Here is a 65,549-nt window from a genome sequence, read left to right on the forward strand (position 1 = left end):
CCTTCTCTCACATTTTCCCTTTGTGGACTTCAGTGAGCAACACATCAGCTGGCTTTGACCAGACAAAAAGTTAGTAAACCCACTACAATCATGCAGTACAGTGTAGGCAGCAAGTAGTTTAGCAGTTACACCAGCAGGCCCCAATGGCAATAAATTAATTAAACCAAAAGCTTGACTTGGAAGAGTTCCAGTGTTAGATAGCCATAGCCAGCTCGCTAACATAGCATCCCTCTCTGTTTGAGTAGGCTCAATTACCTAGCTGCATTCACTTCCTAAGTGAAAGTTAACAAAAAATATAACGAAATATAGTTCTCTCTCGAAACGAATTTGTTCAAAACTGTTAAACCATCGTCTTTCACTTTCTTTGAGTCAACTACTCACCACATTTTATGAACTGCAGTGCTAGCTAGCTGTATCTTATGCTTTCAGAACTAGATTCATTCTCTGATCCTTTGATTGGGTGGACAACATGTCAGTTCATGCTGCAAGAGCTCTGATTACTTCCGGAGGACGTCCTCCAACCTTTCATAATTACTGTGTAAGTCTATTGAAGGGAGTGAGAATCATGAACCTCCTAGGTTTTGTATTGAAGTCAATGTATCCAGAGGAGGACCGAAAATAGCTGTCGTCCGGCTACACCATGGTGCTACCTTACAGAGTGCTGTTGAGGCTACTATAGACCCTCATTGCAAAATCGTGTTTTAATGAATTATTCATTGCACAGAGTGCTGTTGAGGCTACTACAGACCCTCATTGCAAAACCGTGTTTTAAGGAATTATTTGGTGACAATACATTTAGTTTAGTTTTATGTAAAAAAAAATAAAAAAATCCATGTTTCGTTTATTTATTTATTTTTACATAGCATGACTCCAAAAATGTACCTCCACATTATGGTTATTCTATCAACAATTGCGCAAGAAATCGTTTCCACCACAACTTGTCACATAATTCATTTTACAGACACAAAAACTTCCACCATGTAAAACGAACAAATTGTCTGTCAACATTTCTGATATTGTACCTGCACAATTATCTTTGTAGAGTGGAAACGTGGTCAGACAGGAATTTATGCCTCTGCTACATCAGTAATGTGAAAGCAGAGGTCTGGCCCCGAGACCATCCTAGCTGTAATACCGTTTTATTGATAAGTAGATGGTCATTTTACGTTAAGTAAAATTGTATGCCTTGCTTCAGCTCTTTAAAAGTATTTTTGTGGTAGTGGAAGAAGTGTTCTGATATTATATTTGAAAAGCAGAGAAGTAGACTAAGATTTCATACACTCCAAGTTTTTGTCTAACTTGCTGGGAAAGTGGTCAAAAAGTCTGTTTTTAAAAGTTGATGCGGTTACTAAAACAGCTGTTTTTGATTGATAGAAGATAATTCTGTTCTGATTTCAGATTTGAGTAGCAGAGAAGAATATCAAGATGTCATACCCTCTACGTGTTTGTCTAAGTTGTTTGGAAAGTAGCTGATTTACATCAAAAGTTAGTGTTTACAGTGAATAGAATGTTAGAAGTCACAGCTTCAGAATGGTATTTTTTAATAATGGGAGGTTTAGAATGTTGAAGAAATCTCATTAAAGTGTATGAAGATTAATAAAAGTTCAATAGTTTAAAAAGTATAAATGGTTTCAAAAAGTGTGTGTAAGCACAATATTTCAGACCAGTCTGCATGTTTTAAAGTTTGAATGGCATTTCTATCTTAAAACGGTGTAAGAGGAGTAGCCTTGTAAAGAATAATGAAGTGTATAAATAAGTGGCACATTCACAAGCCACACTAAATATGTAGATTTATTGATGAAGGACGTGTATAGAGTCCAGAAAGACAAAAGGATGGGATCAGGATAAGTTGACTGTATTTTATTAGATTTTCCTGTATCTTATTTGATTTATTTACTTATTCTATGCTATGTGATGCATAGGGATTAATGTTGTTTTGTCTGTATTCCATCGGGGACCACGTTGAAAATAAGTGGAATCCCTTTTAACGTGTTATTCCCTGGGTTGTACTCAGTGCATTTTTTGCATCAATTAAACAAGGGCAGGATATGGTCTCTATAGGATATTGGTACTAATTAGACTCAGGTTGCCAGTTCACTCTAGTCCAGACCAGATTTTCCTGTCAGACTCAAGATTTGAACTGCCGACCCTCTGGTTCTGGGCCGCCTCTCTAACCTTTTGACCTCCAGTACCCCAAACAGTACACATTTTCGTTGTTGCCCCGGACAAGAACACCTCATTCAACTCATCAACGGCTTCTATACAGCTTCTACCTCCAAGCCATAAGACTCCTGAACATCTACCCAGACTATTCACATTGCCCTCCCCCTCTCCACACCAACGCCACTCTCTGTTGTCATCTATGCATAGTCACTTTAATTAACTCTATCTACATGTACAGTTGAAGTCGGAAGTTTACATACACTTTAGCCAAATACATTTAAACTTAGTTTTTCACAATTCCTGACATTTAATCAGAGTAAAAATTGCCTGTCTTAGGTCAGTTAGGATCACCACTTTATTTTAAGAATGTGAAATGTCAGAATAATAGTACAGAGAATTATTTATTTCAGCTTTGATTTCTTTCAGCACATTCCCAGTGGGTCAGAAGTTTACATACACTCAATTACTATTTGGTAGCATTGCATTTAAATTGTTTAACCTGTTGGGGATGGGGGCGCTGTTTAGACTATTTATGCTAATTGGGTAATTTTTGAAACGGCTTCCCACAAAATCCTTGATCGTACAATATGCATATTATTATTATTATTGGATAGAAAACAGTCTATAGTTTCTATAGGAGTTGAAATTTTGTCTCTAAGTGGAACAGAGCCCATTCTACAGCAATTTCCCTGACATGGAGTCAGATTTGAGAAATGTTGGCCACTCTTCTGAAGTCATTTAAAAGGGCACTGTCGTTGCTATGACTATACGGACACTTCTTACGTCTTCCCCTGGATGCCTTTACGTGATGACGATTCCAACGGGGTCGATTGCGCGTTCACAGGCCCTACAAATGAAAAAACCCTGAAGCTAGTCATTCTTTGGGAGCTGCGTCATGAGCCTAGAGGACACCGGCGCGCACCTGTTCCAAGCGTTAGTTTAGCCTGTTATATTTCTCCGGTCATCTTTTCACTCGTTTTAGGAGTTAAAAACATCATAAGGTAGTTAATTTAAGGCGTTTTATAGCAATTTATATCCGTTTAGTGCGATTTTGGGACATTTATTTTTGCAACGATGTGAAAAGTTGGGCACGCTTTTCAGTTCATCCCGAACGCAGTTGACATTTCCACATGGCAAGAGGACAGCTTTCCACCAAAAGACGATTTCTCCCAAGAAAGGATCCTTTGCCCAAGATACTGATGGAAGAACAGCTCAAGGTAGGACATTTTTATTATGATAAATCGTGTTTCTGTCGAAACATTTTAGTGGCTTAGGACGCCATGTTTTTTGACGTAGCTTCGCTTGGCGCAAACTGTATTGAAAAGTAAGGATAAATTAAAAAATGTAATAACGCAATTGTATTAAGAATTAAATTGTCTATCAATCCCTGTCCACCCTATATTTTTTAGTCACGTTTATGAGTATTTATGTATAAGCGTAGATCACTGTCTAAGTGGCGCAAGGACATTTTCTGACCAGCTGAGCTACATTTCACATTGTCTAACCATGATTTTGGTGGCTAAATATAAACATTTTCGATCAAACTCTATATGGATTGTGTAATATGATGTTACAGGAGTGTCATCTGAAGAATTCTGAGAAGGTTAGTGAAAAAATTAATATATTTTTGGCGATGTTGACGTTATCGCCCACTTTGGCTAGAATCAATGCTGGGCTGCTATGTGCTATGTGCTATGCTAATATAACGATTTATTGTGTTTTCGCTGTAAGACACTTAGAAAATCTGAAATATTGTCTGTATTCACAGGATCTGTGTCTTTCGATTCGTGTATGCTGTGTATTTTTACGAAATGTTTGATGATTAGTAGTTAGGTAAACACGTTGCTCATTGTAATTATTCTAGTCCATTTGTGATGGTGGGTGCAATTGTAAACTATGCCATCTACCTGAAATATGCACTTTTTTCTAACAAAACCTATCCCATACCATAAATATGTTATCAGACTGTCATCTAATGAGTTTTTTTGTTGGTTAGGGGCTATAAATATCTTAGTTTAGCCGAATTGGTGATGGCTACTGGTGTTGGTGGACAAATAAAAGATGGTGGATTATGCTAATGTGTTTTTAGGTAATAGATGTACATCTTTACATATTGTGTCTTCCCTGTAAAACATTTTAAAAATCGGAAATGTTGACTGGATTCACAAGATCTGTGTCTTTCATTAGCTGTATTGGACTTTAATGTGTGAAAGTTAAATATTTAAAAAAAATATTTTTTTTGAATTTCGCGGCACTGGTTTTTCAGTGGGGGGGGGGGGGGTGTGCCGCTAGCGCCACGCTGATCCTAGACAGGTTAACTTGGGTCAAACGTTTCGGGTAGCCTTCCTCAAGCTTCCCTGAATACGTAGGGTGAATTTTGACCCATTCCTCCTGACAGAGATGGTGTAACTTAGTCAGGTTGGTAGGTCTCCATGCTCACATACGCCACACATTTTCAATAGGATTGGTGTCAGGGCTTTGTGAAGGCCATTCCAATACCTTGACTTTGTTGTCCTTAACTTCGCCATAACTTTGGAAGTATGCTTGTCCATTTGGAAGACCCATTTGCGACCAAGATTTAACTTCCTGACTGATGTCTTGAGATGTTGCTTCAATATATCCACTAAATGTTCCTCCCTCATGATGCCATCTATTTTGTGAAGTGCACCAGTCCCTCCTGCAGCAAATCACCCCCACAACATGATGCTGCCACCCCCGTGCTTCACGGTTGGGATGGTGTTCTTCGGCTTGCAAGCCTCCCACTTTATCTCCAAACATAACAATGGTCATTATGGCCAAACGTTTCTATTTTTGTTTCATCAGACCAGAGGACATTTCTTAAAAAATGACGATCTTTGTCTCCGTGTGCCGTTGCAAACCATAGTCTGGCTTTTTTATGGCGGTTCTGGAGCAGTGGCTTCTTCCTTGCTGAGCGGCCTTTCAGGTTATGTCGATATAGGGACTTGTTTTACTGTGAATATAGGTACTTTTGTACCCGTTTCCTCCAGCATCTTCACAAGGTCCTTTGCGGTTGTTCTGGGATTGATTTGCACTTTTCGCACAAAAGCACGTTCATTTCTAGGAGACAGAACGCATCTCCTTCCTGAGCGGTATGACGGCTGCGTGGTCCCATGGTGTTTTTACTTGCATACTATTGTTTGTACAGATGAACGTGGTACCTTCAGGCATTTGGAAATTGCTCCCAAGGATTAACCAGTCTTGGTCTACAATTTTTTTCTGAGGTCTTGGCTGATTTCTTTTGATTTTCCCATGATGTCAAGCAAAGAGGCACTGAGTTTGAAGGTAGGCCTTGAAATACATCCACAAGTACACCTCCAGTTGACTCAAATTATGTCAATTAGCCTATCAGAAGCTTCTAAAGCCATGACATAATTTTCTGGAATTTCCCAAGCTGTTTAAAAGGCACAGTTAACTTAGTGTATTTAAACCTCTGACCCACTAGAATTGTGATACAGTGAATTATAAGTGAAATAATCTGTCTGTAAACTATTGTTGGAAAAATGACTTGTGACAAAGTAGATGTCCTAACCGACTTGCCAAAACTATAGTTTGTTAACAAGAAATTTGTGGAGTGGTTGAAAAATGAGTTTTAATGACTCTAACCTAAGTGTATGTAAACTTCCGACTTCAACTGTACATACTACCTCAACTAACTGGTGCTCCCGCACATCGACTCTGTAGCGGCACCCCCTTGTATATATTGTTATTTTATTTTTTACTGCTGCTCTTTAATTACTTGTTGCTTTTATCTCTTATTCTTATCCGTATTTTTTTAAACTGCACTGTTGGTTAGGGTCTCGTAAGTAAGCATTTCACTGTAAGGGCTACACCTGTTATATTCGGTGCATGTGACTAATAAAAATTTATTTTATTTGATGATTAGTTGACAAGTACCCGAGGACTGGAGTTGGGAAACACTGCTTAGGCTACCTGTCACCCCAGTGTCAGTCATCTGTCTCTTGCCAGTCCATAGTGAAGGAGCTGCCGGTGGTGCTGTTGTGACTGTTCTTGTCATCACAGCAGTCCTCTGCATCGGAGAAGGAGGACATGTAGTGGAGGCCGGTGACTCTGTGGTAGCCCCCCTGGAGAGCCTCGGGAAGGGCAGTCAGTTCCATGGCCCTTCGGCTGGTTCTCCTCACTGACACACTCCACATATCAATCAACTGTGAGCACATGGCACAGCCCATTGTGGGTTTATGGAGAGCGATACACACACAGTGAAATTGGCTCGTATTGTTGAATGCTGATAGACACACACACACACACACACACGTTTTGTCACATGAAGTCACTGATTCCCACAGACAGATAGCGAGACAGACACCGCGAACTGTTACGTATGTGATGTCACTCACACTTATTCACACGGACAGACAGACAGGTGGACAGATGTGACAGGTAAGTAAGTGAAACAGACATGACAGACTCACTGACACACAACTCTCTCTCAGTGGCGTAGTCTGACTCAGACCTCCAGTGAGTGAGCGAGTGTGTGTGTCTTCCCTCGGAATGGATTTACAGGAGGACTATTTGAATCCTTGCCCCAGGCCGAGAGAGAAAGAGGTGCAGCTACAACGAGAAAAAAAGAGGGAGTAAAAAAAGAGAAGTCAGACGTTGGTTGCATGTCGACCGCAGCAGACAGCTGCCTCACATCGAACCCAGCCCCTAGGGCAGCTCTGAGGTCACCGCCAGTTGAGGAGTCAAAGGGTCATGGATGAGCTCCCATAACTTTCTCTTCTCTTTCTCTTAGTGCAAGTCAGATGAGGACAGGCATCCAACACAATGTCAATATTTACATCAGATATTAGTGTGTTCTGTAAAGTCCTTCTCTAGTGCCAGTAGGGAGGGAGAGTGATGGAAAAAGTGTTAGATATCTGTCCCTCTCTCTCCTTAATCCAGGATATGGTTAATCTGCAGTACGGTTTACTCTGGCTCCAACTAGTGTTTTCAATCCAAAAACGTGGTCCTGGTCAGTCTTTGGTCATGCAAGGGTTGTCCTCGGTGTGAGGTCCTCAGGTCAGTGAATGTTTTAGCTCAGGTTGTCGAACAGAGACAAGCCTGAAAAGAAGGAGAGAAGAAAAGGAAAACTAGGGGTTAATAAGTCTGGCCTCCCAGTCCTTCCTGTCCAGTCACACAGACACAACAAGGCTATCTAATACAGTTGTCTGCTGGGGTCGAACACACACATTCCAGTGACATGCAGTCAGGATAGGCAATGCTTACCCTGTGATAATATAAGAAAAAAGCTGTTATGAAAATTGTTTTTTCTCTCAATGATTCTGTTGATTGTTATGCTCAAAATGTGCTAAAACTGCATCAAAACTGCATCAAAAGGAAAGGCACTAGGGTATTCACGTCTTCCTATCCATTCATTCAAACCATTGATGCGAGCAGCTATTCCTTACTACAGTGACTTAATGGACAGGGTCAGCATAGGCCTCGCTGCTTTGCCTAGCTTCATTTGTTGCATTGAGCCTATTTCATATTTTGCACATGCGTATTGCATAAACATGTGTGGGTAAGCCTCGGGTAAACACAGCACGTTTGAGCATGTCCCTTGAACTGAACGAAGCTAGCTAGCTACTGTAGCAAAAACAACCTGACAACTGCTGCACCTCAAACAAGGTTTGATTTCCAAGAAGAACCTTGGTATAAATTCAGAGAGGGAGACCAACACTAGCGCTTCCTGACCATAAATCAGAGAAAGAGGCAGAAAAGCATCTGTTTGAATGCACCAGACTGCCCGACAGACACAGGAACCTGGAGCAGACATCTGATCAGAAATGAGAGGAACGTTTTACAATATCAGTGTTCAAATGAAAGCCAGGTTTGATCATTTTGTCATCCTTGGCCCTACAATGCTGTCTGTCACCAAGAGGTTTACCCTGAAGGACAGATGAATTGACTTCATTCACAAGTAAAGGAAGGTCTAAATGCATTTTACTTTGCAATTTGAGGATTAGGCTCCTGTTGAATGAACATGAGAATAGACACCATTCATTTGATGCATTTGATTTATCAGGCTCGATTTTCATTTTGATGACACTTTTTTTGATGTTTTGAACTGCATTTTTCAGTCTTTTTGATTGTTGATATGGACATTTTGTCGATATGTGTGTAATAATATTTCACTTCAAAATATGTGTGTGTTTGCGCGGGCTGAGTGAGGTGCATTGGAAGAATTGTAAATCCATTGTAAAAGGACATGGAGTTTGCAATCTATTCAGATGAAATGTGTCCATATATTGGTATTTAAGTGCTACCTATTGGTTGTGACTGATTTCATCTGAATGGTTTGCATCATTCTATGGCTGAGCTGAGCAGTGTGTCAGCAGTATTATAACATAATCTTGTAATTTTGCTCTCACACTAGCTAGCAAGCAAGGCATAAGAACGTTGCCAGCAAGTATTTTAGAACGAATACAGATACAGCCCATAGATACAGAACAAAAAGAGAGAACGACTGGGTCGCGTCTCTGGCAACAGAACTGATAGAACGAACGACCAGCCGGCTTGGGTAGCAACCCTAGATTTGTGTCGGGACTATATATTGTAGAAGGATGAAGGTGTATGAATAAATTCATCAAAACAACGTTTTTAATGAAAATATGTTAATCATTATTTGAATATGTTGATAATCCATTGTATAAAAGTGATAATGCCCTCGAAGCCGGTGTTTGGAGGATATAGTGGCACGGTTTGCGGGTCCGAGACAACACCTGTGCCAATATATCCTCCAAACACCGGCTTCTCTGGCATTATCACTTAAATACACACAAAGTGTACAAAACATTAAGGACACCTGCTCTTTACATGACATAGACTGACCAGGTAAATCCAGGTGAAAGCTATGATCCCTTAATGATGTCACTATTTAAGCGCCTTTGAACAGTATGGTAGTAGGTGACAGGCGCACTGGTTTGTATCAAGAACTACAACGCTGCTGGGCTTTTCAAACTCAAAAATTTCCTGTGTGTGTATCAAGGGTTACCCAGCACCCAAAGGACATCCAGCCAACTTGACACAACTTTGGGAAGCATTGGAGTCAACATGGGCCAGCATCCCTGTGGAACACTTTTGACACCTTGTAGAGTCCTTGCCCAACGAATTGAGGCAGCTACTCAATATTAGGAATGTCGCCGGAGCAGAAGGCAGATGTTTTACGTACCCCCAACCGTGTTTTTTTGTTTGTTTATCTGCGTTGTTTGTAACTTATTTTTGTAACTATTTTTGTACATAATGTTACCGCTACCGTCTCTTACGACCAAAAATAACTTCTAGACATCAGGACTGTGATTACGCACCACGGACTAGCAGAATAATTTTTCTTCTTTCACGACTCTGACGAGCCCGAGGTGGAGGACATACGGTTCCCTCGGGAACAGACCCCGACCCCAGTGATCTGCTTGAAGAGGAGGCGGCGAAAGAGAGTCCGGAGGGCAGGCTGCCTTCTGAGGAATAGGAGATCGAATAAACCTTGACTCCCCTCAATTCTGCTCGCAAACTTGCAATCTTTGGACGAGTTATTGGGAAGATTAAACTACCAACGGGACATTAAAAACTGCAACATTTTATGTATCACGGAGTCGTGGCTGAACATCGACAATATCAACATACAGCTGACTGGTTATTCAATGCACGGGCAGGATAGAACAGCGGCGTCTGGTAAGACAAGGGGTCTATGTCTTTTTGTAAACAACAGCTGCTGCACGATATCTAAGGCAGTCTCGAGCCATTGCTCACCTGAGGTAGAGTTTATCATGATAAGCTGCAGACCACATTACCGACCGAGAGAGTTTTCATCTATATTCTTTGTAGCTGTTTTACATACCACCACAGTCAGTCAGAGGCTGGCACCAAGATAGCATTGAATGAGCTGTATTCCGCCATAAGCAAACAAGAAAACGCTCACCCAGAGGCGGTGCTCCCAGTAGGGACTTTAATGCAGGGAAACTTAAATCAGTTTTACCTAATTTCTATCAACATGTTAAATGTGCAACCAAAGGGAATGTGCAACCACCTTTACTCCACACACAGAGATGCATACAAATCTCTCCCTCGCCCTCCATTTGGCAAATCTGACCATAATTCTATCCTCCCGATTCCTGCTAACAAGCAAAAATTAAAGCAAGAAGCACCAGTGTCTAGATCAATAAAAAAGTCGACAGATGAAGCAGATGCTAAGCTACAGGACTGTTTTGCTAGCACATTCTGGAATATGTTCCGGGATTCCCCCAATATCATTGAGGAGTACACCACATCTGTCATTGGCTTCATCAATAAGTGCATCGATGACGTCATCCCCACAGTGACCGTACTTACATACCCCAACCAGAAACCATGGATTACAGGCAGCATCCACACTGAGCTAAAGGCTAGAGCTGCCGCTTTCAAGGAGCTGGACTCTAACCCGGAAGCTTATAAGAAATCCTGCAATGCCCTCCGACTATCCATCAAACAGGAAAAGCGCCAATACAGGACTAAGATCGAGTCATACTACACCGGCTCTGACTATCGTCGGATGTGGCAGGGCTTGCAAACCATTACAGACTACAAAGGGAAGCACAGCCGAGAGCTGCTCAGTGACACGAGCCTTCCAGACGAGCTAAATTACTTCTATGCTCGCTTCGAGGCAAATAACACTGAAACATGCATGAAAGCATCAGCTGTACTGGAAGACTGTGTGAGCACACTAGCCGCAGCCGATGTGAGTAAGACCTTTAGACAGGTCAACATTCGCAAGGCCGCAGGGCCAGATGGATTACCAGGACTGTGAGCATGGCTCACATCAACACCATATCCCAGAAACCCTAAACCCACTACAATTTGCATACCGCCCCAACAGATCCACAGATGATACAGTCTCTATTGCACTCCACACTGCCATTTCCCACCTGAACAAAAGGAACACCTATGTGAGAATGCTATTCATTGACTACAGATCAGCGTTTCAACACCATAGTTCGCTCAAAGCTCATCAATAAGCTAAGGAACCTGGGACTAAGCACCTCCCTCTGCAACTGGATCCTGAACTTCCTGATGGGCCGCCCCCAGATGGTAACAACACATCCGCCACTCTGATCCTCAACATGCACGCCCCTCAGGGGTGCATGCTCAGCCCCTCCTGTACTCCCTGTTCACTCATAACTGCACGGGCACGCACGACTCCAACACCATCTGTTACGTTCCCCAGATTCTGTGTTGTGTATATGCATATGTGTATTTCAGGAAATGTCTTCCTGGATTCCCCCAAGCAGCTGATTGGACGGCCCCTGTTGTAAATTGGAGCTCTGACCCTGCCCTCTCGTCAGGGGATACAGCTTTCTGCAATTACCAACTCCTTCTGCAGCTTGAAAAGCCAGCATTCCTTTGTTAGGGGAGAGAGCTTCTTTGTGTGTCCCGTGTTTCGTTGTGGGTCTGTATAATTTGTTGTAAAGTATTTTGTAGCCAGTCCTGCAGGGGTATGTTTTTGTCAAAAGGACTGTTTTTTTGATCATGGAAATTGCTAACTTTACATTAGTAATTATTCTGTTTTTGTTCCCAAGGGGAAGGAGAAGGCACCTTGGGAGTGCTTAGGCAAGAGGCTTGCGGGCATACATATACCCGTAGTATGTACTCTGTCTATGCAAACTAGGTAAGACCTGGGCAGACCACCCCCTGTATAAAGGTCAGCGCGCCAGGTGGCGTTAAGAATAAGTAAGTAGTGGGTAGGTAAGGTAGGAGAGGGGGCTCTTTAACTTTTATTTTCTTCGCTTTGGTTCCGTCCAGCCCCTTTTCCCCAAATTACCGTGTGAAAGAAGAATACATTTAATGTAAACAGTAATATTCTCTGCCTGTCATCCTTACTCGCACCTACAGTCACATACCTATTTCACTCCACGGGGAGTTGAGTGTAGCAGGGTGTTGCGTTCCCTCCTACAAGAGGCGTGCGTAACACCATCATTAAATTTGCAGATGACAACAGTGGTAGGCCTGATCACCGACAACAACAAGACAGCCTACAGGGAGGATGTCAGGGACCTGGCCGTGTGGTGCCAGGACAACCTCTCCCTCAATTTGATCAAGACAAAACAGATGATTGTAGACTACAGGAAAAAGAGGACCGAGCACGCCCCCATTGTCATCGACGGGGCTGCAGTGGAGAAGGTTGAGAGCTTCAAGTTCCTTGGTGTTCACATCACCAACAAACTAACATGGTCCAAGCACACAATGACAGTCGTGAAGCGGGCATGACAAAACCTCTTCCCCCTCAGGAGACTGAAAAGATTTGGCATGGGTCCTCAGATCCTCAAAAGGTTCTACAGCTGCACCATCGAGAGCATCCTGACTGGTTGCATCACTGCCTGGTATGGCAACTGCTCGGCCTCCAACCGCAAGGCACTACAAAGGGCAGTGCGAACAGCCAAGTACATCACTGGGGCCAAGCATCCTGCCATCCAGGACCTCTATACCAGGCGGAGTCAGAGGAAGGCCCTGAAAATTGTCAAAGACTCCAGCCACCCAAGTCATAGACTGTTCTCTCAGCTATCACATGGCAAGCGGTACCGGAGCACCAAGTCTAGGTCCAAGAGGCTTCTAAACAGCTTCTACCCCCAAGCCATAAGACTCCTGAACATCTAGTCAAATGGATACCCAGACTATTCACATTGCCCCACCCCCTCCCCTCCACACCACTCTCTGTTGCCATCTATGCATAGTCACTTTAATTGACTCTACCTACATGTACATACTACCTCAACAAACTGGTGCCCTCGCACATAGACTCTGTACCGGCACCCCCGTGTATATATTATTATGTTTTACTGCTCCTGTTTAATTACTTTTCTCTCTTATTCTTATCTGTATTTTTTGAAACTGCACTGTCGGTTAGGGGCTCATTTCACTGTAAGGTGTTGTATTCGGCGCATGTAACTAATAACAATTTGATTTGATTTGTTCCTAATGTTTGGTATATTCAGTGTATTAAGGTATGCATATCAAATCAAATTTATTTATATAGCCCTTCTTACATCAGCTGATATCTCAAAGTGCTGTACAGAAACCCATTCTAAAACCCCAAACAACAAGCAATGCAGGTGTAGAAGCACGGTATGGACTCAGTATATGAATAGAAAAGGTTTGTACAGCAGTAGTTATATAGGATGAGCCTTCACTAGAATACAGTATATACATATAACGTGGGTAAAACAGTGTGTAAACATTATTAAAGTGACCAGTGTTAAATGACTATGTACAGTAGATAGGGCAAAGCAGTCTCTAAGGTGCAGGATAGAGTATCGAGTGGTAACTGGCTAGTAAGAGTGACTAAGGTTCAGGGCAGGGTATTGGGAGGAGGCCGGCTAGCAGTGACTGTTTAGCAGTCTGATAGCCCGGAGACTCTCGGTCCCAGCTCTCGGTCCCACCTGTACTGTCGCCTCCTACACTGAACAAAAATATAAAACGCAGCATGCAACAATTTCAAAGATTTTACTGAGTTGGCATCACAGTTTTGCCCCAGCCCCAGCTAACACACCTGACTCCAATAATCACCTAAATCATGATCTTCAGTTTCTAATGCAATTTGATTAATCAGCTGTGTTTGCTAGGGAAGGAGATACTGTGACACCAATCAGGCCTCCGAGGACTGGAGTTGCCCACCCCTGATATAGATGGTCCTTCCTGTGACACCAGGTTCTGTAGATGTCCTGGAGGGTAGGCAATGTGCCTCCGATGATGCGTTGGGCTGAACGCACCACCCTCTGGCGAGCCCTGCAGTTGTGGACAGTGCGATTGCAGTACCAGGCGGTAATATAGCCCGACAGAATGCTCTCAATGGTGCATATGTAGAAGTTTGTGGGGGTCTTAGGGGTCGAGATGAATTTCTTCATCATCCTGAGATTGAAGAAGCACTGCTGCGCCTTCTTCACCAGAAGGTCTGTGTGAAGGGACAATTTCAGGTCATCAGTGATGTGCATGCCGAGGAACTTGAAGCTTTTGACCCTCTCCACTGCGGCCCCATCGATGTGGAAGGGGACATACTCTCTCTGCGGTCTCCTGTAGTCCACGATCAGCACCTTCATTTTGTTGACGTTGAGGGAGAGGTTATTTTCCTGGCATCACTCCGCCAGGGCTCTCACCTACTCCCTGTGGGCTCTCTCATCTTTCGTTGTACGGTGGAGGTGATAAGATCCTTAACTAGCCTCTCAAAGCACTTCATGATGAAAGAAGTGAGTACTACTTGGAAATAGTCATTTAGTTCAGTTACATTTGCTTTCTTGGGTAGAGAAACAATGGTGGACATCTTGAAGCAAGTGGGAACAACAGACGGGGATATGGAGAGATTGAATATGTCTGTAAACACTCCAGCCAGCTGGTCTGCACATGCTCTGAGGACGCGGCTTGCGATGCCTTCTGGGCCGGCAGCCTTGCGAGGGTTAACACACTTAAACGTCTTACTCACGTCGGCCAAGAAGAACGAGAGCTCACAGTCCTCATGAGTGGCGGGGGTTTGCGTCGTCGGCCCGATGTGGTTTTCCTCAGTGTCCGCGATGTGTCTGGCTTTCCCTTTATAATCCGTAATTAATTGTCTGGAGTCCCTGCCACATACGTCTGGTGTCTGAGCCGTTGAATTGGTCATAGCTTGACTGTTTGTCCACGTCCATGTTCCCAGTCACCTTGCAATTGTTAAATTGCGGCTGGTTAGAGCGTTGGACGAGTAACCGAAAGGTTGCAAGTTCAAATCCCCGAGCTGACAAGGTACAAATCTGTTGTTCTGCCCTTGAACAGGCAGTTAACCCACTGTTCCTAGGCTGTCATTGAAAATAAGAATTTGTTCTTAACTGACTTGCCTAGTTAAATAAAGGTAAAAAAATAAAATAATTAAATGCGGTTGTTCACGCTTTCAGTTTTGCGCGAATGCTGCCGTCTTTCCAGTTTTTGGTTTGAATAAGTTCTAATCTTCACAGTGGGAACAACATCCTCTATGCACTTCCTGATGAACCGAGTCAGTGTATACATCGATACTATTCTCAAAGGCTTGATCAAAACAATCTTGAAGCATAGATTCCGATTGGTCAGACCAATGTTGAAATGTCCTTACCACGGGTGCTTACTATTTAAGATTCTGCCTGTAGGTAGAGAAAAGCAGAATGGAGATTTGCCGAAGGTAGGGCCTTGTAGCCATCCCAGAAGGGAGATTAGCAATGATCCAGGGTCCATGATGCATGTTTAGCACAGGAGATGTGTTGATAGAATTTCATTTCAGCATTTTCCTCAGATTTCCTTTATTAAAAGTCCCCAGCTACAATAAATGCGGCTTCAGGATATGCAGTTTGCAGTTTCCAGTTTGCACATAGTCCGGTGTAGTTCCTTGAGAGCCGTCGCAGTGTCAGCTTAGGGAGGTCATACACAGCAGTGACAATGAGCGTGCGGTATTCCAGATCGGGAGAACAATAGGATTTGAGTTCCTGTACGTTACCACAATCACACCATTAGTTGTTAATCATCAAACAAACCCCTCTGCCACACAGAAGACTCAGATACTCACATTACTAACTACTCATGTATCTCCTAACACAAACTGCTGTACGGTTGATTTGTAATGCTTGTACACTAGGTGAACATACACTGGGACACTGCTACATTTTCAGGATTGATCTTTGTTTAGCATGTACACTACATGACCAAGAGTATGTGGACACCTTGTCGAACATCTCTTTCCAAAATCATGGGCATTAATATGGCGTTTGTCCCCCCTTTGTTGCTATAACAGCTTCCACTCTTCTGGGAAGGCTTTCCACTAGATATTGGAACATTTCTGTGAGGACTTGCTTCCATTCAGCCACAAGAGCACTAGTGAGGTCGGGCACTAAGCAATCGGGGGAGAAGGGCCTTGGTCAGGGAGGTGACCAAAAACCTGATGGTCACTCTGACAGAGCTCTAGAGTTCCTCTGTGGAGATGGGAGAACCTTACAGAAGGACAACCATCTCTGTAGCACTCCACCAATCAGGCCTTTATGGCAGAGTAGCCAGACGGAAGCCACTCCTCAGTAAAAGGCACATGACAGCCTGCTTAGAGTTTGTCAAAAGGCACCTAAAGGACTCTCAGACCATGAGAAACAAGATTCTTTGGTCTGATGAAACCAAGATTGAACTCTTTGGCCTGAATGCAAAGCGTCTAGAGGAAAACTGGCACCATCCCTACGGTGAAGCATGGTGGTGGCAGCATCATGCTGTGGGGATGTTTTTCAGCAGCAGAGACTGGGAGACTAGTCAGGATCGAGGGAAAGATTAATGGAGCAAAGGACAGAGAGATCCTTGATGAAAACCTGCTCCAGACTGGGACAACAACCCTAAGCATACAGCCCAGACATTACCATTCAATTTAACCAGATATGAGCATTATGATATCTACTGTCAGTAGACTGTGACCTTCTGTCTATCATCACATTATGATCAGCCTGTGTGCATCATGCAAAGGCAACTCGTTTGCATACAAAGAGCCATTACATCCAAATGAGCCAATGATGTCAGTTACTGGGGCGAGGACGGGACAGCCCCACCCCGGTCCCATCAGATCTACTGGTACAGTAGCCTGCACAGCGTCCCTGTCATTACTACAGATCCTCCATGATTTCATTTTGCTCTATCACAGCCAAAGGCTTAAAGTAACTCTACAGCAGCTATTTAACTATCAACACTCATTCATTTCATGAGGTTTGGTTTCTCCTGAGTCATTCAATGTCTGTAACAGCTGAAGCTCTAATCTTTACTGTGTCAGAAAATGAAGTAACATCTATGATAAACACACTGTTCGTACAATATTTGCACCTCTGCAGTTAGATGCACAGAACACCGAATTGTTGTGCCCAAACACTATCTGTACAGGAACATATGTCATTACTCTCAGACAGCTGGTGTAGACAGTCACACACATGCAGTAGTCAGAGGCTGCAGTCAGAGGCACACATGCCAATGTTTTGAAACAGTAGAGCGATCCAGCAGCAGTCTTATTTGGGTTGGTTAAAGAGAGAATGAGAGGTATACATTACCCCTCCCACTTACCATGTATGTTGTTTCACTGCTCGTTTCTGCAAAGGATGATCAGTGTGCTCTTCTATCCTCTCTCCTCCTGTTATTATCTCTCCTCCCTTCTCTCCTTAGTCCTCGGTCTGGATTAGCATGATACAGCCAGAGCCAGGCATAGGGGATGAGACTATGACATCATAGTCTCACACAGTGAGACACCACTGTTCTGTCTCGCTCTCTCACACACAAGTTTCACAAAGCATACATGCGTGCCAACACACATACACAAAACACGTGCGCGAACATGTGCAGGCGCTCACACACAGACAATAAAAGGTCACCAAAGCATCAAGGGAGTGTCCAATTAGATTATTTTACCCAGCATGCAGCATAAGGGATCAGTGCCCCTAAATGTCTGGTCTTCCAGATTACCTATTGATCTGGCCATCATTCCAACATTAAAAATGATATTTTAATACCGAGATTATGAATCATAACATTCTCTTTCATTATTATGAAATATCTTAAAAGATGGCAGTCTGTTAGCGCTGATCATTATAACCATATATTAAACCACTAATTAGTGTATACTTTGGGGTGTGGCAGTGGGATAGATAAGTAGTCAACCATATTTCAAAATGAGAGACATTTATCATATTGTGTCCTAGTTCAGAATGAGACAATTTATTAAATTAGATGCCAGTAAGACCTCTGGAATATGAATATATATTATTTTTTTTTGCAAAAATATCTCCTGGTTCTAATTCAACACTGTACTGCGGCTATGTGTGAAAACAAGTGTGAAAATATGATTACACACCAAAATACACAGGCAAATGAAAGAAGCCTTTTAATCATATAATCATTACATCAGTTTTACAGACACTCATCTGAGTTTGGATGTACCACCGAAGACAAACAGCATCAATAGATCATCATTACTGTGACCATGACAGACACTATCGCCATTGCAAAACAAGTTGATTAATTACTATTATTCTTTTGGATAAAGACAGAGGCGAGTCATTATCTACGTAATCAATTCCACCACAGCAATGTCTTAATGTTAAATCATCAAAAAGTGAAAAGAAAACTTACACGCGAGTGTGTGTGTGTGTGTGCAAACAACCCAACATAAACACAAGCAGGAATTCAGAAGTGAGGTGAATTAAGATAAGTATCACATAGCGTTATAAAAACGTTGGAATAATACTGCAGCACAAGGATCGTCACTGTAGTCCACTGTCATAACAAATGTACAATGCTTAGCAACCTATCAGCAGACTTTAATACTAATAACAACAACAATAATAACGCTAAGGTGTCTGAGCACAGATAGACAGCCAGAAATGTTTCATTGCACTTCTCCATAAAAAAAACAAACAGACATGGAGGTTTCACATCTGTACAGAATTTACAAAAATACAGTACAAAAAAAGTATATACATTATATATATATATATTTAAAAAAGGGGGGAAAAATTAAGTTATCTTTTTAAAAAACGACATAATTACTCTTTGGACACTGACATACCACTTACCAGCACGGCAGCACAGAATCACTCAGATATTTTTCAAACCTCTACTTTTAGGTTCAAACACTGTTTGGACCGACTAGACAGCATCCATTACATAGCATTGCTACAGTAGCCATTGACACGCTTGAACGCATGTCATTTAACCATTAATCGGTTAGTTGGCATACTCAGGGAAATCAGGGGAAGCTCATAATGACATCACCACTTGCATCATCTCTTGTCAAAGTACATAACATCGTCCTACCTACCAAAAACAAAAAACAAGTTTGAACCTCTGTTTTAGCGTGCAGTATATACATGCACAGTAAAGGTAATTGTACCTTTCTGGTGAGAGGGATTATGATATTTTACATTTTAAGTAATTTAGCAGACACACTTATCCAGAGCAACACACAGGAGCAATTATGGTTAAGTGCCTTGCTCAAGGGCACATTGACAGACTTTTCACTTAGTCAGCTCAGAGATTCGAACCAGAGACTTCTCGGTTACTCGCCCAACGCTCTTAACAGCTAGGCTACCTGCCGCCCATATTTTCCAAGCAGAAAGACGAGTGCAGACAGGTGCAGGCTAGTAAACTGGGGGAGTGGTGAATTCTGGGATATGGAGTTTTGCTGAGCTGAGGAGAAGTACGAGACATGGACATCTGAGCAACACTCACTTTAGACGGGTGACCGACACACCTCTTTACACCTCTTCCACACCTACCCCTCCAGGTGGACGGGATCTCCCCCCTCTCTTTCCTCTCCTCCTATCCTAAACTGGGGCTGCCGGCAACGGAGGGTTGGTAAGACAGCACAAATAGACCTGGGACCAGTCTATTCTCCTACACTAAGGAATGGAGAGAGAGACAATAACCTAGTCTGCTTGTTCATACGGTATGTACATTTACACTACTAAGGGTTATTGATGGGATAAGCCTCGATCTGTATGACTTAAATAAATAAATCGACTATGCGAAGAGACGCCACGAGTCACGACAATCTGAAAACTTTGCAGTCCTCCTCGGAAAGGGAGTGGAACAGTTCAACAAGATCACAGCATTCAACACGCTCTGAACAGCCTTTTTTTTTTTAATTTTTTTTTTTACATCCATCCTCTTCCATTGTCTCAGAGTGACAAACGTGTAGTCATTGAATGTTTGTTGTTTGGGGCCTGCAGCAAAAAAAGATTAGTACAAGTTCACCCGAGTTGTCAAGTAGCAATTAACACTGATGATGTCACGCCCCTCGGCACGCCATTCCCTTCCCCCCCTCTGCCTCTCGTCCGAGTGCAGGACACCATTAACGATATGACACACCTACTACAGTAGTACAGCAGCAATTGAGTTTGATGTCACCAACCTACTGCAACTACCAAAACAGCTTCGAAGACATGGTGTCACGCAATGTATATTTTCTTACTAAAACATCTTAAGAGTTTGTTCAATAAATAACACCTTTTCTACTACACTATGATGATAATTGACCAATATGTCTGTCTTCCTGCACAGGTAATAGAACAAGGCGCGTTGCTACATTTTACAAAGTGCTCACAATAAGGCTTCTCTTCACCCAGGTGCAAATCAACCCCCTCGGCTCCAGTGAGGGCTCGTGTACAGGGGAGTCAAACACAGTCAACCTGTAAGGGAAGGAAAGAAAACATTCTTAGAAAAAGAGGAAAATACATCAAGGGCAAAGGGAAACGGACTTGAATTTTGTGTATTCTGGTGGATTAAGTATTTCTTTGTAGAATTGCACGTTTTAATGTGCAAGACCAATTACCCTCCGTCTTAATGTGCAATCTAGTTACAGTATCTGTAATCTCAGGTTGTGCAAACACAATTGTCCAGAATTACAAGATATTTATTAACTACATCGAGTGCATTGCCTTCCTTGATCTTTTCACATTCAGGCACACCCATTAACCACACACACCCTATCCCACAATGGAGGAATGTAGTAACTCATGAGAACGACCTGAGCTACGTGAGAACAATGGTACCAGACCGTTAAAGGAGCCAAGAGGTCCAGTACTGAAGTGTTTAGAAAAAAATGGTCATGTTTATGCTGCCTTCTCCTTAGACCTGAGTGGTGTGTGTGTGTGTATATGTATATACAGTGCATTCGGAAAGTTTTCAGACCGCTTTACTTTTTCCACATTGTTAAATTACAGCTTTATTCCAAAATTGATGAAATTGTTAGTTTTTTCTCAATCTACACACAATACGCCATAATGACAAAGCAAAAACAGGTTTTTAGAATTTTTGCAATTAAAAAACTGAAATATTGCATAAGTATTCAGACACTTTACTCAGTACTTTGTTAAAGCATCTTTGGCAGCGATTACAGCCTTGAGTCTTCTTGGGTATTACGCTACAAGCTTGGCACACCTGAATTTGGGGAGTTTCTCCTATTCTTCTCTGCAGATCCTCTCAAGTACTGTCAGGTTGGACGGGGAGTGTCGCTGCACAGCTATTTTCAGGTCTCTCCAGAGATGTTTGATCGTGTTCAAGTTTGGGCTCTGGATGGGCCACTCAAGGACATTCAGAGGCTTGCCCTGAAGCCACTCCTGCGTTGTCTTGGCTGTGTGGTTAGGGTTGTTTACCTGCTGGAAGGTGAACTTTCGCCCCAGTCTGAGGTCCTGAGCAGGTTTTCATCAAGGATCTCTATGTACTTTCTTCCATTCATCTTTCTCTTGATACTGAGTAGTCTCCCAGTCCCTGCTGTGAAAAACATCCCCACAGCATGATGCTGCCACCACCAAGCTTAACCGTAGGGATGGTGCCAGGTTTCCTCCAGACATGACACTTGGAATTCAGGCCAAAGAGTTCAATTTTGGTTTCATCAGACCAGAGAATATCGTTTCTCATGATCTGAGACTCAATGTGGGGAGTCATATGCCTTTTACTGAGGAGTAGCTTCCATCTGGCCACTCCATCATAAAGCCCTAATTGGTGGAGTGCTGCAGAGATGGTTGTACTTCTGTAAGGTTCTCCCATCTCCACAGAGGAACTCTGGAGCTCTGTCAGAGTGACCATCGGGTTCTAGGTTATCTCCCTGACCAAGGCCCTTCTCCCCTGATTGCGCAGTTTGGCCGGTGGCCAGCTCTAAGAAGATTTCTTGGTGGTTGCAAACTTCTTCCATTTAAGAATGATGGAGGCCACGGTGTTCTTGGGGACCTTCAATGCTGCAGATATTTGCCTTTCCAAATCATGTCCAATCAATTGAATTTACCACAGGTGGACTCTAAAATGGCGCAGGAAGAAATGGAAGCAGTTTTACGGGCGCCCAAGCAATTGTGCTATTATGTGGTTTTCTCGCGTTATTTGTAACTTATTTTGTACATAATGTTTCTGCAACCATATCTTACGGCAAAAAAGAGCTTCTGGATATCAGGACAGCGATCACTCACCTCAGATTAGACAAAGACTTTTTTTTCAACAAACAAGACGCACAAGACATTCTCCAAACACCCGGCAGGGCCGACATCCCTGTTATTTGCAAGAGGAAGCGACGTAGGTACAGAGGACAAAGAGCCGGGTGCTTGGTCAGAATCCGGAAAAGGCGAGTGGGAAAGCTGCCGTTACCATCAATACTACTCGCCAACGTGCAATCATTGGACAATAAACTAGACGAGGTACGATCACGAATATCCTACCAACGGGACATCAAAAACTGTAATATCCTATGTTTCACGGAATCGTGGCTGAATGACGACATGGATATTCAGCTAGTGGGATACACGCTGCACCGGCGCGATAGAACAGCACACTCCGGTAAGACGGTCTGTGAATATTTGTAAACAACAGCTTGTGCACGAAATCTAAGGAAGTCTAGATTTTGCTCGCCTGAAGTAGAGTATATTGTGATAAATTGCAGGCCACACTACTTGCCTAGAGAGTTCTCAGCTATACTTTTCGTGGCTGTTTATTTACCACCACAGACAGATGATGGCACTAAGACCGCACTCAGTCAGCTGTATAAGGAAATAAGCAAACAGGAAACCACTCACCTAGAGGCGGCGCTCCTAGTGGCCGGAGACTTTAATGCAGGGAAACTTAAATCGGTTCTACCAAATTTCCATCAAACGTGCAACCAGAGGGAAAAGAATTCTCGATTACCTGTACTCCACACACAGAGACGCGTACAAAGCTCTCCCTCGCCCTCCATTTGGTAATTCCGACCACAACTCTATCCTCCGGATTCCTGCTTACAAGCAAAAATTAAAGCAGGAAGCACGCCAGTGACTAGGTCTTTAAAAAAAGTGGTCAGATGAAGCAGATGCTAAACTACAGGACTGTTTTGCTATCACAGACTGGAACATGTTCCGGGATTCTTCCGATGGCATTGAGGAGTACACCACATCAGTCACTGGCTTTATCAATAAGTGCATCAAGGACGTTTTCCCCACAGTGACTGTACTAGTATTCCGTTCCGTATTTTATCATCCATGAGTCTAAATATTCCTGTTACATTGCACAACCTTCAATGTTATGTCATAATTACGTAAAATTCTGGCAAATTAGTTCGCAAAGAGCCAGGCGGCCCAAACTGTTGCATATACCCTGACTCTGCATGCAATGAAGGCAAGAGAAATTACACAATTTCACCTGGTTAATATTGCCTGCTAACCTGGATTTCTTTTAGCTAAATATGCAGGTTTAAAAATATATACTTGTGTATTGATTTTAAGAAAGGCATTGATGTTTATGGTTAAGTACACGTTGGATCAAAAACAGTCATTGATTGATTGTTTTTTATAAGATAAGTTTAATGCTAGCTAGCAACTTACCTTAACTTACTGCATTCGCGTAACAGGCAGGCTCCTCGTGGAGTGCAATGTAATCAGGTGTTAGAGCATTGGACTAGTTAACTGTAAGGTTGCAAGATTGGATCTCCCGAGCTGACAAGGTTAAAAAACTGTCGTTCTGCCTCCAAGGTCGTCGTTGAAAATAATAATGTGTTCTTAACTGACTTGCCTAGTTAAATAAAGATTAAAGAAAGGTGTAAAAAATAATAATAATAAAAATAAAGTGGCAAATCGGCGCCCAAATATACAGATTTCCGATTGTTATGAAAACTTGAAATTCCGATTAATCGGTCGCCCTCTAGTACATACCCAATCCAGAAACCATAGATTACAGGCAACTTTCGCAGTGAGCTAAAGGGTAGAGTTTCCGCTTTCAAGGTGCGGGACTCTAACCCGGAAGCTTACAAGAAATCCTGCAATGCCCTCGGAAGAACCATCAAGCAGGCAAAGCGTCAATACAGGGCTAAGTTTGAATCATACTACACTGGCTTCGACGCTCATCTTATGTGGCAGGGCTTGCAAACTATTACAGACTACAAAAGGGAAGCACAGCCGAGAGCTGCCCAGTGACACGAGCCTACCAGACGAGGTAAATCACTTCTATGCTTGCTTCGAGGCAAAAAAACACTGAGGCATGCATGAGAGCATCAGCTGTTCCAGACGTACACAAGGCTGAGGGGCCAGACGGATTACCAGGATGTGTGCTCCGGGCATGTGCTGACCAACTGGCAGGTGTCTTCACAGACATTCTCAACATGTCCCTGATTAAGTCTGTAATACCAACATATTTCAGCAGACCACCATAGTCCCTGTGCCCAAGAACAAAGGCAACCTGCCTAAATGACTACAGACCCGTAGCACTCACGTCCGTAGCCATGAAGTGCTTTGAAAGGTGGGTAACGGCTTACATCAACACCATTATCCCAGAAACCCTAGAACCCACTCCAATTTGCATACCGCTCCAACAGATACACAGATGATGCAATTTCTATTGCACTCCACACTGCCCTTTCCCACCTGGACAAAATGAACCCTTATGTGAGAATGCTATTCATTGACTAACTCTCAGCGTTCAACACCATAGTACCCTCAAAGCTCATCACTAAGCTAAGGATCCTGGTACTAAACACCTCCCTCTGCAAATGGATCCCGGACTTTCTGACGGACCGCCCCCAGGTGGTGAGGGTGGGTAGCAACACATCTGCCACGCTGATCCTCAACACTGGAGCTCCCCAGGGGTGCGTGCTTAGTCCCCTCCTGCACTCCCTGTTCACCCACGACTGCATAGCCAGGCATGACTCCAACACCATCATTAAGTTTGCAGACAACACAACAGTGGTAGGCCTGATCACCGACAACGACAAGACAGCCTATAGGGAGGAAGTCAGAGACCTGGCCGGGTGGTGCCAGAATAACAACCTATCCCTCAACGTAACCAAGACTAAGGAGATTATTGTGGACTACAGGAAAAGGAGGAACGAGCACGCCGACATTCTCATCGACGGGGCTGTAGTGGAGCAGGTGTTCACATCAACAACAAACTAACATGGTCCAAACATACCAAGACAGTCGTGAAGAGGGCACGACAAAGCCTATTCCCCCTCAGGAAACTAAAAAGATTTGGCATGGATCCTGAGATCCTCAAAAGGTTCTACAGCTGCAACATCGAGAGCATCCTGATTGGTTGCATCACTGCCTGGTACGGCAATTGCTCGGCCTTTACTTATTCCAAATTTTGTTGTGTTACAGCTTGAATTCAAAATGAAATTCAAAATAAATAAAACATCTCACATCTACACACAATACTCCATAATGACAAAGTGAAAACATGTTTTTAGAAATGTTTGCAAGTTGAAATTTAAATACAGAAATATCTCATTTACAAAAGTATTCACACCACTGAGTCAATAAATAAATGAGTCCATGCAATTTATTATGTGACTTGTTAAGTAATGTGTTGTATTTGTCCAAAACATAAAACTTTTTATTCAGTACAAAAAGTGAATTGCTTTTCCAAATGTTTTGCACTAGTACTTTAGTGCCTTGTTGCAAACAGGATACATGTTTTGAAGTAACTACAATGTTGTTGATCCATCCTGAGTTCTATCCTATCACAGCCATTTAAGCCATTAAATCAGCCATTAAATCAATAGCAGTTTCCTTCCTCTCCGGCAACTGAGTTAGAAAGGACACCTGTATCTTTGTAGTGATTGTGTTTATTGATACACCATTCAAAGTGTTATTAATAACTTTACCATGCTCAAAGTGATATTCAATGTCTGCTTTTTGACTTATTTTTTATCCATCTACCAATAGCTGCCCTTCTTTGCGAGGCATTGGATAACCTCACTGGTCTTTGCGGTTGAATCAGTGTTTGAAATTCACTGCTCGACTGAGGAACCTTACAGATAATTGTATGTGTGGGGTACAGAGATGAGGTAGTCATTCAAAAAACATTTTAAAATACTATTACTCCAAACAGTCAAGCCATGCAACTTACGATGTGACTTGCTAAGCACATTTTTACTCATGAACTTATTTAGGCTTGTCATAAAAAGGTTGAATACTTATTGACTCAAGACATTTTACATTTTAAATGAATTTGTCAAAATGTCTAAAAATATAATTCCTCTTTGACATTATTGGTAGTGTATGTGTATGATTGAGTGTGCTTGTTTGTATGTAGGCCAGTGACCAGAAATAAATAAATGTAATCAATTTTAAATTCAAGCTGTAACACAACAAAATGTGAAAGTAGTGAAGGTGTGTGAATACTTTCTGAATGCACTGTATGGGTATGATTGAGTGTGCTTGTTTGTATGTGTGCTTACCTGTATATGTTTATAAACACAACGTGTGTATTGGGTGCTTGTATGTGTGTGTGTGTGTGTGTGTGTGTGTGTGTGTGTGTGTGTGTGTGTGTGCTGTAACTCACCATTTCTCAGAGTGCCCTGGTCTCTGCCTCTATCTTCCTCTCTCCATGCAGGCTGTCTGTGTTGGTGGCCGGCACTGTCTGTCTCACTGCAATCTCAGGCCCTCCACTATAGATACCGAGGAGATACTGCCACGTCTCCTCTGAGATCTGACCATAGTCAGCCCCTAGGGGCACACACCAAGGCGTGTTAACATACACTACACGGAGTATATCAAACATTAGGAGTACCCCACAAGGATCATTTGGTCATTTAGCTATTTGATATACAGTGCATTCGGAAAGTATTCAGACCCCTTGACTTTTCCCAAATTGTTTTGTTACAGCCTTATTCTAAAATGGATTAAAAATAGTTGTATCCCCTCAATCTACACACAATACTCCATAACGACGAAGTGAAAACAGGTTTAGAAATTTTTGCAAAAAAATATATTAACAAATGTATGAAATACCTTATTTACATAAATATTCAAATCCTTGCTATGTGACTCGAAATTTAACTCTGGTGCATCTTTATTCCACTGATCTTTCTTAAGATGTTTCTTCAACTTGATTGGAGTCCACCTGTGGTAAATGCAATTGACTGGACATGATTTGGAAAGGCATGATTTGGAAAGGTCTATATAAGTTCCCACAGTTGACAGTGCATGGTTAGAGCAAAAACCAAGCGATGAGGTCAAAGGAATTGTCCGTACAGCACCGAGACAGGATTGTGTCGAGGAACAGATATGGGAAAGGGTACCAAAACATTTATACAGCATTGAAAATCCAAGAACACAGTGGTCTCCATCATTCTTAAATGGAAGAAGTTTGGAACCACCAAAACTCTTCCTAGAGCTGTCCGCTTGGCCAAAATAAGCAATCGGGGGAGAAGGGCCTTGGTCAGGGAGGTGACCAAGAACCCGATGGTCACTTTGACAGAGCTCTAGAGTTCTTCTGTGGAGATGGGAGAACCTTCCAGAAGGACAACCATCTCTGCAGCACTCCACCAATCAGGCCTTTATGGTAGAGTGGCCAGACGGAAGCCACTCCTCAGTGAAAGGCACATGACAGCTCGCATTGAGTTTGCCAAAAGGTACCTAAAGGACTCTCAGACCATGAGAAATAAGATTCTCTGGTCTGATGAAACCAAGATTGAACTCTTTGGCCTGAATGCCAAGTGTCACGTTTGGAGGAAACCTGAAACTATCACTACGGTGAAGCATGGTGGTGATGGCAGCATCACACTGTAGGGATGTTTTTCAGGGACTGGGAGACTAGTTAGGATCGAGGGAAAGATGAACGAAGCAAAGTACAGTGAGATCCTTGATGAAAACCTGCTCCAAATGGCTCAGGATCTCAGACTGGGGCGAAGGTTCACCTTCCAACAGAACAACAACCCTAAGCACACAGCCAAGACAAAACAGGAGGGGCTTCGGGACAAGTCTCAATGTCCTTGAGTGGCCCAGCCAGAGCCCAGACTTGAACCTGATCGAAAAACTCTGGAGACCTGAAAATAGCTGTGGAGCGACGTAACATGTGGAAAAAGGCAACATTAAGGACACCTTCCCCCTTTGCCCTCAGAACAGCCTCAATTCATCAGGGCATGGCCTCTATAAGGTGTCCAAACTATTCCACAGGGATGCTGCCCCATGCCGACTCCAGTGCTCCCCACAGTTGTGTTAAGTTGGCAGGATGTCTTTTGGGTGGTGGACAATTCTTGATACACACATTAAACTGTTTAGCGTTAAAAAAACAGCAGCGTTGCAGTTCTTGACACAAACCTGTGTGCCTGGCACCTACTACCATGCCCCGTTGAAAGGCACTTAAATCTTTTGTCGTGCCCACCATTCACCTCTGAATGACACACACACAATCCATGTCTCAACCGTCTCGAGGCTTAAAAATCCTTCTTTAACCTGTCTCCTCCAATTCATCTACACTGACTGAAGTGGATTTAACTTAACAAGTGACATCAATAAGAGATCGTAGCTTTTGCCTGGATTCACCTGGTCAGTCTGTCAAGGAAAGAGTAGGCGTCCATAATGTTTTGTACACTATGTGTAGACGCGCGCGCGCACACACACACACACACACACACACACACATACACACACACACGGTGTATTCCAATACACACAGGAGCGCACGCATCCAGAGACCGACCAACCAACCCACACAATGTGAATATGTATGAGCATACACTGCTTACCTTGCTTGAGCTGTACGTGTCCCCCTTTCATGACACCAATCTTACTGTTGTCAATAGGACCAGGGGGCTCTGAGAAAACAATGACCAACATAAACAAACACCAACAAAAGCTTTAGTGTTGTTACTGAGGAACATTGCAGACTGTATTTATTCATCTGTAGCTCAGTTGGTAGAGCATGGCGCTTGTAACGCCAGGATAGTGGGTTGATTCCCGGGCCAACCCATAAGTAAAGTGTATGCACGCATGACTAAGTCGCTTTGGATAAAAGCGCCTGCTAAATAGCATATATTATTATTGCATATCTGGTCTGCACAGAGGATACAATATGATAATGATGGTGTACTGAGGTACTGAGGTAATTCAGCTCTTAGCTTCTGTTGGTACTATTATTCCTTCCTCTCCGGCAACTGAGTTAGAAAGGACACCTGTATCTTTGTAGTGATTGTGTTTATTGATACACCATTCAAAGTGTTATTAATAACTTTACCATGCTCAAAGTGATATTCAATGTCTGCTTTTTGACTTATTTTTTATCCATCTACCAATAGCTGCCCTTCTTTGCGAGGCATTGGATAACCTCACTGGTCTTTGCGGTTGAATCAGTGTTTGAAATTCACTGTAATTGCCTGATCCCATGGCACTTATCGTAAGAGTAGGGGTGTTAACCCCGGTGACCTGGCTAAATTCCCAATCTGGCCCTCAAACCATCATGGTCACCTAATAATCCCCAGTTTACAATTGGCTCATTCATCCCCCTCCTCTCCCCTGTAACTATTCCCCAGGTCGTTGCTGCAAATGAGAACGTGTTCTCAGTCAACTTACCTGGTAAAATAACGGTAAAAAAAAAAAAAAAAAATCTATTCTCATAGAATCCTACCATTGTCTTTGCCCTTGACAAAGCTCTCCCACTCTCTGAACCACTGCATACTGATACACAGGATGACTGTAGGAGCCTCCTCCGCTTGGAACTCTTTATTCAACTGGAGAGACCGAGAGAGGGCACAAACACACAGGGGTTTTTCGACCATTGAAATCCTTGGGCGGGCCGCTTAATAACTAAACAGTTTTTAAAAAATGAAATGGAAAAATGCTTTGTGTAAACTTTAAACGACTAAACCACATAACGTATTTAGAAAATATTAATGGATCTATATATTTTCTTTTAGAATATTATCTTCGAGAACTAACAATCACCAAAATAAAAGCTAGAAAGTCAGGGAGAATTGAAAAGTCCAAAAACAATTAACTTATCTGTACAGATTTTGTTATTATGTTTGAGCAAAAGAACACAGTATTAGCCATGGCAAAATGCATAGAATTGCAGGAAATGAGCTTTAAAACGGCAACATTTTCTCTCAGGTCCATGGCAGAATGTGTACACAGAACCAAAATATAAACGCAACATGTAATTGTTGGTCCCATGTTTCAAGAGCTGAAATAAAAGATCCCAGAAATGTTCTATACTCACAAAAAGCTTATTTCTCTCAAATCTGTTTATATCCCCGTTAGTGAGCGGTTCTCCTTTGTCAAGATAATCCATCCACCTGACAGGTGTGGCATATCAAAAAGCTGATTATACAGCATGATCATTACACAAGTGCACCTTGTATTGCGGACAATAAAAGGCCACTAAAATGTGCAGTTTTGTCACACAACACAATGCCACAGATGTCTCAAGTTGAGGGAGTGTGCAATTGGCATGCTGACTGCACGAATGTCCACCAGAGCTGTTGCCAGAGAATGTAATGTTAATTTCTCTACCAATGTAATTTTAGAAAATTTGGCAGTACGTCCAACCGGCCTCACAACCACAGACCATGAGTAACCACGCCAGCCCAGGACCTCCACCTGCTGGATTGTCTGAAACCAGCCACCCTGAAAGCTGATGAAACGGAGGAGTATTTCTGTCTGTTGTAAGGAAAAACTCATTTTGATTGGCTGGGCTGGCTCCCCAGTGGGTGGGCCTTTGCCCTCCCAACCCCACCTGTGGCTGCACCCCTGCCCAGTCATATGAAATCCCAAGACTACAGCCTAATAAATTAATTTCAATTGACTGATTCCTTATATGTACTGCAACTCAGTAAAATCGTTGCATGTTGCGTTTATATTTTTGTTCAGTACCGAAATGCAGGAAATGTGCTTTAAAACTGCAAAAAAAAAAAAAAATTCAAAAATGTTTATACACTGCAAGATGGGGGCCTCTAAAATGTTCTCTAAAATTCAGCCACACTGACCGTGCCATGCCAACCACTTAAGCCCCTTTTTGATGCAGAAAAACACTGACACACAACACCTCTTACCCTGATAAAGGTGTCTATTTCCACCTTCCTGCGTTTGGCCAGAGCCTCTAACTCCACCTGGCAGATGGCACACACGTACAAGTGGTTCACTGCTGGACCTCCTCCAAAACTGGGAGACAGATATACAGTCTGTTAGACAGACAGTCTGATGAACAGACAGACAAACACAGACAGACAGGTGGGCAGGAAGACAGTCGGACAGAAAAGACAGGAAGACAGACAGAAAAGACAGAATTTATAGACCATTGAACTCCTTCACCATGTCAGTCAGTCAGTCAGTCCGTCAGACAAAGGAAGGAAGATAAAAAGTTTGACAGCCAGTCAGACAGACTGAGGAGCGAGTCTCATCTTACCTGTTGTACAGGTACTCCCACACGTTCTGGGGCAGGATCACCACCAGGTCGTCAATGTAGTGGTACTTATTGGGCGGGATCCCTGGACAAAACACAAGTAGGAGATTAGTTCAATTGGGGTTGTAAGTGGTTGTGCTTGGGTCCTAAAGGTGAGGTTAGTGAGGACAGAAATAGAATACCTTGAACAGGAAAGGCCCTCAGACCAGATGGACAGAGTTTGCACTTTTGGGACTACTCAGTATTGAGCCAGGAAGCTCAATCAAGTGCAGCTTAAAGTATTTGAAAGAAAACAAGTACTACTTGAAGTGAGCCCAGGTCTTATATGGATCGAGTGTGGTTGATGTTCAGGATGGGTTCTGGTGGTAGGTCCAGTACAGTACTGACCTCCGTGCTGGCAGAGGAACGTGTGGTTGCTGATGGGCCCTGGCTCAGTGAACGTGTTGAACTTGTTCAGCCACTCTCTGGAGATGTAGAACTGCAGCAGGCTTGGCTCCTTCATGCTAGCTAAATCCACCACCTTCTGCCTCTCCCTCACCGACTCCTCACTGCTCTTCCTGTGGACAAACACAAACACACACACGGATTACAGGCAACATCCGCACTGAGCTAAGGGGCAGAGCTGCCACTTTCAAGGAGCGAGACTAATACAGAATCTTATAAGAAATCCCGCTATGCCCTTCGACGAACCATCAAACAGGCAAAGCGTCAATACAGGACTAAGATCGAATCGTACTACACCGGTTCTGACACTCGTCGGATGTGGCAGGGCTTGCAAACCATTAGACTACAAAGGGAAGCACAGCCACGAGCTACCCAGTGACACAAGCCTATCAGGCGAGCTAAATTACTAAAATTACACTGAAACATGCACGAGAGCATCAGCTGTTCTGGACGACTGTGTGATCACCGTCTCCGTAGCTGATGTGGGTAAGACCTTTAAACATATCAACATTCACAAGGCCGCAGGGCCAGATGGAGTACCAGGACGTGTACTCCGAGCATGTGCTGACCAACTGGCAAGTGTCTTCACAGACATTTTCAACATCTCCCTGTCTGAGTCTGTAATACCAAAATGTGCCCAAGAACACTAAGGTAACCTGCCTAAATGACTACCGACCCCTAGCACTCACGTGTGTAGCCATGAAGTGCATTGAAAGGCTGTTCATGGCCCACATCAACACCATCATTCCAGAAACCCTAGACCCACTCCAATGTGCATACCACCCCAACAGATCCACAGATGATGCAATTTCTATTGCACTCCACACTGCCCTTTCCCACCTGGACAAAAGGAACACCTATGTGAGAATACTTTTCATTGAACGCTGAGCTGTAGTCAACACCATAGTGAGCTCAAAGCTCATCACTAAGCTAAAGACCCTGGGACTAAACACCTCCCTCTGCAACTGGATCCTGGACATCCTGACGGGCCGCCCCAGATGGTAAGGGTAGGTAACAACACATCTGCCAAGCTGATACTAAACATGGGGGCCCCTCAGGGGTGCGTTCTCAGTCCCCTCCTGTACTCCCTGTTCACTCATGACTACATGGCCAGTCACGACTCCAACACCATCATTAAGTTTGCTGATGACAACAGTGGTAGATCTGATTACCAACAACGAGACAGCCTATAAGGAGGAGGTCAGAGACCTGGCCGTGTGGTGCCAGGACAACAACCTCTCTCTCAACGTGATCAAAACAAAGGATATGATTGTGGACTACAGGAAAAGGAGGACAGAGCACTCCCCCCATTCCCATCGACAGGGCTATAGTGGAGCAGGTTGAGAACTTCAAGTTCCTTGGTGTCCACATCAACAAACTAACATGGTCCAAGCATGCCAAGACAGATGTGAAGAGGGCACGACAAAACCTATTCCCCTCCAGGAGAAAAATATTTGGCATGGGTCCTCAGATCCTCAAAAAGTTCTACAGCTGCACCAATAAGAGCATCCTGACTGGCTGCATCACTACCTGGTATGGCAACTGCTCGGCCACTGACCGCAAGGCACTACAGAGGGTAGTACGTCCGGCCAAGTACATCACTGGGGCCAAGCTTCCTGGCATCCAGGACCTCTATACAATGCGGTGTCAGAGGAAGGCCCTAAAAATTGTCAATGTCTCCAGCCACCCTAGTCATAGACTGTTCTCTCTGCTACCGCACGGCAAGCGGTACCAGAGCGCCAAGTCTAGGTCCAAAAGGCTTCTCAACAGCTTCTACTCCGAAGCCAAAAGACTCCTGAACAGCTGAACAGCTAATCAAATGGCTACCCAGACTATTTGCATTGCCCCCCCTTTTATGCTGCTGCTACTCTGTTTATTATCTACGCATACTCACTTTAATAACTCTACCGACAGTTGTTCCTCCTTTAAAAGTTGTGTCATACTGCGGCACACCTTGCTGCGGCACACCATTCTGTGGCACGTCATTTCATTCTAAGCCATTTTTTCAGTTACTGCAAGTTATTGCTAGTTTGATATGGCATCTTTGAGAAACATTAGATAGTATTGGCATTACCAGAGAATTTAAAACCTTTTTTGTAATGACATAGTTTAAGGGATTGATTTTAAGAAATTTGGCTTAATTCATTTGATTCGTGTTTCTATTCAGAGAAAAACAAAAAAACAAAACCCTCGGGGTTTCCGTTAGGATGGAATGGAAAATATGGCGATTGTTCAACATGGTTGGGAGTAGGCTACAGGATTGGAGGATTCTAAATGGCTTGCCTTCATTAGACAACTTTGTTCCAATATTTCTGTAAATTAGTGATATTTATTCCCATAGTAATTCATTAAGGATCCATAACTAAATCAACATCGGTATTTGAAGAGTCCCATGTTAACTACAGTATGTATTGTAGACTGCACAGTAGCCTAATAAACAAGTGAACACATTTCCTTAATTAAATTCCTTAATTAAATGAAGTGCCTAATTCTGTAGGATTTTGTTTAACTTCAACATGCTCTTTAAATAAATAAGACCTACACAATATTTAACAGTATATCTAAAAATAAATTATGATGTAACTTTCCGCCAATAATTACATTGGAGGACTATATTAATATCTAAGGGGCATTTTCCATTAGGATCTGTGAGAATATCTAAGGGGCCTTCATATAATTCTAAATTAATTAAGAATAATCGCTTTGTTTAAAAAGTAACGGCATTTTGGGGATTCTTGAACATGGGGTGAGACACTCACTAATTTGTAAATCAAGCCAGTTATTTAGAATGATTTAATTCTGGAGAAACCTAACTTGATTATTTAGCAGACATCACTTGCTTATATTCAGTCAACACATATCTTAAGAATATCATGGAATATTTGACATTTTTTGTTTCTGCTTGTCTCAGAGCAGCGCGAAACGGTGCTGAAATAGATGGCCACAGCAGGAAGGCTATGTATTCTGTGCCTCTCTCTCTTCGGTTACACATCCTTGGAATAGCAGAACAGCATAACTGTCCGGGCGGCCCTTGCTGTGCCTGGTGAGCAGTTGGTCAAGTTCTGTTGTCAGAAGAGGAATGGAAATGTCAGGGTGAACCGAAAACCTGACTAACCCATCACGTACTGTATGTTGACTCTGCCTGTCGGAGAGCTCACCGGTGTACCTGGCATGGATTGTGATGCCATCTCGTTCCTTTTCAACGCGCGAGTGAGTCAATGACTATTCTAGCCATTGACTCACTGATGAATGAAGATGATGAGCGATCGGCAAAGGCAAATCTGCGGGCATCACGACTCGGTAAGAAATGTATTACATATACTGTATACTGTATACATATATTGTATCTACCTTTCCAATTACTTTTAGAGCTTGGGAATTACAAATGTGCGCTTTCTTTTTACCGTAATTTCTGGACTATTAAGCGCACCTGAATATAAGCCGCACCCACTGAATTTAAAAAAATATGTATTTTGTACATAAATAAGCCGCACATATCTATAAGCCGCAGGTGCCTACCGGTACATTGAAACAAATGAACTTTACACAGCCTTTAAACGAAAATAAATAGGCTTTTAAACGAAACCCGGCTTGTAACAAAAAAAATAAAAATAGCAGTAAACAGTAGCCTACCAAGAAAGTCATTGGTCACTATCTTCCTCCTCCTGTGCACTGAAACCACTGAAGTCATCTCCTTCGGTGTCGGAGTTGAATAGCCTCAGAATTGCTTCATCCGATGTTGGATCGTTTTCATTGTCGCTCTCGTCACTTTCATCCGGAGGCAAATTCCCCGCTGAGCTCATGCTGCCCTCATCAACACGCAGCAGTCCAGCCTTTCGAAACTCGTTGATGATAGTGGATCTTTTGACAATGCTCCACGCTGTCAGGACCCACTGGCAGACTTGACCATAAGTTGCTCTTCGCATGCGGCCCGTTTTAGTGAAGGATTTCTCCCCACTTGTCATCCAAGCCTCCCACTGAACAGGGAGCGCCACCTTAAATGCACGATTTACACTGCGTCCGTACCCTGATGGACAGGCCTTTACGTCTCATAAATCTTAGACACCACGATGGTCCACCTCTAAAATCCTCAAACTTCATTGCGGTGTTTTGGCTTTCAGTCGGATCTGCACAGTTGAAACACCTCGGCCGTCTGCTCTGTGTGTTGACCCAGTCTTCAAGCTCATTTTCTAGTTCGGGCCATCTGCTTTTCTTCCCTCTGAAAGCTTTTGTTGTCTTTCTGCACCGAGTCAGTTCCTCACGCTGCTGTTTCCAACGTCTTATCATCGACTCATTAAGGCCAAGCTCCCGTGCAGCAGCTCTATTTCCTTTTCCAACAGCCAGATCGATCGCCTTCAACTTGAAAGCTGCATCATATGCATTTCTCCGTGTCATTGCCATGATGAGGGTGACAAAATGACTACCGTAATCAGAATGATGGGAAGTTTGAGCGTGCTCGATTTACGTCACATTATGTGACGGTGCTCAGTTTTTTGGCGGCATGAATTTGTGAAAGCGGGAAAAATCCATAAATTAGCCGCGTCATTGTATAAGCCGCGAGGTTCAAAGCGTGGGAAAAAGTAGCGGCTTATAGTCCGGAAATTACGGTAGTTACATTGTTTTAGTTCGAAAGTGCAGACTTTTTTTCTTCAAATGATTGTTTTATGTAGGATGCTACATTTTTGACCAGTTGCAATTGTAAGTAGACCTAATAAAAAAAATTGTACTTCTATTAGGCTGTTAAGCTTCATAGCCTACCTCAGCCAGTTAAGTTATTTTATATAGGTCTAGGCTCTGAAGAAATAAACTCCAATTAAGCCCTCTTGTTGTTTGTAAAGTCAAATCTGAGCTATCTTTTTTGCAGGTGCATGGCAACAGCCGGATAAAATGAAGAAAAAGAAGAAGGAACCCGCATACTGCTTTTGATCGTATCACTGATCGTTATTAAGCTTTACGCATCGGCCTCACGGCCTTCGTCAGAGCTTTTTAAATTAGCACCCTTATGTAGACCTAGCCACACCCACATCCATTCCACGCATCAAAAGGGGTTGGAGGCGAAGGAAATTTCCTCTTTAACTAGATCGAATAGCGAGAAGGCAGAAAAGAAAACTGAAAGTATGTGTACTTTCTTTATGAAACACCATTTTCCACCACCATGCTAGTGGCTAATGCTACTTCCTGATGTTGCGCCCTGCGTTCAGACAGGGGTAAACAACAGAATGCTGCAACGTGATTGGCTGAACGCGATACGCAACATTCGTGACTAGCATTCCTAGGCATTAGCCACTTTAGCATGGTGGTGGAAAATGGTGTTTCATAAAAGAAAGTATGCATATTTTCCCTGTTTTTTACCACCTTCTCACCATTCAATCTAGTTGAGGAAATCGAATCGACACCTTTGCAGCCTGAATGGATGTTTTAGATACGAACCAGTCCACAGGGGATAGGAGTGTATTGATGGCTGCATTACAATGCATTTCTACGGTAAGATGGAAAAGACTCAAATCGCAATCTGCCTGCGTGTATGCACAGACACAGGCCCACACAAGCACACGATAACACACACATACACAAAATCAAATACATTATTCAGTTCAACCAAACATTAAAACATTTAAAGTGTTTTTTACATAATGAAGGTTGAAGTCTCACCTGTAGAAAAGCACATAGGCCTCAGCATTCTGCACCACCGTCTCATGGACCTCCGTTACATACTGGTCATCAAACTCGTACCACTGACCGTTAATCACGTTCTGACAGTATGCTATGTAGTGACCACCTAGGAGGGAGGGTAAGAGAGCGAGAGAGAGAGAGAATAGTTGGAGAAAGACAGAAGAAGAAAGAAGAGAGAGGGGTGTGGCAGTGAAAAAGAGGTTGAGTAATGGAATTGCAGAAATGTAGATAGTAAGCTATGAAGAAAACACCCGACACACTATGACTATGCTGCGGTGAATCACAACCAATATCAGCCAAACAAACATTTCAAAAATAGCTGGAGGGAGTCTTTAATGTTAGGTAATTCAGTCAAGGGTCACCCACTGCCTGCAGTGCCATGGTGACAGATGACGGACAGCAGGTCATAGGTGGTGATCTGGGAGGGGCCGTCCTTGGCCAGGAAAGGTCGGAGTTCGAGGCCCTCCAATGGGAAGGCCACGTGGCTGTTGATCTTGAAGGAGTACATCACCTCGTGGCGAAAACGTTTCAGGTGGATGCACAGGATCTGAAAACAGAATTTTCATAATGAAGAATTTTCTTTCAGGATATCTATAAGGTGGTTCCATTTGATTTCAATCACTTTTTGACTGCACCCCTTTTGATTTGAATGAAACCTTCCATACATATTTGCTCAGATTTGGTCAGAAAGTGACTTTTTGGAACTGATAAATGTACTAAAATTGACATTTCTACTTTGGGAAGGTACCACAAAGATGGTTAGAGGTTTACACATCAGAGAATGTTGACTTGAGTGGGAATATCAGTTGTTTTAAATTACACTTTATAGGAAACCTATTGAAACCATAGATATAAAGATAATAGAATAGACACTCCCATTTAAAGAGCCACTGAACACGCCGATTGGCACGTGTGTTATTCTGTTGCTCATAAGAAAAACTAGACTTCAGTCTGGTAGGTGTGTTTTCTAACTGATTCCGCGTTTGGTTAAAGATGTTCATCCCCCATGAGACACGGAAGCCTATTTCACTTTCTCAAAATCCCCAGAATGAATCGCAGATTAAATTAATTACAAATTTCTTGAATTTACGTTTTGGCCGAGGATGTTAATTGCGCAATTTTACTTTAACTAGGGTGTTTGGTGCAGTATTTCTCCAGTAAAAAAAAATTGCAATGTATTGTCTTTGTAAACAAAGTCGGAACTGCTGGGCAGGTCTGTCTCACTGTCTATGGTATTGGATCGAGAGCAACCACAGCAGCTGTTCACCTCATGTTAGTGGGCAAATGGACATTGTTAAATCAAAACCCAACCTTATTTTACCCGTTGTGGCGCACAGATGTTCCAAACTCCGTTGTAGACCAGACTGACCAAAATGATTCTGTTTACGCTTTGTAGTAAAATTTGACACTAGAATAACGGTTCCTGACTCATATCGATGCCATGAAGGGATTTGTTGCTTTTTAAAGGCAGCATCTCTTTAAGTTGATATTCAATAGTGGTGGACCGGCAGCAATCTTTGTGGTAGTAATTGGAAGTTTAAATTTCAATTCTATTTAAAATGTCAATTGTGTACCAGCAATTAAAAAAAAAAACTTTTTACCCCTTTTTCCCCCCCAATTTTGTGGTATCCAATTGGTAGCTACAGTCTTGTCTCGTTGCTGCAACTCCCATACGGACTCAGGAGAGGCGAAGGTCGAGAGCCATGCGTCCCCCGAAACACAACTCAACCAAGCCGCACTGCTTGCCTGCTTAACCCAAAAGCAGAGGAAACACCATACACCTGGCGACCGTGTCAGTGTGCATGTGCCCGGCCCGCCACAGGAATCGCTAGAGCGCGATGGGACACGAACATCCCTGTCGGTCAAACCCTCCCCTAACGACGCTCGGGCCAATTGTGCGCCGCCCCATGGGTCTCCCGGTCGCAGCCGGCTACGACAGAGCCTGGACTAGAACCAGGATCTCTAGTGGCACAGTTAGCAACTGCGATGCAGTGCCTTAGACCACCGCGCCACCCTACTGAATTATATTTCTATGATTGAAATTACATCCACCCTGTATTCAAGAGTATGCTGTGTCTCAACCGATGGCGGGCACAAGACATACACTTCACATGATGTAAATTAGGGTCTAAATTACAAAATATGCAAAAATTAAAGAATTTATGCATTTTTTGACAATTGATGTTAAAGGTTAAAAAATGTAATCATTTGTATTAACCGACACTACAGACTGGGGTCATTTTGATATACTGTATAAAAATCTGCTAATGGTATAGAAAGTCTGCCAATGGTATAAATACTTAACAGAACTGCAATACAGAACTCTACACAGAGAGCTGTAACAGTGTGTATTCCCCGATAAGTAGTTATTCAGGGAAAATCCATTGTTTCACGTCAGATGGCGTCACTCCTACATGACGCTCGTCACTCAACCGATCAATCTTGTAGGACGTGGAACTCATCATGAAGTTGTACGGCACCAAAGTTATGGGACTGTCCTCAGAAATCAGCATCTATCTGACAGACATATGGCACTGTGCCTCGCTACTTTGTAACATTTGGCCAATGCGATAACGTCGCAGAGACCAGTCAACTGTGCTGTAGAAGTCAGCGCACTATCACGGCAGAACAGATATCATGAAAACGAATTCATGCATAGCTAGAACTTCACTAAACTAGCTAGAGGGAGTATTCAGAATTGAGTGTGTGAACTGGCATTGTTAGCATCCCTGCCTTTCCTTCCACATGGATTGATTTGAGACTGGTTCAGCCAGCAAGAAGACACTAGCAAGCAAATTTTCATGCACATTTTGAATTTAATAAATATTGATTCCAACCACCACAAAACACCTTAGCTAGATGAAGAGTTAGGTAGTGAAGACTTTTTCATGACAAATGTTTATAACTTCTTATGGCTGGGGGCAGTATTGAGTAGCTTGGATGAGTAAGGTGGCCAGAGTAAACTGCCTGCTACTCGGTCCCAGAAGCTAAGATATGCATAGTATTAGTAGATTTGGATAGAAAACACTCTGAAGTTTCTAAAACTGTTTGAATGATGTCTGTGAGTATAAATGACCTGAGAAAAAATCTAACCAGGAAGTGGGAAATCTGAGGTTAGTAGTTTTTCAACTCATCGCCTATCGAATATACAGTGGGATATTGGTCATATTTCACTTCCTAAGGCTTCCACTAGATGTCAACAGTCTTTAGAACCTTTTTTGATGCTTCTACTGTGAAGGAGGGGGTAATGAGGGCTCTTTGAGTCAGGGGTCTGGCAGAGTACAATGAGCTGACCATGCGCGTTCACGTGATAGTTAGCTTGCGTTCCATTGCGTTTCTGCAGACAAAGGAATTCTCCGGTTGAAACATTATTGAAGATTTATGAAAAAAACATCCTAAAGATTGATTCTATACATCGTTTGACATGTTTCTACGGACTGTAACGGAACTTTTTGACGTTTCGTCTGCTCGTGCGTGATGAATTTGGATTACTGGGCTAAGCGCGTGAACAAAAAGGAGGTATTTGGAAATAAATTATGCACTTTATCGAACAAATCAAACATTTATTGTGGAACTGGGATTCCTGGTAGTGAATTCTGATGGAGATCAACAAAGGTAAGTGAAAATTTATAGTACTATTTCTGACTTTGTTGACTCCACAACATGGCGGATATCTGTATGGCTTGATTTGTTGTCTGAGCGCTGTACTCATTTTATTGCATGGTGTGCTTTTTCGGTAAAGCTTTTTTTTAAATCTGACACAGCGGTTCCATTAAGGAGAAGTTTATCTATAATTCCATGCATAATAGTTGTATCTTTTATCAATGTTTATTATGAGTATTTCTGTAAATTGATGTGGCTCTCTGCAAAATCACCGGATGTTTTGGAACTACTGAACGTAACGCGCCAATGTAAACTCAGATTTTTGGATATAAATATGAACTTTATCGAACAAAACATACATGGATTGCGTAACATGAAGTCCTACGAGTGTCATCTGATGAAGATCAAAGGTTAGTGATTAATTTTATCTATATTTCTGCTTTTTGTGAATCCTCTCTTTGGCTGGAAAAATGGCTGTGTTTTTCTGTGACTAGGTGCTGACCTAACATAATCGTTTGGGGTGCTTTCGTCGTAAAGCCTTTTTGAAATCGGACACTGTGGTGGGATTAACAACACGTTTATCTTTAAAATGGTGTAGAATACTTCTATGTTTGAGGAATTTTAATTATGATATTTTGAATTTGGCGTTAACGGGATCCCAGCCATAAGAAGTTTTAAGGTAAGAATTACTCTTTTGAGGATGTCCTGATACGACCCATACCAGCTCACTGTCTGTCAACTGATTTAACTTGTAATATATGCTGGCACCTTTCCTGTTTCAAATTTGTTACGGGGAACGTATATATTTCCCAAATTGACCTTCTCCTGTAACATACAGTATATATATATATATATATATATATATATATATATGTAACACATGTAAGCCCTTTACTATTCCAGTTATTTCAGTGGATGATGTCACCTTGGTAACATTTTCGAATGTAAGGACAACATATTGTAGCCAAACTTATTTTTTATCCATCTCATGAGTGTTTGCGTGTGTCTCATGAGTGTTTGCGAGTTATCAGACAGATCAGTGCATACGGTCATTGCGCTATCTGATGTGAGACAATGAAAAAATATTTATTTGAATGTAGATTTCTCTGGAGACAATATTAACTTATACATATCATCAGAGGGGACCTGTTGCAGCATGAGTACGTCTGTGTACAAAATCTGAATTACCTTATACAGTGGGGAGAACAAGTATTTGATACACTGCCAATTTTGCAGGTTTTCCTACTTACAAAGCATGTAGAGGTCTGTAATTTTTATCATAGGTACGCTTCAACTGTGAGAGACGTAATCTAAAACAAAAATCCAGAAAATCACATTGTATGATTTTTAAGTAATTAATTTGCATTTTATTGCATGACATAAGTATTTGATCACCTACCAACCAGTAAGAATTCCGGCTCTCACAGACCTTTTCTTTAAGAAGCCCTCCTGTTCTCCACTCGTTACCTGTATAAAAGACACCTGTCCACACACTCAATCAAACAGACTCCAACCTCTCCACAATGGCCAAGACCAGAGAGCTGTGTAAGGACATCAGGGATAAAATTGTAGACCTGCACAAGGTTGGGATGGGCTACAGGACAATAGGCAAGCAGCTTGGTGAGAAGGCAACAACTGTTGGCGCAATTATTAGAAAATGGAAGAAGTTCAAGATGACGGTCAATCACCCTCGGTCTGGGGCTCCATGCAAGATCTCACCTCGTGGGGCATCAATGATCATGAGGAAGGTGAGGGATCAGCCCAGAACTACACGGCAGGACATGGTCAATGACCTGAAGAGAGCTGGGACCACAGTCTCAAAGAAAACCATTAGTAACACACTACGCCGTCATGGATTAAAATCCTGCAGCGCACGCAAGGTCCCCCTGCTCAAGCCAGCGCATGTCCAGGCCCGTCTGAAGTTTGCCAATGACCATCTGGATGATCCAGAGGAGGAATGGGAGAAGTTCATGTGGTCTGATGAGACAAAAATAGAGCTTTTTGGTCTAAACTCCACTCTCCGTGTTTGGAGGAAGAAGAAGGATGAGTACAACCCCAAGAACACCATCCCAACCATGAAGCATGGAGGTGGAAACATCATTCTTTGGGGATGCTTTTCTGCAAAGGGGACAGGACGACTGCACCGTATTGAGGGGAGGATGGATGGGGCAATGTATCGCGAGATCTTGGCCAACAACCTCCTTCCCTCAGTAAGAGCATTGAAGATGGGTCGTGGCTGGGTCTTCCAGCATGACAACGACCCGAAACACACAGCCAGGGCAACTAAGGAGTGGCTCCGTAAGAAGCATCTCAAGGTCCTGGAGTGGCCTAGCCAGTCTCCAGACCTGAACCCAATAGAACATCTTTGTAGGGAGCTGAAAGTCCGTATTGCCCAGCGACAGCCCCGAAACCTGAAGGATCTGGAGAAGGTCTGTATGGAGGAGTGGGCCAAAATCCCTGCTGCAGTGTGTGCAAACCTGGTCAAGAACTACAGGAAACATATGATCTCTGTAACTGCAAACAAAGGTTTCTGTACCAAATATTAAGTTCTGCTTTTCTGATGTATCAAATACTTATGTCATGCATAAAATGCAAATTATTTACTTAAAAATCATACAATGTGATTTTCTGGATTTTTGTTTTAGATTCCGTCTCTCACAGTTGAAGTGTACCTATGATAGAAATTACATACCTCTACATGCTTTGTAAGTAGGAAAACCTGCAAAATCGGCAGTGTATCAAATACTTGTTCTCCCCACTGTATATACACAGCGCATTCGGAAAGTATTCCAACCCCTTGACTTTTTCCCACTTTGTTACGTTACAGCCTTATTCTAAAATGTATTAAATTGTTATTTCCTCATCAATCTACACATAATACGCGATAATGACAAAGCAAAAACAGGTTTAGAAATGTTTACAAATTTATAAAAATACGAAAAACAGAAATTCAGTATTCAGACCCTTGTTATGAGACTCGAAATTGAGCTCTGGTGCATCCTGTTTCCATTGATAATCCTTGATGTTTCTACAACTGTATTGGTGTCCACCGGTGGTAAATTCAGTTGATTGGACATGATTTTGGAAAGGCACACAGACTGAGCAATTGGGGGAGATGGGCCTTGGTCAGGGAGGTGACCAAGAACCCGAGAGTCACTGATTGGAGCTCCAGAGTTCCTCTGTGGAGATGGGAGAACTTTTCAGAAGAACCACCATCTCTGCAGCACTCCACCAATAAAGCCTTTATGGTAGAGTGGCCAGACGGAAGCCACTCTTTAGTAAAAGGCACATGACAGCCCGCTTGAATTTTGCAAGGAAAGGATGAACGGAGCAAAGTACAGAGAGATCCTTGATCAAAACCTGCTTCAGAGCACTCAGGACCTCAGACTGGGGTGAAGGTTCACCTTCCAACAAGACAATGACCGTAAGCACACAGCCAAGACAAAGCAGAAGTGGCTTCGGGACAAGTCTCTGAATGTCCTTGAGTGGCCCAGCCAGTAGCTGTGCAGCGACACTCCCCATCCAAACTGATAGAGCTTGAGAAAATCTGCAGAGAAGAATGGGAGGAACTCCCCAAATACAGGTGTGCCAAGCTTGTAGCTTCATACCCAAGAAGACTCAATGCTGTAATCGCTGCCAAAGGTGCTTCAACAAAGTACTGAGTAAAGGGTCTGAATACTTATGTAAATGTGATTTCATTTATTAACAAACTGGTTTTTACTCTGTCATTATGAGGTATTGTGTGTAGATTGATGAGGGGGAAAACTATTTAATCAATTTTAGAATAAGGCTGTAACGTATTTTGTTTTTGAAAAAGTCATGGGGTCTGAATACTTTCCGAATGCACTGCTTAGTTGCAGTCAAAACAGCTGCCAAGTGTCAGTGGTATGAATTATTGGTAGAACTGTAATACAGAAACCAGCTACCCTCAATGTATACATGTAGAAGAAAAATCATATAATATGATATATTTGCAACGTATGACATTTTGGGTGCGATTACATTTGGTTTGAAGTGAATGAGGATTCGGGCTTTTTGAAGCATCCTGCCATAGGCCCTGCCACCAGTGATGCCAACTTAGCAATTTTGTTGCTAGATTTAGCAACTTTTCAGACTACCCTGGCAACTTTTTTCTCAAACAGCACCTAGCAACAAATTTAGCTACTTAAAAAAATGTATTTGGAACTTTTAGCAACTTTTGAAAAGTGACTCAAATGCTAAAATGCACGCATTTTCCCTCTAAATGACACAAAAACGATTTTCTCTGTCACACACTCAGTCACAACACACGTGCCTGGCTGCAAAAGTGCATTGTGAGTGATGTCAGCAGCAGGCGCTCAGCTCGTGCACAGGCAGCAGCAGGCCTGCAGCAATTTCAGCAAATTGCAAATTATTGTTGGCTGACTCCAGCAGCAGTAGTATGCGTTCGACGAGACAAACCCAAGGAATATAGTTGGTCACGAATGTTTGATCTTGAACAGAACTTACAACATCAATCAACATGTCTCAATCAAAATTGTACAGCCAGGAGTACAAAAAAGTGGGAGTCTGTACCTGAATTTAAAGGGTGGCTGAAGCCAGTAATTGGGGATGATTGTCGGGCATACTGTGCGTACTGCAAATCAGATATGCTTGCAAAAATGTATGACATCAAAAAACATTGTGCTACAGCAAAGCATATAAATACATCAAAACCGTACAACCCCGCAACGCAGTCTACATTACCACAGTTGGTTAAGAATGTGGATAACTGCAAAAGCGCAGAAGCTACTATGGCAATGGCCATTGAGGAGCATTGTTCGCTGCTAGCATGCGACCATTTAGGTATGGCTTGCAAAGCTGCCTTTCCAGATTCTGTGGCAGCAACAAACTTGCAAGTGCACAGAAATGATTAGGGGAGTACTGGCTCTTTATTTTATCAAAAGGGTAACATCAGATGCGGGGGATGAGAAATTCAGTCTCCTTTTGGATGAGTCCACTTATGTCAGTGTCTTGAAATACCTGGGTGTGGTGATTCGGTATTTCAGTGCTAAAAAAGAACCGTTGTGTCCACATTTCTCCGGCTGGTTGAATTGGAGGGGGACGATGCCAGATCAATAGCAAAGGCGGTAGTTGAGTTTCTTGAGAAGTGTAACCTTAAAAAAGAGAATCTTCAGGGTATTGGCACTGATAATGCGTCCGTGATGACTTGGGTGCACAAGATTTTAAAGGAAAAATGTGCATTGCCCAAATGTCCTGTGTGTGCCATTCTGTACAGTTGGCTGTCAGTGCAGCATCCAAAGAAACCATCCCTAGGAGTGTTGAGTACTTAATCAGGGAAACCTACAACTGGTTTTCGATTTCCCCAAAACGGTGCGAGGCGTACAAAGCAGTGTATGCCACAATTAATTGTGTCCAGAAATCCCTGCAGATCACCAAAGTGTGTGCCACACGTTGGCTATCGATTGACCCTGCGGGAAGAACTGAAACTCCGCTTTGAGTTGACCAAGGCCAGTGAGCATTGCTACATGGTGGATGTGCTCCACGCCATGTACATGGACAAGACTAACTATGTCTACCTGACATTCTTGAAATCAATCCTGTCTGACGTACAAGTTGCAGTGAAGTCATTTGAGGGAGAGCAAACAGATCCTGTCAAGCTTTAGAACAATCTGGTACAACTCTTAATATCAATTTGCAGCAGAGTAGTCAACCCTAAGGCAAAAATGTAGGTCCTGAAGAATGCCATTGATGGACATCTCTGTCCATCACTATTCCTTGGGTACCTTTTCGAGAGCACGTTGTACCAACTCAGTCTTACGCCAGAGGACAAATAGGCCATATGGAGACGGTGCATCAACTACATTGTTGCTTTAAGCAAGGAGCTGCAAGCAAAGCTCCCAGACAACCTAGAAGCCTTGCGAAACATGGCCTTGTTCAGTGTTAAGGAAACGCTAAAGCACAATAAAGGCTCCACCGAAATTATTTAAGTACCTGAGCTACTGGGGTACCAGCACCAAACAATTGATCAAATTGTTTCCCAATGAAGAAACATCCATCTGCTTAGATGGGACTCAACTGAAAATACAGTCGAGTTTTGGAGTGAAGTGAATAACTACACGGACTCTTCCGGGTCAAATCCATTTGAAGAACTGTGCAAAGCTGCGCTCACTGCCCTCTCCTTGCCACACTTAAATGCGGAGGTTGAATGGCTGTTCAGCCAAATGAATGTGTTCAAGTTAAAGTTAAGAAATAGAATGTCACTGCACACTCTCAAGTCCATACTCCTGGTGCGGTATGGGCTGAAGCTGGCTGGTGATACCTGTTACCAGCATAAACTACCAAGTGAAGTTTTGCAGCAGTTTGGAACAACAGCAGCATACAGCTTTAAGGTCACTCCATCCTCTTCTGCTGGTTCCAGCTCCGTGACAATGCAGTTGGAAAGTGAAGATGAAGTGGATTTCCTTGCCAATCTATGATTCATCATATTTACAGTATGTATGCAAGGAGTGGACTTTCTGGAACTGGCGGAGACACACAGCTGATGGTGGCAGTGTGCACTGCAGTGTGAGCGAGAACAGTGGCAATATCTGGAGGAAACCAGTGTGCAGCTAGCCAGCCAAGCAGCACAACAACCTGGAGAGAGATACCTAGCGCACACATCAGTATTTGAGTTAAGTTGCTTGTTCAATAAGATAGCATATATAGCTTATTAGCTGGTACCTATAATTGTTGATCAGTTAGGAAGCATGTTAACTACCAATGCACTGCTTAAAACAATAATTGTTCAGAATGTGTAGGTTTACTGGTTAAAAAGAAAATAAATAAAATGCAATTGTTCAATCATGTGTAATTGTTCAATAATTCAATGTGTTGCGTTTTAAAAAATCTGATCATAAAAAATGTGTTGTGTTTATATTACTTTTACAAATAAAAAGATGTGATAATAAACAAACAAATCTAAACTAACAAATGTCAAATCATATTTTTCGCCGAGATGGCCAGTCAATTTGAGTAACGTCATTGTGTATTCTACGTAGTTTTACGTTATTACGTAATGACGTCATCACGCAATGACATCACAATGTCATTTAGCAACTTTTAGCAACAAATCAACCTGCCTCTAGCAACTTCCCCTGAAAATTAGTTGGCAACACTGCCTGCCACTCCCAATTGCTGGCTGTGGGGTATATAAATGTTTAAAAACTAAGTCACATTTTTGGTCAAAGTCTCTCAGGATCAATGGATGAATAAATCACTTTTTGTCAATAAAATTAAGTACATTTCATATTTTGGTGTACTGCCTCTGTAAATTAAATGGCAGTCGTTTTAACCACATAAATATGACAAAATGAATATTTACTTAAAAATTCCGCTAATTAAAATGATACCAGAATCAAATTATGGTAAACTAGCTTTTTAGCACTAATGTGGTTTGTACTTTGGAAAAAAGCTGCACATTGTATAAAGGGAAAATGAATATTTCAGTTCTACAGGAAATGCAAATGAAGTAAAATAACAATTACTAAACAATTACTAAAATAACAATCTGTTTTGGTTATTTCTTATTTTAGACAACATTAACTACATGTCTAATGCAGCTTTGATAAGAAATAAGCAGATATTTTGCTTTGATTGTTGCTTTTTTTCAATAGTTTCTTCTGGGATCAAAATGTTGATAATTGATGTATGTAAAATATCTCAGCAGCTTGAGGGTTAAAGTCACTTTCTGACCACTTCTACCATAGGCAAATATGTATGGAAAGTGTTGTTCAAATCAAAAGGGGTGCAGTCAGAAAGTGATTGAAATAAAATGGAACGACCCTATAGATTTCCTGAAAGAAAATTCTTCATAATAAAAATCAAGGAAATGTCACAACTTAGGCATCTTCAATCATTTTGATAAGGTAGTTTTATCTTCTATGCAGGATGTCAAAGTATGATATAATAGAAGCCGTTACCTCAGGTAGCCGAAGTACTTTGCAATATTTTACACCATTTCTCAATCTGGAAGGTAAGTGAAAAAGAATAGAAATGTGTGTTGTAATGGGCTCTGTTTTACCAACTAGACATATTGATCTTATAATGCTAAAATGATCTACAAATTCCACAAATACTTACTTTTTACACCTTTCACAGCTGTACATGTTGTCCCCTGCAAAACAATGAATGAAGAAATTACTGACCATTTATTTAATGTTCTGATTATGAATGGATCATACAGCTGAAATCTAGGCATCTTATTAGACAACAACTTTATCGTGACTAGTTTACCTTTGAGCTCATCAGCGGCGAAGAAGGCGGCGAGGCAGTCCTCCAGTGTGACCATAGGACCCCAAAACCAGCTGGGTATACAGGACACCACAAACCTGCAGAGGGGGGGGGGAGACATGGGGGGAGGGTGAATACATAGTAGGCACAATGTGGCTGTTACATATACTTTCATACTTGTTACAAGATTAATACATAGATGACGTTGGAACTGTGAATAGCCCGCCGGACAGAGAGAGACGGCGCTAACTAGCTACTTCTTTGAGAGTCAACTACAAGTCAGCAGGGGAGGAGGAAGAAGTGAGGCAGAGGCTGGATTCTCCATAATGCTGCTGTGTGAACTTTATGATGTTATGAACCACTGCTATCAATGCAGGCGGCGAGTCTGCATGATCGGAGTCCCCCAACTCTGCTGGGGAAGTCCTGCTCTATCGCACTCACGGTTGTGTATGAAGTTATTGTCCTGTTTATTTGTGTATCCTCGTCCCCAGGCAGGAAGGAAGGGTCTGGTGACAGACTATTACTATTTGTGCCTAGTGGGTCTACTGTGTAAACTGTTTATGTTGTATGTTGTTCTTGTTTTTTAACCGATCCAAACAAGAAGTTCCCTCACGGAAAAATCAAGTTAATATAATCCAGATGTGGCAGATAGAAATTCATTGAATAGAGCTGACATGATTCCTTGTTCTACATGACAGACCGTCATACCTGTTCTACACCACACTCCCAGTCTATCCCCTTCCCCGGCACCCCCAGCCGTCCAGCCCCATCCCCCTACCCCCCAGCTCCCTCACCTGCGTATGGAGTCCATGATGTAGGTGATCCAGCCCTGGGAGCCGTAGACGTCCAGAGACACCGCGGTCTTGGCTGGGAGGTTCTGGTGGATGGAGGAGTGTAGCTTGGCCAGGTCCTCCTTACCTGGGATGGGCAGGGACAGGTCCTGGAAGGTCTCCACTGTGGTCGACACCTATAGGGGGAGAGGAGAGATGAGGAGGGAGAAGAGAGGAGGGGACAGCCAGAGCGAGCGAGAGATGGCCTTAACAATCTAAACAGTGATAATTCAAACAAGCAGAATACATCATATTCATGGATACAGTAGGATCAAGTTTAGGCATAAGAACATGTTGTAAAATGTCTACAAATTGCAACATGTCAACGTTCAATATGCATGTGACAGTTTTGTAAGGTTTCAATAGAAGTGGAGCTGAGTTATGTAAATGGCGCACCCTTGTGCTACGACACATGACACACAGCTCACCCTGTCACAAGTCAGACACTGGACCAGGCTGAGGATTGAGCCGTCGAAGATGTCTGAGATGACGCTGCGGTAGCGAGACTGCTTCTGCTTCCTGGCACCCAGGAACAGCTGGGCTGTGGAGGATTATGGGAAACATAGTTTGTGTATGAGGGGGTAGAGTGTGTGTGTGTGTGTGTGTGAGAGAATGAGCGTACGTGACAGTGTGTATCTGTGTGTGTCGGTAGACTGCGTGACAGAATGTGTGTCTGTACGTGTATGTGAATTGACCAGAACCCCCCATACCTTTCTTAAAAGAATATGCGGGCCCTGCAGAGCGGAAGGGGCTGGAGCGAGTGGGGCTGGGGGAGAGTTTAGGATGCAGTTCCTGGACAGTACGGACGGGGCTGCAGGGGCGAGACTGGGGGCGCTTCTGCATCGATGCCTCATTGTCTGGCTCTAGGTAGAGGTGGGTAGGAGAGGAAGAGGAGGCTTTTAGAGATTACTCACACATCACTATAACATGTCTCTCCACACACAGAGACACACACACGTATACATAGTTGCTCGCGCACACACTTAAATATATATTTTTATGTTCTACTTCCACCATTAACAGGCCCCTACCTGGAGTGCTGTTGCTCTGCGTCTGCCCCTGTGTCTGACTCGGGCCCTGTGGCCTAGGGCTAGGGGGGGTCCCCTCCTCCTCCTCCGCTCCCCTCTCCAGACCACCCTCTTTGGCCGCTGTCGTATCCACATCCGCGTCCTCGTCCATCTCCTGGGAGCCCCTGTGGAGGGGCGAGCCCAACACCCTTTTCTCCTTCAGCCTCTCTTTCTCTGAGATGGGCCCCCCTGTGCCTACCCCTCCGCCCGTGCCTGTCCCCCCTCCTCCAACTTTCGGCCCCACCCCACACTCGTCCTGAATGAGCAGCTCGGGCTCCCCCAGCCCCCCTCCCTCCCCCCGGTCGCTGCTGGCGCCTGAGTCGCAGGAGAGGAACTCGTCCTCGGAGGGGGAGCGGTCGCCACCATCCCTCCTCTCATCCCCCTCCCCGCCACACACTGCCAGTGGCTCTTTGAGCTCCTCGTGGAGCTGGTCCATCAGACAGCGCAGGAACTCCTGGGTGTCCTACAGTAGAAAACACAGAGGGAGAGTGTGCTGAGCAGTCCTATACACTGAGACGTGTGTGTGTGTGTGTGTGTATAGTGCGGACAGTATTGTATGAATGTTCCCTGCAGCTCCTAGGGACAGACAGAGACAGCCATTGAGACACACAGGCTTAACTCAACACCATTTTTAGATCGAGATAAATGGATTTTCCATAATCAAAACCAAACAAGTGAAATACACACAATCCCATTCCAACATCCCAATCAATCCAACATTGATGAACGGACTTCATCTGGTTACTGTGGGTTAGTTAAATAATGACTGCATCCCAAATGGCACCCTAGTCCCTATATACTGCACTGCTATGGCCTTGGTCAAAAGTAGTGCACTACATAGAGACTAGGGTGTCATTTGGGGGGGACACCATTTCATCGTCTTGGCACCAAACTTCAAGATGCCAATCAGCTACACAACAATCAATCAACCAATCCAATTTCATTGTCCCCAAAGGGAAATTTAATTTAAGGTAACAGGGGTGATTTGGGGGGGGATGAGAGGGGACATAGGGAGAGGTGGGTTAGGTCAGGGGTCAGAGAGAGGGGTCGGGGCATTGTTTTGTTCCCTACCTGCTGGGAGCTTGCCCCTACCTGCTGGGCGTAGCCACGGAACATGGGGTTGACCAGCCTGATGCCCTGGGACAGACTGGTGGGGACTACGTAACTGGGCCTGGAGCAGAGAGAATAGAGAGAGAGGAAAGAGAAAGTCTGTTTTTTCTTCTATTACATAAGTCAGACAGTATCTTGCTGCATTCTTGGATATCATCTTATGAATCTCTATTGCAAAAATGTGCACACTGAGAGGTACTCTACAGAGAGAAAAATACTGCAACAGAGATAAGAAATATAGTGTCATGTGTGTATAGTACCGTTTCTTGTGCCAGAGCTCAGAGATCAGTTTCTGGTAGCTTTTGCACAGTGCAGGCTTTTTGTCAGTCCGCACCAGTCCACTGCAGTCCAGGAAGAACTGAGTGAGAGGAGGACTGGAGAGGAGAGAGATTAGAGGAGAAGAAAGAAAGAACTGATCAGTCAATGTTCAAATCTATGAAAACGAATACAATCCCTTCTGCTGAGATGAAGGTACACATGCTCGCTCGCACACTCATTCACACTCAAACATTTCAGTGACAGGTCTCAGAAACATGTCAATCTATCTGCCATAAATCCCCAGACTAATGAGGAAATAAGACAGGAAGTGACCTCACCAATTGGACAGGGCTTGAAGCGCTGCATTCATGTAGCAGGAGTTACCAATATTCTTCATCCCTGTCAAACCTTTGAGAGGATGAGATGTAGGTTTAAAAAAGCTCTAATAACATCATACAGGTATATTTATAACATTAGGACTATATGGTAAGGCCACTCCACTGTGTTTATACCTAACATTTGGAGAACATGCATGACACAGACCCTGTCAGTTAATGATGAACTTCAGTCTATTACCGTTACTTAAAAGGATCTGGTACCTGGTCTGGTACCTATTCTTAGGCTCAAAAACAATTATATTTCTCCTAACCCTGATCATCTGGCTCTCAGATCATTTTGGAAGTCTCTATCCAAATCAGCTTGGCATAATTCACTAAGGAATAGACCTGCAAAGCCTGTCAAAGGATGAAAGAACCAATTCTACAGAGTTCTAGACCTCTAACGGGTGGCCTTTGCCTGATTGATGTTACATTTGTAACATAATATGTTAATTTAAGCTGCAGATCATATTTGATAGCTATGGTTGTGTCATCCATAAAGATAAAAATACAATGATGTAACGCTAAGGGCATCAGTTCAACTGTGGATATGTGGGACTATAGTTTTTACTGTTATTGAATAGATTCCATGACGTTGAGAGAAGGGGGTTTGAGGTTACCTCTGGGTTTGAGCGCATCCTCCTCCGACTCTGACCACTCTTCTTCGGCTACCGCGATAGGGACTGCCTTCAACGGGTGGTGGTGACTCCCTGGTTGATGAACTGCATCCTGCGAAAGTAAGTCATTGTTAAAAACAACAAATAATGACATCAGTCTTTGCCTGTGGAAAGCCAATTACACAATATATTAATAGAACAAAGGCTGCATTTCAGCTCACAAATGTAAATTATGAGCTAATCAAAATTAAACAGAATAGTGTAGTAAAATGTTATATTAAATAAATGCTTTATACATAGCACATAATACAGTAATCATGAATAGTTTATTAATGTTTACTAATGAAAGATATGAAGGCGTTAACCATATTTGATATAGGGCCCATCCCAAATAGCGCCCTATTCCCAAAGAGGGGAGTACTTTTGACCAGAGCCCAAATGGCACGTAAACATAGTATAGTTGACTATAATTCAGCTGACCTTTGTGCGATGGCGTACCTGGTGTTCCTTAGCTTTACAGTGGTGGGGAATGTGTGTGGCAGACATTGCAGGTACGACTGCAGGCCTCTGCTCCAGAAACACCTCCCTCTCACACACATAGCACCAGATCCTGAAAGTGGTCAGGTTCACCGTCAGGTTGTGTTTATTTGCCTTGGGGGATGAGCACACACACACTAAGCTTTGGAAAACGTTGTTGCATGCATTCTAGAAATGGCATCTCTCACTACCCAAGGAAAAAAAGCTCTGCGAAAAACTCACCTGTGCATGTAGGGTGCTGTGATCTGAAAAGGTTTCTCCACAGCCAACATATTGACACTCGCTCTGACCAAGAGTAATAAAGTAATACATTACAAAATAAACATCTATGGGGTAAAAACAAAATATATATAATCTATCTGAAAGAGTGTTATAAAAGTGTCATAATAACACATCCTGAGAATTATGTCATGGCCTTTGAATCTATCTCAAAATATTTTGAGGAAAAACAGACCCACAGATAACCCGTTGTTTACCTGCAGACAGGCCCAGAGGTTGGGACCTCCCACTCCACATGACTGGCAGGACCCCTTCAGAACAGGACAGAAAACAAACAGTACAGCACCATCTCCTATGTGATTCTGTCAGACCACCAGAATGTCTTCAAAAAATGTTGACATTTTGCAAAGGCAAATCTAGAAGATGTGACTCAAAACTAAAAGACACGCATCACTCGTCACAAATTGCATCCATTCCATACATATTCCAGAAGCTTGACGCAACAAATCTCTCTTGAAACCATTCATGCTCACCTTGGATTTCTGCAGAAGCTCCTCCTTGGTTACCTCCCCGATGGAATTCAGGTGGGGACAAATGTCCCCCTGGTCACTCATGTTAATTAAACTTCTTCTAAAGATCAAATAATAAACAAAAAGGTATTAATCCATGACATTTTGTATGGGCAGGTAAAACATGAAATGGAAGCAAGCTGACAGAGTCAAAGGCTACAAGCAGTTACACTTCAATCAAGGTGTGTGTCTGCTATTACAAAATGTATGGAGAATTCATGATTGGAGGGAATTCAGCTAACAATGAAGCTCTTTGATTTAGCTAGCCGGCTACTCTACTCACTCAAACAAAGCTTTGAACTTGAAATCATATGGAACAATGCAACAACTCACTGTTGGGTTGTTCCATATGATTTCATAGCGTTCAGTCAAGAAACCTTCCATACATGTTTGCCCATGGTAGAAGTGGTCAGAAAGTGACTTTTTGGACCTGAATACTAAAACATTCAAGAGATTGAGGTGCTCAAAGTATTAATCACTGGCAAACATATAATTTGAAAGCTTAAGGGTTGTCCAACTATTTTCTGATTGACATTGTAATTCTTTTTTTATATATATTTTTTTTTACTTTTAACGTTCATTTTTGAAATAGTCCAACAAAGATAGGAGGTACATACATCGGAGTATGTTCACTTGCAATTAAATATCCATTGTTATAAATTAAACTGACAATCTTCCATAGGTAACCTATTGAAATATTGATAATTGAATAGACATTACCATTCAAGTTTCAAGTTTACATTCAATGGTGGGTGGATGGGTGGCTATCTTTCTCGTAGTAATTGTACGTTTTATTTCAATTTAAATGTTAATGGTGCACCAGCAAAATTGCAGTGGTCTGAAGGGATAGGTCCAATCTATGAATAACATTTCAACGATTGAAATAACACCCACCCTGTATTCAAGAGTATGCTGTGTCTGATGACGTGCACAACACAAACACCTGAGCTGATGTAAAATAGGGCTAAAATACAACATTTGTGAGTAAAAAAAAATGATAATTGATGTCAAAGGTTAAATAAAAAAATATATATATATTTCAAGAAAACATACAATAGTTTGTACACTTTCAAATGATATCAAACTCAACAGTTTGATATTAAACTAAAACTCAACCAGAAAGATATGAAATCCATGTTTTGTTTCCGAGCGAGGAGGTTCTCGCCATCTTAGCTGCTGTACATCTAGCATTTCCCATTATCTTTGCAGGAATTAGTCGTTTAACACAAAACATGGGTTGAATATCTTTCTGAATTTGTTTTTTGTCGAACCACCTGCCACTGGAAACTGACATTTCTAAGATACTTTTTTTAACCGAATCAAGTATAGCCAAGAACATGTTAGATGAAAAATCTATGGCGGCGGTTCGTATGGGGCTTTCCTGTAATGGACACCAAATATCTTTGTTTATCCAATGCTGTATATGAACCCTGGGATTGTAGATGCTATGTATTGGCCAGTGAGAGGCTTTGAAGCCACCGGTCGTCCATTATGCCACTTCCAAGTAGGAGCAGTCCTCCATAGAAATTAATGGAATTAATGGAACAGTATTTCAATTAAATGTTTAGGACAAAATGACATGTATTTATGTAACATTAGTAATCTAAAAAAATTACACTTGTAAGGATAATGTTTATATATTTTTTTTTTAGTTTTTAGCTAGTGTAACTGATGTGAAATGGCTATCAAGTTAGCGGTGGTGCGCGCTAATAACCTTTCAGTCAGTGACGTCACTTGCTCTGAGACCTTGAAGTAGTTGTTCCCCTTGCTCTGCAAGGGCCGTGGCTTTTGTGGAGCGATGGGTAACGATGCTTCGTGGGTGACTGTTGTTGATGTGTGCAGAGGGTCCCTGGTTCGCGCCCGGGTCGGGCGAGGGGACGGACTAAAGTTAAACTGTTACATTGGTGCCGTGACCTGGATCACTGGTTGCTGCGGAAAGGGAGGTGAGCGTAACCGATGTGAAATGGCTATCAAGTTGGCGGTGGTGCGCGCTAATAGCCTTTCAGTCAGTGACGTCACTTGCTCTGAGACCTTGAAGTAGTGGTTCCCCTTGCTCTGCAAGGGCTGCGGCTTTTGTGGAGCGATGGGTAACGATGCTTCGTGGGTGACTGTTGTTGATGTGTGCAGAGGGTCCCTGGTTCGAGTCGGGGCGAGGGGACGGACTAAAGTTAAACTGTTACACTGACATAATATAATTTAAAAGTATGTATTAAGGTGTCTGTAATATAATACATTTGGCAAAAAACAGATGTAGACATTAATAAGTGCATTGCTATAGCTTCCAAAATATTGTTTTATGACGGTGAGGGTGTGCCAAGCTGAAGGCACGGTGGATTCAACCCATCGCCCCCTATTAGTCATCTAGTGTGTGTGTGTGTGTGTGTGTGTGTGTGTGTGTGTGTGTGTGTGTGTATATATATCTATAAAATTGGTTTATGTCACATTATCTGGCATACAATTTGCCCGTTCATATTGCTAAAGATGTTTAGGGTTCCCACATGGCCATATTACCTCGGTTGTTTACGACAACAGACGGAAGACAGTTGGCCTGTGCTAATTAGTTATCTGCGTCTCCGAACACCTGTGTGTAAACAGAAGACGGACGCCACAACAATGATGTCGCTGAAAAAATACTATTGGCAGCAACTGTGTTAAAACAGTATACATTAAGTGTATATTTTGCATTTGTGAAATTATTTTGATGTAATATGAAAATAGTGTCCATTATGTTTCTAGAACCGTACGGTAATTAGCACTTGAGAATCGATTCACGGAGGAGTATTTGACTGCCAGCCAATTCGCTTTATGAAAGGTCCTTGGACTATAAGGAGTAAAGTCAGCCTCCTTTAGTCCATTATTGGGCTAGTGTACAATCTGTAGCTACCAAAATGGGTCAACTTTGAGCATCTCTAACTCATGAATGTTTTGGCATTCCGGTCCAAAAAGTCACTTTCTGACCACTATTACCATGGCCGGGCAAACATGCATGAAAAAGATTTTGTTCAAATCACAACGGGTGAAGTCAGAAAGTGATTCAAGTCATAGAACGTCAACCCTGTAGCTAACTGCCTGACATTCCTTACGCATTCTAGAAATGGATGATCAATTAATTCATCATCTAGCTACCGCATATCAGCCAACATAGGCATATTGTTTCAGAATGAAATCAAAGACGAGACAACATTTTTCTGCACTTTGGTTTGGCCACAGAGCCACCGAAATAACAGCTCTGTTGCAAACTTGAAGGCCCTGTTTCCCTCTCCAGACTAGCATCAGACATTAAGGATGACAACAAATACATGCTTTGCCGGAATTATATTTACCAACACCAGGCGATGTCAGAACAGTTCATTTACGGGAAAACTTCCGTTAAAGATAGGCAAACAGTAAGTTAACGTCTAACTAGTGATTGTGCTGCTGGTGCTGCCGTCGTACAGATTGGTTTTACGTCAGTGTTGTTATGCACAATGTCAGCAGAACAGGAACTATGGGGGGTGATAAGGGACATAAGCCTAAGCAACGGCACCACCTGCCATGACATGTTACCAACGCCTTACAGGCTGACTACACCGCTCGCATTGCGTTCGTTGCAAAATAAATTTAGAAATCTATTGCTCCCACACTCCTCGCGCACGCCAATGAATGTCTGTGTTGCCAAGCGCTAAAATAAAAGTCAGTTCTATTTGTGACGCAGATCGCGCTGCAAGTCCTGCCTCTCCCGTCTCCTCATTGGTTTATAGAAGCAGGTACCCACGTGCCATCTCCTCATTGGTTATACCCATGTGGGTGACTAAAAGACGAACAAGGTTGGTGGCATTAATGCACCTAATTTATGAAAGTTGCCAATTGCAATATAAAGTCCAGAGAAGAAAAAGCCTAGGAGAGATGACTAGAAACGATTCGGTTGACCGTTTTATGATTAGATTAATTGTCGTAGTAGAGAACCTTGTGCATTTCAGTATAAAATAAGAACTCAATGTTTATATCCCTGGACAAATTAGTTAGTAACAGCAAGCTAGCTAAATAGGGCAAATTAGCTAGCAAGTGCAAGCTAGCTAGCTAAATTGACATAACTGTTTAATGCTTTTTGACCTGTCCCCAAATTAATGTAATTGGTTCAGAGTTTGTTTTGATATTTTAACCTGCGTGTCGTGATCACGTTTGGTGTGTGGGGACAAAATAAATGTATGCACGATGGCACATGCACGCAACCGGTTTGGGTTCCGTGTTACACTGCTGGTCCCAGCCCAACAACGCGATCAAAACCACCTTCCTCAGCATTGGTATCATTGTTGAAAGAGCCTAGTCTCTGCTTTCTTGACTATTTATTATTGCATTTCCCTCCAAAACTATGCATTTTGGAGGGAAATTATATTATAGGCTCTCACAATAAATTGTTATGTATGCTACTTGGCAAATAAATGAATCAAATATGTAAAGAAATTATGCACTCAAACTGTTTTATTATGTAATCCCCCCCAAAAAATGTACTGGATATGTGTGTAACAAAAATTCAACATTCACATTTTGTTACTTTCTGTGAAGTCTACGCATACAAATTGATGCATATGTTTGATTAAGCACTGCAACTGCCTCTGCTACGCAATGCTGCAAGGCAAACGCAGCATTCCAAATTAAATAACTTCCGGTGTCCCAAAACCAAAAACCCAGTCGGTGTGTTCAAAGCGTTACTAACGCCTGTGTGACGCCTGCATCGCGTGTTAATGAAAGTCATAATGTGCATAGTTTATAGTTATATTAATTCAATCTCAACCATAAATTTTAGAAATGTACAATTTTTTCCGTGCAAGCAGACATTCCGTTGTAGCCACCTTGAACTATAGTGTAGCCTACGGTTTGTGTATTTCCGTTTATCGCTAATGGCCTAGAAAAGATTATGCCCAATCTCCGTTTATCGCTAATGGCCTAGAAAAGATTATGCCCAATCTATAGATCATTTGTCTTTCCCTCAACACCTCGTGGCAGGGTATGTTCTCTTATCTCGCTGAGTACAGATCTAAATGTTGTTAGCCAATCACAGACTGTGTTGTTACCTGGTCCACATCAGACGACCAATAAGAGTTGTGTCCACGGCTTTCAGAGGAGTTCATAGGTGCTATTCGGAATCCTTGGGATGTCCCTATCTCTATCAAGTGTAAAATGGTTAAGTTTAGGGTCAGGGTGAGGATGTCCCAAGGAATCCGGATAGCAGTGACCGTTCATAGAGAGAGACTGGCACGGTATTTGAGAGCTAGGCGGCAACATAGACATTCATTATTTTATTTTTTATTTTATTTTTTACAAGTGGCAGAAGCGATTTTCGAGTATCTGCCCCAGATAGTTTCCTTTTTAGAGACGATGAAAATAATTACCAAGATGTCCTTGATGCAATTGAGGAGTAAGTAGGCTATATTTAAGTTGCGATATCGTTGGGAAATATGTAGGTCTACAGTGTTAAGGAAAATGTGGTTGATAACGTATTGTCGAAAGCACGTAGGCAATATTATTTACTGTCGATAGCGGAGTAGGCTAGTGTACAATAACGTACTTTGATGTGTTGGATTATTTATTTAATGGATGCATTCAATTGTAAATTAAATAACTACTTTCCACTGAAGAAGGGAAACTGGGTACAACATGTAACTTCGATCGAAGATGTAAAATCATGCCTAACAATATCATAACGGTATCCTAATATTTGTATTTATAATGGATCCCCATTTGCACTCCTGGGGTCCATGGTGTGGATACAGTAGTAGCCTATTCTACAACAATGAAACTGTATGTGCTAGTATTATTTATCTAATTGATCAATTTAAATGTGAATGGGTATGCTATTTCATTCAATGATTACGTTATTTTACAAGGTAGATACAGGATTACTCTATAGTCTACAATAATAATGTAATTGAACGTGCTAAAGTATCATTTATTTAATGGATGAATACAATTGTAAATGGGGATGGGCAGGCTACTTCATTCAGTGAATACTAAATACACTGCTCAAAAAAATAAAGGGAACACTTAAACAACACAATGTAACTCCAAGTCAATCACACTTCTGTGAAATCAAACTGTCCACTTAGGAAGCACCACTGATTGACAATAAATGTCACATGCTGTTGTGCAAATGGAATAGACAAAAGGTGGAAATTATAGGCAATTAGCAAGACACCCCCAAAAAAGGAGTGATTCTGCAGGTGGTGACCACAGACCACTTCTCAGTTCCTTTTGAATGCTGGCGGTGCTCTCACTCTAGTGGTAGCATGAGACGGAGTCTACAACCCACACAAGTGGCTCAGGTAGTGCAGTTCATCCAGGATGGCACATCAATGCGAGCTGTGGCAAAAAGGTTTGCTGTGTCTGTCAGCGTAGTGTCCAGAGCATGGAGACGCTACCAGGAGACAGGCCAGTACATCAGGAGACGTGGAGGAGGCCGTAGGAGGGCAACAACCCAGCAGCAGGACCGCTACCTCCGCCTTTGTGCAAGGAGGTGCACTGCCAGCGCCCTGCAAAATGACCTCCAGCAGGCCACAAATGTGCATGTGTCAGCATATGGTCTCACAAGGGGTCTGAGGATCTCATCTCGGTACTTAATGGCAATCAGGCTACCTCTGGCGAGCACATGGAGGGCTGTGCGGCCCCACAAAGAAATGCCACCCCACACCATGACTGACCCATCGCCAAACCGGTCATGCTGGAGGATGTTGCAGGCAGCAGAACGTTCTCCACGGCGTCTCCAGATTCTGTCACGTCTGTCACATGTGCTCATGTGCTCAGTGTGAACCTGCTTTCATCTGTGAAGAGCACAGGGCGCCAGTGGCGAATTTGCCAATCTTGGTGTTCTCTGGCAAATGCCAAACATCCTGCACGGTGTTGGGCTGTAAGCACAACCCCCTCCTGTGGACGTCGGGCCCTCATACCACCCTCATGGAGTCTGTTTCTGACCGTTTGAGCAGACACATGCACATTTGTGGCCTGCTGGAGGTCATTTTGCAGGGCTCTGGCAGTGCTCCTCCTTGCACAAAGGCGGAGGTAGCGGTCCTGCTGCTGGGTTGTTGCCCTCCTACGGCCTCCTCCACGTCTCCTGATGTACTGGCCTGTCTCCAGGTAGCGCCTCCATGCTCTGGACACTACGCTGACAGACACAGCAAACCTTCTTGCCACAGCTCACATTGATGTGCCATCCTGGATGAGCTGCACTACCTGAGCCACTTGTGTGGGTTGTAGACTCCGTCTCATGCTACCACTAGAGTGAAAGCACCGCCAGCATTCAAAAGTGACCAAAACATCAGCCAGGAAGCATAGGAACTGAGAAGTGGTCTGTGGTCACCACCTGCAGAACCACTCCTTTATTGGGGGTGTCTTGCTTATTGCCTATAATTTCTACCTTTTGTCTATTCCATTTGCACAACAGCATGTGAAATGTATTGTCAATCAGTGTTGCTTCCTAAGTGGACAGTTTGATTTCACAGAAGTGTGATTGACTTGGAGTTACATTGTGTTGTTTAAGTGTTCCCTTTATTTTTTTGAGCAGTGTATATAATTACTTCCGCTAGGGGAGCTGTGACGTCAATGAAGTGAGTTAGTGAGATATTTAACATTTATTCTTCATTATGGAGAATGACTAGTTCTGAAAACGAACGTTTCTCCGTCTCATCATTTTACCCTATTAATTCAGGTATGTAATGTGCAAAATGCAATTTCACTCAAAATTATGAGGTAACCAGTTGAATTACATAGTCCATGAGTTTGATGATGTTTGAAGGCAGTTTTAACTGAGTGAAAAACTGGTTGGTATTTTCCCCATTGTAAGTAAGTTAATGGAGTTAGGCTTTGTTGCTAATGGTTTACGAGAACGGATTAACATGGCATCCAAACTTTCTGTACTTTTTTTTTCCTTCAACGTTTTAGATCCAATTTGTTTTATTTTATATGAACAAAGGCTCAGTTTACTTTAGGCAATATATGTAAACGTGATGTCACGATAAAATGTGTTAGTGTTAATATTTGTACAAAAATAGCGTTTAACAGTTCGCTAACTTGATGCTAACCAAACTTAGCTTGGCTAAGCGCTGTAGTAGTTAGCTCTAGCCTAGTTGGTTTTAGTCTGTCATCTTAATGTAATGGTTGTAGCATTGTTTTGTATAGGCGTCCAGTAATTTAGATTTTTTTCCGAAATTGACACTGATAGTATAGTGAGTTATATATAATGTGAATGTGTAGATGTATGGTGACTCTACGTTTGGAAGAACGGACCAACGGGACTGCCATGGGCAAGTCCTTTGACGGGTACCAGGAATGGTGGGAGGACAATCTGAAGGTAATTATCTTTGCACACAACACGAGTATTCACTCGTGTTCACTCCATCGCCTGCTATATGGAGGGGAACCACAGCAGTTAACTGACGTAAACAGTGCAATTGTATATAACATTATTGTATATACTGTAGTATAATTTTTTTTTGATTGACTTAGTGTTTTTCTTTTACTGTTTTTGTACAACGTACTTTGAGGTCAATGGTACACCACCTGATGTGGTGGAAGTTGTCAAACCAGATCAGAACTCATTCGAAGACCACCTTCAGGCACGGACTGAGAAGGATGTGGAGGTTTTTGACCAGGTAAAAATTATTATCTGCTGTTAATACATTTTCTGGCCTTCCAAGAGATATATATAAGAGATGTATTTGTAATAATTTGAAGTATAATTGCATTTATTTCTATTCTCAATCGAGGTGAGACTGAACATGGAAAGGGCGCATGAGAAGGAGGAGATCCACCTGAGAAGAATCAAGGGGACCAAGTGCTTTGACTGGGCGAATGACTTGGCTTGGAAGAAGGATGAAAGGAAGGAGAGACCCGGGAAAGCTTGGTGCTATTTCGCTTCTAGCTGGGGTCAACATCCGTTAAGGTGAATATAAAAATCTCAGATAACTATTTGCATTTGCTGCCTCATGGTGGGCGGCATCGCCATGGTGTCAGCAGTACCAACACTGGCCCAGGGGTTTCTCCAAATAGTACATCTCAAGGCTAACCACTGGGTCACGATAAGCTACCGCCACTTCCAGGTAGGTACTGTTAAGGTGTATGACTCCAGTGGTCATGACACCACCCTGGAGTTTCTCCCAACTCATCTCTCTATCTTTTCCAGGGACCACCCCTTACCAACCCCACTGACATCAAAGATTAGACGGGTATCCTTTCTTTTGTCTGCCATTAACATTATTGCATGTCTAATCAAACATTTAAATGAAATCATTCAAGAACTGTATTTTTCCATACCTGATAATCATTTAACATGTGTGTTTGCTTGTTTACATCTGTCTCATACCCTGTTCCCTTTACTCTGCTCCTGTTCTCCAGGACCTAGGTGTTCTGCCTAACACCCAGACATGGATCCACCTGATGTCCTCCATTACCAACCACCATCCAACTTTTCATTACCTCAGCTACTGTTATTGTCATGTTGTCATTGTCTGCTAAGAATAAGCAAGAAAACTATCATACTGGGCACGTAATGTGAGCTGCACAGATCAGCTAAAAACAGTAGCACTGCAAACACTCAGAACAAAGAGGGCAGCAGTGCCTGGACTTTGCAGTTTCCCTCTTTCTAGTCCACTACCTATTGAAAAATAAGTGACAGGCAGAACCTCCCATCCGCACAATACCCACCTCCTCTCTAAACCACACACCAGAATTCTGTATTTCAGTCTATAAATGCCATGTGAGTGTACAAAAAAATCAGAAAGTAAATTGACACAAGTCCCAAAACAATGGTTATGTATTTAAATCTGAAATATTGCTAGATTGGTTTTCACAGGTGTTTCATAAGGTGTTTGTTATTGTAAATTGTGACGTATCCCTTGATGATATTTGTTAGTTCAACATTATTAATTGTATGAGACATACAATTAATATATTCAACCACAAGGGTGCACTAATGAGCTATGATTTTTTTTAAATCATAATTGGGACAAAAATTATTTCAGTGTAGTTAAGGGAATGCCTGTTTAAAATGAAAACATGCCAGCCAGACAAGCCAGTGTACGGATAAAATGTATTTGCATATGCATGGAGTGGAAATTAGCTCACTATGTGATCTGTAAGTAACAATGTGTGTGTGGGGGGCATTGAAATTATATTATGTTTACTCTGATTCCCGTTATTCATAAAAAGCAGGTGGTAAATAGCATTAATTGCAATGGTTAGCCTATGCAAATGAATAGGAATATACACTGCTCAAAAAAATAAAGGGAACACTTAAACAACACAATGTAACTCCAAGTCAATCACACTTCTGTGAAATCAAACTGTCCACTTAGGAAGCAACACGGATTGACAATAAATTTCACATGCTGTTGTGCAAATGGAATAGACAAAAGGTGGAAATTATAGGCAATTAGTAAGACACCCCCAAAAAAGGAATGGTTCTGCAGGTGGTGACCACACACCACTTCTTAGTTCCTATGGCCTGCTGGAGGTCATTTTGCAGGGCTCTGGCAGTGCACCTCCTTGCACAAAGGCGGAGGTAGCGGTCCTGCTGCTGGGTTGTTGCCCTCCTACGGCCTCCTCCACGTCTCCTGATGTACTGGCCTGTCTCCTGGTAGCGCCTCCATGCTCTGGACACTACGCTGACAGACACAGCAAACCTTTTTGCCACAGCTCACATTGATGTGCCATCCTGGATGAGCTGCACTACCTG

At 42.6% G+C, this 65,549-nt stretch overlaps 1 protein-coding gene and 1 long non-coding RNA gene across 9 annotated transcripts; both read right to left on the reverse strand.

Annotated features, from left to right (window-relative positions):
- Nucleotides 1-835: 835 nt before the first annotated feature.
- LOC129863598 (uncharacterized) lies at nucleotides 836-17,549 on the reverse strand. Its single transcript, XR_008760981.1, has 2 exons — nucleotides 17,227-17,549; nucleotides 836-7,242 (listed from the first exon to the last, which is right to left on the reverse strand). It is a non-coding gene; the product is annotated as an uncharacterized LOC129863598 (long non-coding RNA).
- A 478-nt stretch (nucleotides 17,550-18,027) lies between these two features.
- LOC129863599 (ubiquitin carboxyl-terminal hydrolase 20-like) lies at nucleotides 18,028-58,335 on the reverse strand. Of its 8 annotated transcripts, XR_008760982.1 has the most exons (26): nucleotides 58,168-58,328; nucleotides 54,809-54,905; nucleotides 54,533-54,586; nucleotides 54,279-54,341; nucleotides 54,000-54,170; nucleotides 53,523-53,631; nucleotides 52,864-52,933; nucleotides 52,528-52,641; nucleotides 52,229-52,328; nucleotides 51,122-51,620; nucleotides 50,801-50,953; nucleotides 50,519-50,631; nucleotides 50,055-50,227; nucleotides 49,264-49,358; nucleotides 49,111-49,144; nucleotides 48,951-48,996; nucleotides 37,774-37,954; nucleotides 37,387-37,513; nucleotides 31,678-31,847; nucleotides 31,294-31,375; nucleotides 30,941-31,049; nucleotides 29,518-29,620; nucleotides 28,640-28,708; nucleotides 26,452-26,615; nucleotides 20,261-20,345; nucleotides 18,028-19,880 (listed from the first exon to the last, which is right to left on the reverse strand). XR_008760982.1 is itself a non-coding variant. In XM_055935693.1 (25 exons), the coding sequence occupies exons 2-24, from the start codon at nucleotides 54,887-54,889 to the stop codon at nucleotides 26,458-26,460; spliced, it is 2,835 nt and encodes a 944-aa protein (XP_055791668.1). In that variant the 5' UTR covers nucleotides 54,890-54,905; nucleotides 58,168-58,328; the 3' UTR covers nucleotides 18,028-20,345; nucleotides 26,452-26,457. The 8 variants fall into 8 exon arrangements, 7 of the variants coding, with proteins under 7 accessions (XP_055791668.1, XP_055791666.1, XP_055791664.1 ...); XM_055935693.1 differs by having other exon boundaries at nucleotides 18,028-20,345; nucleotides 52,250-52,328; nucleotides 54,018-54,170; XM_055935691.1 differs by having other exon boundaries at nucleotides 18,028-20,345; nucleotides 52,250-52,328.
- Between the last annotated feature and the right edge of the window lie 7,214 nt (nucleotides 58,336-65,549).

This window comes from Salvelinus fontinalis, chromosome 10, assembly GCF_029448725.1.
Source record: "Salvelinus fontinalis isolate EN_2023a chromosome 10, ASM2944872v1, whole genome shotgun sequence".
In the NCBI taxonomy this organism is placed as follows: Eukaryota; Metazoa; Chordata; class Actinopteri; order Salmoniformes; family Salmonidae; genus Salvelinus; species Salvelinus fontinalis.

Bases quoted from the DNA above. Each gene is read 5' to 3' on its own strand.
- LOC129863599 (XM_055935689.1), bottom strand. From the start codon at position 54,889: ATGAGTGACCAGGGGGACATTTGTCCCCACCTGAATTCCATCGGGGAG. The intron at 31,050-31,293 runs GTAAGATGAGAC...TCTGTCTCCCAG, and splicing joins TGGGAGTACCTGTACAACAG to TTTTGGAGGAGGTCCAGCAG. The intron at 26,616-28,639 runs GTAAGCAGTGTA...GTGTGCCCCTAG, and splicing joins ACACGTACAGCTCAAGCAAG to GGGCTGACTATGGTCAGATC.